At 31.3% G+C, this 72,089-nt stretch overlaps 7 protein-coding genes across 9 annotated transcripts; 3 read left to right on the top strand and 4 right to left on the bottom strand.

The window, feature by feature from the left end:
- Positions 1–1,388: 1,388 nt before the first annotated feature.
- Positions 1,389–2,257, top strand: LOC130813023 (germin-like protein subfamily 3 member 4). The gene has a single exon (XM_057678702.1). The coding sequence runs from the start codon at positions 1,413–1,415 to the stop codon at positions 2,094–2,096; it is 684 nt and encodes a 227-aa protein (XP_057534685.1). The 5' UTR covers positions 1,389–1,412; the 3' UTR covers positions 2,097–2,257.
- A 650-nt stretch (positions 2,258–2,907) lies between these two features.
- Positions 2,908–4,944, bottom strand: LOC130813021 (V-type proton ATPase subunit D-like). 2 transcript variants are annotated; one of them, XM_057678700.1, is made up of 2 exons: positions 4,751–4,944; positions 2,908–4,016 (listed from the first exon to the last, which is right to left on the bottom strand). In XM_057678700.1, the coding sequence occupies exon 2, from the start codon at positions 3,991–3,993 to the stop codon at positions 3,211–3,213; it is 783 nt and encodes a 260-aa protein (XP_057534683.1). In that variant the 5' UTR covers positions 3,994–4,016; positions 4,751–4,944; the 3' UTR covers positions 2,908–3,210. The 2 variants fall into 2 exon arrangements, with proteins under 2 accessions (XP_057534683.1, XP_057534684.1); XM_057678701.1 differs by having other exon boundaries at positions 2,908–4,035; positions 4,751–4,922.
- A 9,061-nt stretch (positions 4,945–14,005) lies between these two features.
- On the top strand, positions 14,006–17,347 carry LOC130813020 (U-box domain-containing protein 9). Its single transcript, XM_057678699.1, has 2 exons — positions 14,006–14,540; positions 15,983–17,347. Exons 1-2 carry the CDS (start codon positions 14,232–14,234, stop codon positions 17,084–17,086), a joined length of 1,413 nt encoding a protein of 470 aa, XP_057534682.1. The 5' UTR covers positions 14,006–14,231; the 3' UTR covers positions 17,087–17,347.
- A 14,781-nt stretch (positions 17,348–32,128) lies between these two features.
- Positions 32,129–42,120, bottom strand: LOC130813019 (E3 ubiquitin-protein ligase CHIP). The gene is made up of 8 exons (XM_057678698.1): positions 41,756–42,120; positions 41,544–41,611; positions 41,393–41,456; positions 36,508–36,579; positions 33,186–33,319; positions 32,940–33,093; positions 32,671–32,781; positions 32,129–32,584 (listed from the first exon to the last, which is right to left on the bottom strand). The coding sequence occupies exons 1-8, from the start codon at positions 41,867–41,869 to the stop codon at positions 32,459–32,461; spliced, it is 843 nt and encodes a 280-aa protein (XP_057534681.1). The 5' UTR covers positions 41,870–42,120; the 3' UTR covers positions 32,129–32,458.
- Positions 42,121–43,735: 1,615 nt separating this feature from the next.
- On the bottom strand, positions 43,736–53,696 carry LOC130813018 (adenylylsulfatase HINT3-like). 2 transcript variants are annotated; one of them, XM_057678696.1, is made up of 7 exons: positions 53,265–53,694; positions 52,167–52,222; positions 52,005–52,062; positions 48,062–48,128; positions 45,260–45,315; positions 44,162–44,215; positions 43,736–44,069 (listed from the first exon to the last, which is right to left on the bottom strand). In XM_057678696.1, exons 1-7 carry the CDS (start codon positions 53,436–53,438, stop codon positions 43,932–43,934), a joined length of 603 nt encoding a protein of 200 aa, XP_057534679.1. In that variant the 5' UTR covers positions 53,439–53,694; the 3' UTR covers positions 43,736–43,931. The 2 variants fall into 2 exon arrangements, with proteins under 2 accessions (XP_057534679.1, XP_057534680.1); XM_057678697.1 differs by lacking the exon at positions 44,162–44,215 and having other exon boundaries at positions 53,265–53,696.
- A 2,874-nt stretch (positions 53,697–56,570) lies between these two features.
- Positions 56,571–61,830, bottom strand: LOC130813609 (protein MAINTENANCE OF MERISTEMS-like). Its single transcript, XM_057679444.1, has 4 exons — positions 61,759–61,830; positions 57,663–57,779; positions 56,703–57,074; positions 56,571–56,624 (listed from the first exon to the last, which is right to left on the bottom strand). The coding sequence occupies exons 1-4, from the start codon at positions 61,828–61,830 to the stop codon at positions 56,571–56,573; spliced, it is 615 nt and encodes a 204-aa protein (XP_057535427.1).
- Positions 61,591–63,737, top strand: LOC130813017 (serine/threonine-protein kinase OXI1-like). The gene is made up of 2 exons (XM_057678695.1): positions 61,591–62,359; positions 62,446–63,737. Exons 1-2 carry the CDS (start codon positions 61,974–61,976, stop codon positions 63,422–63,424), a joined length of 1,365 nt encoding a protein of 454 aa, XP_057534678.1. The 5' UTR covers positions 61,591–61,973; the 3' UTR covers positions 63,425–63,737.
- The last annotated feature ends 8,352 nt before the right edge of the window (positions 63,738–72,089 follow it).

The raw sequence follows: 72,089 nt of genomic DNA, 5'->3' as shown, positions 1-72,089 counted from the left end.
AAATTTTAATGTGTGAATGAAATTAGAAGGAGGTATGGTTCAATTTCAAATAAGGAAATGATGCAAAATGAGTTGAACAATCCAAAATAGAAATAAATCCAAAATGAATGGGTCGGAGGACGTATGTTCAATGCAGTGTGCATAACACAGGAAAATAACATAACAGTCCATGGCTTGCCAAGGCAATAGATAAGTTTCTAGAGGTTGCTGGCACGAAAGGATTTGTCGATGCAATACATCAAATACTGGAATAAGCTCGTCAAGAGAGTTTCGGGTGTGCTGTGGGGGTTGTACGCAGGTGACAAGAGGCAAGGCGGCTTGGATGATCCTCGGAGGGTAGAAGAATCCATAAAATTTTTAGTCAGAACCATAGCTATGGGCTACAGCTATCTGCATTGAAGAGCACTGTGCAACTAATTAACAACTCTTTGGCCTTACAAATTTGGGATTGTTGAATGTTTTATCTTGATTAGGGTAAACTAGACTTCATTAATCATTATAGTTAAACATACCTTTCACATGACATCACTACTCTTAACCAACTATCAAATGCTAGTAAAGTACTGCCACATTAGTCTATAATTTATCTTTGATAACCTTATGATTAGTAAAAGTGAATCCCTATACATCTGAACTCCCTATTGTTTGATAAAGTAAGGTTATGTTACTCAAAGTTGGGTACCTCTCTGACATTAATGGGTCAAAAACTCCATAATCCATTTGGTTTTTGAATTAAAAAACATGATCTTATTGGATAATTGAGGATCTAACATGGGTACTTTTTGGTGGAAGAAAAGTCCGAGCAACATAGACTTAGTCTGTGTGAGCTGCCCCATAAGCCCTTGAGCAGCTTCATGCTAAATAGTAAATACGGCCATGAAACCATACACAAAGTAAAAATATATTTACACATCATCTCAGATAAAAAACATTGTTCAATTCATGATTTGTAAACAAAAATAGAATATGAAAGATCAAAGCAAAGGCATGCATCAGCTTATTCTCATAGTATTATATAGTGTCATATGTTGCTAATATCCTCACGAACCACAAATCGGTTTTGGGCTGTTTTGGGTCATTTTGAGTGAATTGCAAATGTTTACATAGGGTGCAAATCCTCTTTCCTTTTGCTCTTCTTTTAAGCATCCAGAAAAAGTACTCTAAATTAAAGTGTTGTATTTCTTAACTCTACTTAAGTCCAGAAAATGTGCCATTTGCATATTTTGTTTTGGTGCAAAGGAGACTTCAGGAATAATATTTTACTTCTAAGTAATACACTTGAAGAATAATCCAACCCCACTATCTCTAAAAATTTAAAAAGTGAACTCTAAGGCAAGAAATCAAGTAATGCATATAAAGACAGCACAAGCAATAGTTCAAGCATATAGAACTTGAAACTCAACAATCCTAAAATGTTCAATTCTTGGCCTATCATCTCATATATACTCTTGATCAGCTTTAAATTTTGCTTAGCAGATAATCAAAACCTTCAAGATTTCTGCCCAGCAGCCTCTACATCATCAAATAATCTTAACACCCCAATTTTCATCAATGGATTTCCTTGCAAGAATCCAGCAAATGTAACAGCTTCCGACTTCAAAACCTCGATCCTTAAATCGGCTGGAGATACCGATAACTTCTTGCTGTCCTCCGTGAATATCGTTACCGCTGCTGAATTCTCGGGACTCAACACTCTAGGGCTTGGATTGGCGAGGACGGATTTGGAGATTGATGGTATGGTGACCCTACACTCTCACCCTCGCGCTGCTGAGATGCTCTTTGTAAGCAAGGGGGTTGTCACGGTTGGATTTATAGACACTAGAAACAATGTGTTCCAGAAGATACTTAAGGATGGTGATGTGTTCATCATCCCAAAAGGTATGATCCATTTCTGTTACAATACAGGGTTTGAGTCTGCCAAAATTTTCTCTGTCCTCAACAGCCAGAACCCTGGCCTAATTGACCTATCAGGACACATATTTGGTTCTAACTCCGAGGCTGCTGCAAATATGAAGAAAAGAATAATTCCCTCTTTCCAAACAAAGGCAGATTGCCATACTTACCGAATTACTTCAGACCAGCACACAGAATTATAAGAGAGGATTCGATTATCATATTTTCATAATCTTAAATTTTTTTTCTAAAGGTGTGCTTGCATGCTACTGTACAAATCTGTATACAAGTAAAGAATTAGTGTACAATTCTACAGTTGAATCTGTATTCCATTTTTCGAGTGTATAAGAATGTCACAGTTGTTTGACACTACAGTTTCTTCTACAGCGCTTTGAGAATCTAAAACTATTTTGCAAACTGCAACATAGTTATAAAAAAGTCCAACTCGGGTACTTTCTGAAATAATATTAACCTTGAATCACCTACTAAAACATTAAGCCAACCGACTAGAAACACCCTTTTATCCTTCAAACCTAACAACGTAAGTAGTGGCATGGTAAGTGATATGGTTTAACCATCTGCTTAATTTGATCTAAGGGGTCATTTTTTTAAAAAATTGCAAAATCCTCTCCATTAAAGGTAACAAGTGCAATAAAATTTTATAAATAAACACTGTGACACTGGATTGAATTGGTGGTTTCAAAGAAAGCATAAAGTTCAGCCAAGTTTCTTTGAGCTCCAATTATCTACACCCGCAACCGAAATGACTCCCACCTGACAAGGTCTGGGGATATCATGTCTTACTTAAGTCTTACAACTAACTAATCAACACACGCACAGAGTAATATTTTTAGGGTGTTTACAGGCGGTAAAGAAGTTATATAATGATATTTGTACGTGGATATCCCAAATAGTTACTTACAAATACTGATCAACTACCACCATAAGCAATAAAAAACTCCATTCAAGAAAATCAAATAACTTAAACTAAACAAAACTAATCACAGCAGAGTCGATAAAGAAAGTTATACTTAAACAGTGCTATGACAAGCTCCTGTCTTATACTCTCTTTAGCAAACAACGAATAGACGATATATAAAAGCCTTCACAATGATTCACAACAAAGTGTGAATCCCAATTTCATCGAGGGGATATTTCCAAAAGATAATTCAGAATGATTCAAGAAAGTGATTGTCAAATGCTTTTATTGAGACATACAAGCTACTAACACTAAAGAATAAGATTTTTGTTCCACAACGGAAATCCACCTCAAACCACACAGCCGCAAGATAGAAACTGAGCAGACTAACCTTAGCATTAAAAGATAATGTCGTCGTCTTGCTGTGATCCAGCCAACAAATTATGAGCTGCATTGATTGATATTCCTCGCTGCAAAGAAACCTTTTCCGCAACCTGCTCCTCTGCAAACAGCTTTGCAGCTGCAAGTTGTTTTTCAATCTCCTTCTTCTTGTAACCCTGTACTTTCTTCAACCTGAAAAAGTCCTCTCTTTCCAGCTCATCCAACTCTCCCTTGATGTAAGTAATAGTGTTTTCCAACTTCGGTTTCACGACATTTTCCAAGGCATTCACCCTACGGTTTGTAGTCTTGATAGCCTCATCAAGGGTCAAAAACGACGTCTGAAGAGAAGCTAGTTCAACAAGAACCTCAATAGCCTTTACATAGGCACCACGACACTGCTGCACTTGCTGCCCACCTCTAGCCAATCCAGTCAGATCATTTTTGGTTTCTCCCTCAGTAAAGTACTCAAACTTAGGGAGCTTTACCCCAGCGACATTTTCTTGCCGAGAACGAACCTTAAGGGATGCATTTTGGACATTTTCTAATACAACATGTTTGATATTCTCCCCTGCAACATATTTGGCTTCGGTTAAGGAAAAGGCTGAAGTTTTCATTATATCTCCCATAGATTCCTTAGTAGAAACTATCTTTTTTAGAATTGAACGAAACTGAACCGTTAAAGCATCACTCTTCTTCTTCAAAAGGGCATGTCCTCTTGTAGCACCAACAAGACGAGCTTTTATGACCCCAAGCACTGTAACTGTTGGTGTAACAGTTAGACGCTGTCCCTGGCCCGACATCTCGACACTTACAAATATTTAACCTTAAAAAGATTTAAAAGCCTACATTATTTACATACAAAGGAATAAATCATGAACAAATAAAAGTATACCGTAATCAACAATAACCTCTTTGTTAACACTAACAAGTCTAAGATTGCGTACATCATACTCCGACCCCCCAAACCTCACCTTGGTGAGAGCTACTTAATGGTATTGGGTAATGGGATGTGTTGTTAGATAAAAGGGTATACTGTTAAATCATCTACTAACTTCAGTAAGTCCAAAGATCTATGCTTTCAATCAAATCATCTTCCCAAATCATATCATCTAATTGCAATGGTATACTGTTATTTTCTATTCACACAATTAATCATCATCAAATGATTATTAGCACAAACCCACAATCAAATGATCATCAAATGATCCTTTACATCTAGAATTGAGATGAAATCAAATTGCATCAATCACCAAAATGCACAAACAAAAATAAATCCATTAAAAGAAGTAAACAAATCAATGCCCAAATAATTAACAAAATTGTAATCTTTTCCCTAAAATCAGAAGTCCGCAGTTAAACTCTTTCAAACGAAGAATACTACAAATGCAGCATAACATTGAAAAATTTAACCAGAGTATCAAATCTCATAAAATAAACCCACAAAACCTTGCAATCGATTAAGATCAACTCCAAATTTTCAAATTACCAAAATTTATGTTCGACAATTACCCAAAACACGAAAAAGTAATAAAATGATGATTTAGAGCGATCAAGTACCTTGAGTAGTTTGGTGTGACCGTCGGGTAAACGTGAAAAGATCAGAGTTGTGATTCAGAAATTAGAAGACAAAATCATGAAGTTTCGTATTTTTGCTGTTTGATGGTGTTTTTTTTTTTTTTTTTTTTTTTGTTTGAAATTACATCATTATTTTATGGGAATGGATTAAGCTCCATGATTAATTCATTTCAATTGATTTATGGATTGTTTTTGGGCATATTGACTTATATGAGTCTACCGTCAATAAGAGACCCATTTGACATTGGGCCCAACACCTATAAGCAAGCACGAGCCTTGCACTAATACTTCTATAAATTTTTCAAAAATAGCTACTCTTATGAGTGACCGTTTCTCAGAGAGACAATCTTAAAATAAGAAGTTTATATTCTTTTTTTTTCTTTAATCTGTATTAACTGGGCTATTTAGCCCATATATTTAATACGTCTCTCGAAGAGACCGTCTCTCACTACGATCTGTATTTCGCAAATTCTGACTTATTGTGAGATCATTTCTATTGAACTAATTCATCTACATTTAGTTTATTAAAGTGATTACTTATAATTTTAAAGTAACTAATTATAATAATAAATTAATTATATGAATTCGTGTCATGGTGAGAGCGAGTAATATAGTCTTATACAAGTCGAGTTACAAATTTTTATAATAGAGTATTCTACAAATTTTATGAAATTATAGAAAATTAATTTTTGTTGAATAATGATAGAGTCACATACCTACTATACATCTCAAAGTAGGTTTGTCACTGTGAATAAATGATTGAATTTATAGGAAGTCAAAACCCTAGTCCATGCTAGGTATTCTTCTCAACCTTTTTAGGGTTTCTCAGCCCAAAGAAATTTTTATAAATGCTTTTCTCAAAGCCTATGAATAGAAATCACAATTCTATTCTCTCACGGAAATATTGTAGTAAATGGTTATGGAGTACTTCCCATTCTAGCTGCCATTAACATTAATATACACAATTGTAGTATTATTTTTAAATTGCTTCTGACGACCATTTAGTTTCAAAAATTTCTCATTGTGTACAAAGTTTTTTAGTTCAAATAGTAATCTCAACTTTACAATTTGGATAAAATTATGTTACCTCATAAATCATGTGACATAAAACTTTAATATGATGGTTGAAAATTGGTTAAAATATCCCGCTATAAAGCCCTAAAACTTTCTTATTCTCATGTGAAACGACTCAATCTAATTTCTAAATGAATTTAACACACTAAAATATGGGCAAATCAACTACTAATATAACAATACAAAACTATGAACAAGATTAGAAAATTTTAACATTAGCTCTAACATTGTTTATAAATAATTGTCCACAATGCAAACATTTTAAAACTAAAGGATTAGCACAAGAAATTTTTCACTCTATACCCCTTTCTCGTCTTTTAATTTCATCCTTAAATTTGTGCCCTCTCCGCATCCTAATCACTTAATTCTATGATCTACTTGCTCTTTAATCCATTTCCCAATTTAACTTTTTCCACTAAATTCCACTTATTTCATAATTTTGTGCAATATGAAAGTTTACTATAACGGTCTATTGTAGTAAGAGTATACTCCTTCTATCTCGCTTAATTTGTATTATTAGCTATTTTAGTTTGTCCCACTTTATTTGCACCATTTCAATTTTGAATAATGGCCAACTAGTTTCTTTTTATCTCATTTATATATTTTAATTTTATTTATACAATTAATTTTCTGTTTTCATTTACTAGTATGGTTGATTATCTACTTTTTTGTTAAAGAACTCTTACCTTCTCATTGATTCAATTCTAATAATGAAAAGCCTAAAATGAAGGAGAAAATGTAATTAAGTTTGCAAATTGAAGCTCAACAACTTTGTTAAGGGATAGGATGATAGGAGTATATGTTTATAAAGTAGCGCTCTTTATTTAGGAAAAGATATTACTTTATGATTAAGGTGGAGCAATTAGAGGCCAAAAGTAATACACCAAATTAATCACATTTAGCAAGATCTGATCTTGTTCTTGTAGCTCTTTAATACCAAATAAATAATCACCACTGTCACTCCTAAATTTTTGACCCACGATTTGTTTTCCTTTTCTTTTGATTGTTCTTACCGGTTATCATCTCACCTGCATAACTTTAATGATCGATATGGAGTATCTATTTCATGTTGTTGTTAATGTTTAAGCATAGTTCTAGTCTCAATATTTTTAATATGAGTATATTTTACAAAATATTGTAAAATGTATTTATTCTTCTATTTTAATAAAATGCTTCTTTTTTTTTATAAATTCACATTAAATGTATTTTTCTTATTTTTTTTCTTTCTTTTTATAGTTGCCCTCATGAGATTGAAATATATTTTAAAAAATTGTGACTAAATTACAGATTTTTTCTGATATGGTCCCATATGATTTCTCTTCTTTCAAACTAAATGTCATATTTGATTAGAATGAGAAAATGTTAAAAAAAATTTTATATTGAGGCAAATCTAATAACATACCACGCATATATATTTTAAATTATATATCAAGAAAAAATCATATTTAAATTCCACTCTTCTTCTATGCAATATTTTTAATTTCAAATATAACCAACAAATTCAAATCATGATAATTAAAATTAAAGTGATATATTGGTTGATATGTTTAAGACTTAAAGGTGTTCAAAATTAGAAATTAGACCAGAATGTCGGCAATAATGGACAAAAACTGTTGCTCATATACAAAGCATTCGTTCGACCAAATCAAACGAATATGGCTCGATTGAATCGTGGGAGACAAGATTCCACATCGATAAAATAGTAGGTTGTTGACTTGTATATATATTGTGTGAACTAACCTTCCTACTACCGTATATTTTTGGGAAACAATGAAACCTCACCAAGGGTATTTGCAAGCCAAACGCTCTTGACCCGTGGGTTTGTCAGCCCAACTCACGGGTGTCCCATGTCAACGAGTGGGCCACGGTGAAATTATGTGACGAATTGTCATGGCCTAATACATACTTCCGAAGTCCTCATTTTAAAAAAAATAGAAATGTTTAATGAGTCAGAAGCCCATTGTAATCCAATCCAATTCAATTCGACCCGTCCCATTAAACACTTAACCGAGCTTATTTAGTCACCACATCACCAGTTCATTTGTTAACACGAATATCCACTCATGAAATACGAAACAAAAAGTTTCACGTACATTTTCCAATGTCAAGGATCTCATTTCAACATGTATAGAGGATAAAGCATTTTGTAATTAATTGCCTTTGTCAAAAGATAGATTTACCTATTGATTTGGGTCCCTTCCATTTACAATACTCTTTGCTCGCATTTTCGTATAAATTGTCAGCCTTTTTTCTCTAACTAGTTCCTAATCATAGTTTTCTATGAGCGAGTACATAGAATACGATGATGATAATAACTTTTAGAATAAATTTGATTGATTTTGTAGGTAAATTATCCACTATTAAGAGACAAATACAATATATTTGTACGTAATTTACGAGTTCAATTTCACTATTTATATTGATGTATATTAGTAATCAATTTTTTATAGAGTAGATTGATAAAGCAAATAATGTCACTACAATATAGTTTACTTTTAGTAGGATATATTTAGTGACATTTAATTTAAATGTCACTATTTTAATTTTTTAATAGTATATATAGAGGATTTAGTGACATTTATTAAACCTTTTAGCAAGATAATAAAAAATCATACTAAAATTTTTTGTGACATGGATCTAGTGACATTTCTCATGAATAACACTATAAATTATAGTAACAATTATATATTTCACTAGAGGCCAGATAAATTGTCATTAAATTATTTTTTATTAAAACTTAAAATAAAAATCAATATTTATTATACTAAAAATATAAATTAATGACATTTTATAAATATGCTAATTCTACATCACAAAGAGTTAATTTAGTTGTAATGTGTCCTTACCTCTCTCTCACCTAAAGTGAAAAAAAAGACAAGAAGGAACTCCACATAAAATATAATTCATTTAAAACATAATTGCACTAATTAATAGTCAACTATTACGAAATCTTTCACCACTAAGACATGAAATAGACATCATTATGTTATGTAACATGGCACAATTGACTTACCCATCATGCATGATGCATCCACGATACTGAGTTTGAGGTACGGTTGAAACTTCATTGCCATATATTTATGCAAGTTTGAAACAAATTAAGAGCACAAATTTGAACAAATTGTCTAATTCAATTCTTGATTTTGTCTTTGGAACAACAAAGTGGCGGTGAAAATGACATATAATACTCTTTCCATTTCATTTATCATCTTTCCATTTATGACAATAGTTTTAATTTGTATTTTACGGTTAATAATAAGCTAAATATAGTCAAGTAAAATTTTTTGTTTCATTTCGATTTAAATTATATTAATATTTAACTTTATATAATTTTTAACTGTGTCCAATTAGAGATATTATCAATTAAAAATTAGAATAATTGATGCGTTTATATGTGTGAAAAAAAAAATAAAAAGATACTAGTGGGATGGAAGGAGTATATTGCTCCGTCCCCTTAAATTTGTCACTTTTAATTATTTTATATGAGAGTTTTTTTTGTATCAAATGAGACTAAGAGCCGAGAGGTGTAATTCTTAAAAAAAATAATGTCTTAATTAATTGCCTCAAATTCCTCGTAGATTCATTCTATAAATTTGTACTGCTGCTACACGTAAAACCCTTTAACGAGTAATCTTGTTGCACTACCAACTCTAAATTTTGTTGCATTACAATTTACAACTCAGCAAAATGTGGACTAATTAAACAAAGTATACTCCTATTTAATTATTATGGTTATGTGACATGCATTTCTATTGTTTTAACACTCTTACTAATCATAATTTGATGGGTTTTAGTGTACCTTACTTAATTATTATATTAACTGGTCATATTAATATTTTCAAAAAATAGAGGTACGTTAATAGAAAAAAGGATTCTTTTAAAAAAAAGCAATCAAAATCAAACCAAGAAATTACTTGAGAAAATTGATATTCAGTATTACATGCTAAAGCCATCTATCTATCTATATTCTTTAACTATTACTAAAATAAAACACGGATGACATTATCACTTTTTAAAATTGCTTACTACCTCAATAAAAGTTTTCTCTATAAAATTCAATGATAATGTCATTGTTATTAAGACTAATATTTATATCTTTAATTTACTACTTTATAATCATGACTTTAGTATTTATCTATATTGATTAATTTTTTACTTTTTAGGTTATATATTTATATTATTTAATGTATTAGAAAACCATGTATTTTATTTTTTTTTCAATTATTTATAAAATCATTTCAATTTTATTTATTAAATGATTATAAAATCTTAGTTTATATAAATAAGTCAGAAATTTTAATAAAATCGTATATCGCACGGGCACTATCTACTATTGAACTAAAATGGTTAACATTGGAAATAAAGTCCTTGTTCAAAACCACAAACTGAACAATTATCAGGATATTAAGACCCTATCTTCTGTCATTAGATGATTAGGGCAAATTAGCCAACAAACTTATGTTTAAATCACTAAAATTTAGTCACAAATTCTCGTATGAGATGGTCTAATTGTGACACATGTCTTATATTAAAGTTAAATAGCCTAATAATAAAATTTTTTAATTTAATTTCAATCGCTAAATTTTAATTTTTATTAATCACAATCAATAAAAATAAGCTTTATATGATATTTAGGTAAAATTTATTTAAAATAATAAAAATCAGATAAACAAAACAAATAACGCGTATAATCATGGACCGGTATAAGTACCTCGCTTGGGTACGGTTGTAGTAATTTTGTGAATATTCATTTGCTATTTAAAATAAGGGGACACATGCATCAATATTGTTTCTAGTATTTTATGGGTTTTAGGAAAACTAAAAGAAATAAATTTTTTAAATAAAAGGTCGATTTTAAACTTTAACATGTGTTTGAAAAAATAACGAAAACATATCTTATATTTAATTATATACTAGTACTTCTAAATCAATAAAAAATTAATTATAAATTATAAATTTTTAAATCTCTTACTTTATAAACCAGTTTTTCAGATATTAGGATTCTTTTTAACTCTAAATCCTAAGCAAATATTTACTATATATATATAAACTCAAAAACTGCCCTAACAAGCATCTACACTTAGAAGCCCGAGCCCCACAGTATTATCCTCCACTCGGGCAGTGCGCGCATTAGCAGTCGTGATTCGTGATTCTGGCTCGAGTTTAATTCCATAATGCTTATCTTTTAATAGGAACCTTAACCTCTAAGATAGTAATTAAACTCGAATTAATGTCATTAATCAGTTGGTTTTCTCAACACATGTAAAAACGTATTTAAACCTCGAACCTGCTAATTTTAACATAAGATGCAGACTTAAAACAGACATGTGGCTTATTCTGTACTCGAAATCATGACACGTGTCTTATTTATTTGCGCACATGCAATACATTTGCACTTGTAAGCAAACTATACCTTTTCCTTTCTATAATGCTCCAGGACTACTACTTTTTTTGGTATAGTGGGTGTTGTATTATTACTACTGTAAATAATTTTATTTTTAATTTGGTGAATCAATCCGCAAGTATGGGAAAGGATAATGTTAATATTCTATGTCCCTTATGTAACATTAATATGGAAGTATATAATTATATATTAATTTAGATATTGTATAGGTTTGGCCTGACTATTATACATGTTTGATCAATTAATCGGGACATAGTATCTTGGAAGAATGTCTAAATTAATAGAGTATAATTTTATACATTAATGTTGATCAAACATGTATGATAATCGAGTCCGATCTAAACATATTAATTATGGGAAGGTTGTTAGTTGAAGAAGATTGAAAGTTGAAGAATAAGTGCAAGAAATTGAAGGTGTAACCGAACAAAAGAAGGTGAGCATGAAAGTGAAAAATTTATAACCCAAGTCTTCTTCTTCCGCGACTTTGAATTCTCACAGAATATTAATGGTGATGGGTGGAGGCGGAAAATGCCCGTAGTCAACTTTGGGGACAGATTGACGACGGGATGAAGATGGCAAATGCCGGTAACCAACCTTGTGACAGGACTCTCCTGTCTCCATCCCATAACCAAGCTTAACGACAAATTGTCTCAATATCAGTTTGTTTTAGTAGTGCAATCCGATGTTATTAGAAGTGGAAGAATGAGTAATGATCAACCAACTAGCTACCTAAAAGAACGTGTAATGAATAAATTGTGGGAGTGTTCATAGTTTATATATATATATGAGAGAGCTCTCCTCTCCTTATAAATATAGGTGACCGTCCAACAAGAAATAGACTTTTATGACTCTTAGCTAATTCTCTAAGAGCAAAACAAATATACATCTTCGTATATCCCTATGTATACTCTAGCATGTAGATCATTTGCATAAATTTATAATTCACTAGAAAACATAATGAGCATAGAAAATGGTAGTTTGCTTTTAGTGGGTTACTAGCAAGTAACAAAAATTCCAAATCATAGAATTGGACACTTGATAAAGGGATGGACCATTCTACATGTTAAGGCAAACAATTGCAAATTCTAATAATTGGATCATGTAATACTTACAACTGTAATTTACTGATCACTGTTTTTCCTTAATTAAATTGTACTCCATCAAACATATAGATTATACATAAGGCATGATTTCAAAAAAGTATTATTTTTCGTTTATTTTATTTGCCACAATTTATCTTCTTTTTAGATTTAATGAGAATCTCACAATATGAGTAAAACGGAAAAAGTATGAGCCTAATTTTCATCGTGAATTATTACACTAGCCTTAATATTATGATAAACACAAGTAAATGAGTGACAAATAAAAAAAAAATCCTAGTGCTAATCTCAACCATGCACAAATGAACCCTTTTTTGATAGTACGTACACTCATTTTCATCTATATTTAATAATAATCATATCAACAATTAACTGGCTAAATTATTCTAAATATATAATTGAAAGGACATTAACGGAATTAAATTTTATTGTTGAGTTTGATTTTTTTTTTGTTTCCCATTATCCTTTAATTTAACTTTTGGTTGTACATAAAGAATGTATCCAATTCTATTTTGTCTATGTAGCTATTTTAATTTATAACATTAATAAAGAGAGCTCTTGAATATAAAATATTAAACCACGTTGAATCTAAGACGTAATAATAATTAATCATGCGTCAAATTAGATACTCATGGTGTTTTAGGCATAAAACCAATTGAATTTGACATTTATTCAATTAAATTTAAAATTCCTATTCATGAACTTAGTAAAAAAACCAGCCAAATAAAACTTTGCGATCACATAATACAAATTTCATCAAATTTTATTTTATGTATTATATTAATATATTGGTGATAAGGTTGGAAAATCCCTTCAGCTTATAGACGCTAGATAAAGATAAATAATTTATAGCTATTAGTAGTGAGAAACAAACTATAATCACAATAATAAAAAGTTTAGAAAAAGAAAAAATCTTCAACTAATAAGTTAATTTTTAATTCACAAATAATTTTTCATATAAAAAAATAGTCTACTAAAAAAAATAATTAAATGAAACTTAAATTTAAGATCTTCCCTAAAAAATAATTTATATTCTAGTAAAAGCAAAACCCAGTGTTTCAAAATTCTCAAATTAAATTTTTCTTCGAAAATTCCACCTTCAAAATTTCGAAATTCCATTGGTAATTCCAAAATAAGTGTACCAAAAAACTAGGGTCGGCACCAAAAAAAGTCTACGAGAAGAATGAGAGGGAAAGTGAAAGAGAAAATACAGCGGTAGAGTGATCATAAATTGTTAGGAATAACTGTGTAGTTAATAGAATTACTCTCACCGTCTCATTTAATTTGTAATATTTTTTATTTTAGTTTATTTTATTTAATTTTTATTATTTTTATTTTTAGATTATAATTTATTATTTTTTAATTCTATTCATATATTTTAATTTCTTTTTAATTTTATCTATTTAATTTATTTTCTCTCTTTATTTATTACTATTATTTACTCTTTTCTTTAAAAATAAATTTTTGACCCCAATACAAATTATTCAGGACTGAGAATTTATATACAGTCTCCACTCTCTTATCTTGTACACCCGCGTTTCTGCCAGCTGGTCTCTCCTGTGGATTCCTTGGTGGCGTGCATTGTGGACCTTCTTGGTCCCACCTTTCTTTCTCACTCATTCTATTTATTATTTTTTTACTATTTATTATTCTCCTTCCTCTCCTCCATCACTCTCCCTTACCTCGTGCTCTCATTCATTCACTCCCTCCCTCCCTCCCTCCCTTCTTTCATTTACAAAAGAGAGAGAGAGAGATTCCATCTTTTTCTTTTTCTCTTAAATCTGGTCAATTTCTCTTAAATTACGCTTCATTTTTTGATTTTCATGAATACCCGTTTCTTTTTAGGGTGAATTCCGTTCTGGGTATTTCTTAATTTTGGATTTGGATGGCAAAAACAGGGGTTGTTTCTGAAGGAGATTCAATTAGGTTACTTGAGTTGAAAAAAGAACTTAGATTGTTAGTCAAAGCTATTTTAGAAGAAGAAGATGGGTCAAATTCTAATTCGTCTTCTTCAACTTTTGTTGTTGACGCCATTGATAAAGCCAAAGACATTCTTTCTACTTTAAAAGATGTTAAATGGAAGAAAACGGCGTCGTTAAGGCTGGATGATGCCTCTTTCTCTTGTCCTCCTGAGTTTCGTTGTCCTCTCTCTAAACAACTCATGCAAGATCCTGTGATTATTTCCACTGGCCAGGTTTGTTTTCTTCAATTAAATTTTCTTAGTTTTGTAATTAAATCTACCTTTTTTTTAGGGTTTTTGGGGAAAATGGGTTAAATTTTATTGGGTAACTAATAATGTTGATTGTAATTTGTATGTATAATTGTATATCTTCTGCAATTGTTGTTTTATTTTGTTTACTATGAGTTCTTTCTGAATTTTTCATACAAATTAGTAAATGTTATTTGTTTTTTGTTCTTCAAGTGTCATTTTCTATGAGGAAAAATTCTGATTCTTGTCAGAAATAAAGTCATGGATAGCTTTTACTTCAATGTTATGGCACCTAATTCTGTTTTTATGCTGGGAATTAAGCATTATGTGTATTAAGTAGCTGATGACTTTCTCGAGTCATGGTCTCTTTTTGTCCTGCCTATGGCGAGTGGATAATACTGGAAATGATGATGATGATTTGATTTGATTCGATTTGATTTTTCATGATTTTGTCATTTGGGAAATAGTTAATTATCCCACTTGTATGTTAATTTATAATTTTAGGTATCAAAGAGTTTGATTAGTCACACTAATCAATAATGATTAATCTTATAATTTCATAACAGTATTACAGTATTGTCCATTTGTTGTATTTGAAAAAAATTGTGCATTTGTTTAAAATTTTCAATAGAAGAATGTTTAATTACTGGTCCCCTGTGATTTGTGATTCTTGATTTAATCCTCCTTTTGTTAGTATATTATAATGTAATTATGCATTAATCTACCTTTTTGGCTGATTATGTCTAATAAAACCCTGTTTCAAGAGGGCCTATTGCTTAGTATTCCTAACATGGTTACCTGTTTATTTATTGTTTACTTTAATTCTTCTGATATACCAATAATTTTTCCAGTTTCTTCAACTTTTGTTGATTGTCATTTTACTGCATAATTTTAAACTGACTCCCACTAAGCGAGGTTTGTTTGTTGGGGGAGTCAGATGTGCACAACCTTATCTTATCCTTGTGTGGTTGTTTGTGATTGTGTGGTTGTTTGTGATTGACCCTTGATAGCAAACATTACGTGTAACTTTATTGTAAGGAACCAACTTAATCAAAAGCCCCAGGATATATTATATATACTCTAACACGCCCCCTCACACGGGAGTCCATCGGGCTAGAAGTGTGGGTACGCATAGGCGCTGAATATTCCACTTTAGATGAAGGGTGGTTGAGATTTAAACCCGTGACCTCTTGTCAGGTTGGCTTCTGATATCATGGAACTAACTCAACCAAAAACTTAAATAATGATGATGAGTTGATGGTTGAGGCGCTAGGATATTTACTCTAACATTTATATACATTATTTATTGAGTCATTTATATAGTGTTCATTATACTCTGAAATTAAAGACTTATAAATTTTTATTTTAGCCTAATGATAGATCTTTCATTATTTTTGACAAATTGTGTTTTGTTTGATTGACAACAGACTTATGATAGACCCTTTATCCAAAAATGGTTGAAAGCAGGGCATAGGATATGCCCAATTACACAACAGGTCCTCTCACACTCACTCCTCACGCCGAATTACCTGATTAGAGAGATGATTGCTCAATGGTGTGAAAGCCGGGGAATCGAGAATCCTGATCCTGTTGGGTATGTAAATGAAGAAGGGGTTACCGAGGCTGATCGAGACTACTTTTCTTCTTTGATTGACAAAATGTCCAAGTCAATTGGCGAGCAAAAGGCTGCTGCCAAAGAACTTCGGCTTCTTACCAAACGAATGCCCTCATTTCGGGCACTTTTTGGTGAGTCAACAGAGGCTATACCTCATTTGTTAGAACCCCTAACACGGAGGAGGAGAGGATCGTTGTCATCTGGGTGTCATGATCTTCACCCCGATCTTCAAGAAGATTTGATCACAACTTTATTGAACATTTCAATCCATGATAGCAACAAAAAGCTTGTTGCCGAGACACCTATGGTGATCACATTACTAATAGATGCATTACAGTGTGGAACACCCGAAACACGGAGCAATGCTGCAGCAGCACTCTTCACGTTATCCGCCCTCGATTCAAATAAGGTATTGATCGGAAAATCCGGTGCGTTGAAACCCTTAATCAATCTCTTAGAAGAAGGACACCCAATGGGCGTAAAAGATGCAGCCTCGGCTATATTCAACCTTTGTATTAAACCAGAGAATAAGGCAATAGCCGTCCGTGAAAAGGCAGTACGAGTGATTTTAAAGAAGATCAAGAATGGGGTGCACGTCGATGAGTTATTAGCAATACTAGCCATGCTATCAACCCATCAAAGGGCAGTAGACGAGCTGGCTGAGCTCGACGCAGTTCCTTGTCTACTAAAAATCATGAGGGAAAGCTCGTGTTCTCGAAACAAAGAGAACTGTATAGCTACTCTCTACACAATCTGCATAAACCACAGGACTAAGTTGCGAGAGCTACGAGAAGAGGAGCGAACATACAGCACATTATCACAGCTAGCACAAGACGGAACTTCAAGGGCTAAGAGAAAAGCTAATGGCATACTTGAAAGATTAAACAGAGCCATGAATCTTACTCACACTGCTTGACTGGTTCATGAAGTTCCTGAGATGCAGGAACACATACCCAGAAATAAGAACTCCTGTAAATTTTGCTGTTTTTTTTTTTTCTTTTTTTGTAAATTTTGCTTTTTTTTTTTATTTGTTTATCTTAGGTTAAGTAATGAGCTCTATCATCATCTGTGAATAATAATAATAGAAGAAAATGAGAGAGTATTATTATCTACAAAAATCATATAGTACCTCCTACAAAAGATCAATATTTATGTTATATGTGGCAATTTTGGTGTAGTATTTGTATTTTACTACCTTTTGAAGTTGTTTTAGCATATTAAATATTAATATAAAAGTACTGAAAAATGAGAGGTATCCATTTGTTGTAGCTGTAAACAAGTGTTACTGTTTTAAGCATTCAGATAGTTTGTTGCCAGATTCTTAAAGAAGCAACCAAATTGGTTCTTTTGAGTATTTAATGGGTTTTTGCAGATATGACATTATTTCATCTTTTGCTTTCTGAAACTGACAATAGAGCCAAGCTCTTGTAACCATTTATTTTCTTCTGTTTTAAATGTTAAGATACCTAAAATATCTGATCTGGGTACATGTTTCAAGTCTTACATTTACACCCTTTTTTTTTTATTAAGGTTAAAAATGTTACCATCTTTTCTATGTGGATTTGGCATTTTACTGGTCTTAACTCTGCATATTTGATACTCTATCCTTATCAAAGGTGTTTGGACACTTTATTCCCATTGAAAGTTTTAGTACATTTCAGCAATAATCTAGTTTTGATAACTTTAGGCTTTGTAGGAGATGATAAACTTAATCTAAGCGCCAATAAGTGGTTACTTAAGTTCAATTTTTGACTAATTGGGTACCACTTTCCCATGTAAAGTCCTAGATTTGATTTCATTTGATTTTTCTTTTCCTTCAGCCTACATTATAATCTCAAAAGTTCAATATTTTTTTTGACTAAATAAGGGTTAACAAGGTGTAAATATACGAGAGAAAACTAGAAGAAGAGTGTTGATTATTAAAACTTGAATAAATTATAGTTAGTTTTTTTATTCAATTGTGTATCAGGTCTTGTAACAATTAGAGTAAGTACCATTTGTTCAGATAAGGTCTTGGATTTGATTCTCACTTACCTTTTTTCCCTTCAACCAATGCTATAAAAAATTAAATTTTTGTATATAATTAACCCATTTTTGAATTTATCGAAACCGTATCAAATAGTTATTTTTTTATAATTATTTTTAGATTACAAGGTAGACTGAGGGAGGGAAAGGGAGATTTGATCTCATAACCTTGCTTGAGAAAGGCGATACTTGCTCCAACTAAGATAAGACTCGATTCTCAAATAGTTAGTTATTAGTTCAACTTGAACGTAATTATAAGTTGAATATGAAAATTTAAATATGAATTTATTTTACTCTTATTATGCTGTTAGGAACTCGAATAGTGAGGAATATATAATCCTACAATGGTAATCTTTTGTTCTTCTCATTTATATAATATAAAAAATTTTAATAGATTTGTCAGATTATTTTTTTAAAAAAAAAATGAGACTTCTACAATTTCCTAAATACAATCAAAAATATTTGAGTTTTTAAATTTGTATTGAAATTTACACAAATTGTGAATATTAAGAGACAAAAAAAGTTGATATTATATCCTCCTCAATTTCTTTAAACTTGTTATACAACTACATATCGAAGTAAAAAATTATATATATATATATATATGATATCAAATTATATTATATTATATAGCAAATTTAAAATAACAGGAAAAACAGAAACAACGGAGGGAGGATAAAAATAAATAACGGTGTTGAGTGGCTGGAAGTGAGATAGGAAGTAGATAAATAGGAGGAAGATTGAAAGCAGAATGTGTGTATTGAATGGACGTTAGCAAAAGTTTCAAGTGTTGGTGGTCCATTCAAAGCCCAAAGGTGGCCATTCCACCTTTCACGTATCACATAAAAAGTTGTATTTATTCTAACTCTTTTCACCAAACAATTTTAGTATTTTTTTTTTCTTCACCACTTTTTATGCTTTTCGTTTTTAAATTATTGTGAATTTGTGATTTGTTTTCTAAGAGAGGAAAAAATGGTCATTCTATTTTTTATTTCACTATTGCTTGTTTTGACTTTTAAGTGTATATAAAAAATACTTCTTGTCTAGAATCTATGTTCCTCTTGTATTGTAAGAGTATAAAGTATAAAGTGGTGGTGGAATTCTCATTCCTATGTCAACTTACATTTAGTTTTTTTTTTTTTTTTTTTTTTTTTTTCTTATTTATTTTATATCTCTTCATCTTATTCAATTATTTTACACTCTCTCTAAAAGTTAAATGTAACTATAATTATATATACCATTCTTTTATGAAGGAAAGCATGTTTGATTTTTTTTTTTTTTTTGGCTTTTTAAAATATTTTGGCTTATTGTTACCTTACTAAGAGCAAGTATGTCATTCTAAATACTCCAGGTATCATTAAATACTATTTAGGTGATTCTCCTTAATTAGAATTACTTAATCTGAAAAAATCTCACATTTTTAAAAACATTTTTTATTTATAAAAATACAATGAATTTAGATAAAATATTTCCTTCGCTGAAGTAATTAACTTAGATATTAAAGGAGGATTTCATGGATCATCCCCAAGACGAGATTTGTTTTTCAAGTATATTTACACGTCACCAATCAATTTACATGCTTACCACAATAAACTAAGGAGTCATCTAAAATGCTCACACACACATAACCAACATGTTGCTATTTTAGGTCTATTCCAATAGACAATTAGGCTTGCACACTCAATCATACCCAACCCAAGCAATAAGTTGATTAAAATGTGAAGAGTTAAAAAATAGTAAAAATAAATAAAGGGGAAGGGGCGAAGGGCACAAAACAAAAAAAGTTGTTGTAGTTGATGCATTATCCAAATAACCAAGAGAAAAGTTGGATTTAAAAATCCAATTATAATCTTATGCTTTTTTGTTGCATTATTTTCGTAATAGTACTGTGTAATTCCTACAATTCTTTATCTACCTTCTTTAATGTCTTCTTTATGTAAGATTTTTGTGATAATCTCTCTAATACCAAAAGTCATATATTTTCTGTTTCATAGAAATAGCCTCAATTAAAAATAAGGTGAAAAAAAAAACAACTATTTTGTTAGAGATCGTCTCTCAGTGAAACGATCTCAAAACAAGAAGTTTGTATGTTAATTATTTGTATTATTAGGCTACTTAACTCATGTATGAGACGCATCTCACGAAAAGACCGTCTCATATAAGAATTCTGTTAAAAAATGAGTAAAAACGATAAAAATGTATATTTTATAAGAAAGTGGGAGAAAATATATAACCAAGATAAAAATATAAATCAAACATATAGATGAAAATTAAAGAAAAAAGATGAATAATGACAAAAAAAATAAATGAAATTGTGATTGAACATCATGTCTCAATTTCAAAAGGTACAACACTACTTAATCTAATATAGCTAGGGTATACTTTCGTTAGTGCGAAGCTTATACTCATTATTTTTTTATTTAGAAACTTATGCTCATTATTTTTCTATTTAACTTCACTTGAAATTATCTAATTAAGTTATACTTTCGTTGATCAATAAATTTATTCCTTAAGCATGTTTTGGCAGAAAAATCTAGAAAAATGAGATAAAAATAAATATTGTAGAGTGGTGGATTTGAAAGAAATGTGTAGATGAGAGATAAACATATAAAATTAAACATATAAATGAAAATTAAAGAAAAAATATAAATAAAAATTCATACTCTAAATATTAAGATTGAGTTTTTTAGCAGGATTATCTCTACTCGAATATGCCGTACCAAATCATATGCAGTACTTCATGCAAATGTATGAACTGAGAACATTTTGTCGATATCAAAAGAAATGATAACTGATTAGATGTGGATATAATAGAAGTGTGAAGAAGCTAATAATCATTTACTCACTCCTCTATCCCTAATCGTTTAATCTTGAAGGAGATGTACATACAAAGATTTACAAAAATTGAAAAGTGATTATATTAGTGGGATATTGACATTAGAGGTGTTTAAGGGGCGGATTGTTCCAATGGGTCAATGGTCGGGTTATATTTTAACGTGTCATTAGCGGGTTGTATTGGGTCAATAACGGGTCAAGTCATTAATGGGGCTTTGATATAAAAGTTCGGACCGGGCTGGATTGGATAATTATAGGAATTGGTTGCGAAAAAACATTTACCACTTTTTTTTATGTTTTTATATGATATTATTATAGACATAGGTGGGTCGACCTAAAGGGCTATAAAGTAGAATAAAAAACTATTATATGAACTTTTTAAAAAAAGGATCAGCTTTGACCTGCCCTAGCCCGTTTAAATTTGACTCAACCCGCTCCGACCCGACCCATTTACATTTTAACTCGGCTCGTTGAACACCTCTAATTGGCATATACTTCCACCATTGCAAAATTTTACTCTTGAAGGAGATACATTCATACATATATACAAAAGATTTGCAATGTTTGATTTTTTAGACAGTCTAATTGTATCAATTCAATCCTTATTAACTCTAAGTACGTATGATAAAAAATTATAATAATTTCATATTATTAATCTCTGCATAATTGAGACGAATAAAACAAGTTTTCAATTGATTATGTTTTAACTTATAAATCAAAAATAATTACAAATTAGAGTGATGAATTAATTTTCTAATGTTGCAAGTAGTTTGAAGCGAAAGAAATATAATGTAGGTAAATTTATGTATTTTAGTGCGGTAATTATAAATTTTAGTGTAAGAAAGAGAAATAAATTGTAAATTTTAGTGATTTTATAGATTGGTTCATATCAAAAATTAATAAAGGAGCAAACTGAGTAAAACGAAATAAAATAGTTTTGGGACAAAGTCCATAATAGCAAGGGAGTAAACTATTGTAAGAAGATAAATAATTTTGACTTTTTTATACTTACAACTGATAGTGATATTTTTTCTATAATATGGATTATATTACAAATAGGAAAAATTACCAAGAATAATCCAACATTTTTATGATTTTCTTACAATAATTTCACCTATTGATTAGCATGAATAATCCCAACTTGAAGGGGTATTTGCCTAGGGTAAACTTGGGTAACCCGATGACCTGCTATAGCACGTAATTCACCAAAAAAGTAAATTGAAAATTAATTTAAAATTAGAGAAAAATTTTGAAAATTTACATAAAAAATTCTATATAGTAAAAAAAAATTATAAATTTTTTTAAACATTCTTTAATATTTTGTTGACATTTTATTTTATTTTATCTTTTTTTTTCACAAAATAAAACTTTTTATAGTAAGTTATCCGGTCACCGGGTTTACTCTAGAAAAATACCCCTTAAAATTGGGATTATTTATGGTTAATCAATAAGTTGGATTATTATAGGAAAATAATGTATAAATTAAATTATTCTATGCAATTTTTTCTAACTTATAACCATTATCATTTTATCGAATTCTAGAATGACGACATACCCCAGGTTTACTTACAAATATGGATAATCAAATTCGATGAACACCTAATTGACCCAACTAATGACTCTTAGATACCCAACTACAAAACCCAACATCAAATAAATGACTGACCGCAGTTATAACCATTTTTCTCTTTAATTATCCCAATTGGATATCAACACGACATACAATTAATCCAAACTAACACTAACCCAATTTATAATCGACTTAACATCAAATTAACAAACTCTTTAATCAACCTAAGTTTTAATCAACTCAAAGTTGAACCATATTAAAATGATTTGACATTCATTCAATTGGACTCGAGTTCTCTACCTAGACTAAACAAATCTAGGTAAATTTTATCAATAGTTTCACAACTCAAACAATTTAAATAGATCTGACTAATATATCAACTAAATTACTGAAATCATAACCCTAATCGGTTCTGTAGTATATATAAATTATATATCATAGTAATTTCAAATTTTTATAATTTTTACTTCAAAAAAATCTTTATAATTCTATATTAAACCATATGAAAAGGATCAGTATAATTTATAAAAAATGAACTTTTATTGTAATTTTGGTTTGACTTTTGAATAGTGGAATTAATTTTTTTTTTTTGAGTTATGAATAGTGAATTAATTTTATTTCTTTTATAAACACGTATACGATAAACAAAATAATGATGCAAAGGAATATTATCATATATATCTCCACAATGCATACCTGATTACCAATAAAAAATAAATAAAAAAAAAAAAGAAAAAGCAGAGAGAAATGAAAGAAATAGAGATGGTCTACCATGTGGTATAAGGCACAAGTGGTTATATAAACACCCAACATATTAATTGCAATGTTTATGATTAATACATAGACATTAGACAGGGTGGCCAATATTATTTTCTGCCTAACGAAACAAACTCCCAAGAAACTACTACTACTCCTAATTGTCCCCAACAATATCAACCAAATATGAAGATAAAGCATCATAAGCACTATAATTTACCCACAATAATAGACTTTCTACTCATGTGTGCTCCGCTCCTTATTAATCCTTATTTTTTTCACTGTGTCATTATTATTTTTTTTTTAATATTTTTTTAATAAAATTTTAATTTTACCCCTCTATTTAAAAAAAATCTAATTTTTCTTAATTCATCAAACTCAACATATATTTGATTTAAACATAACACAAATGATTTTTTCGTAAATATTCTAGACACAATTTTATTTTTTTGCCGATTAATTTTCAATAAATTTTGTTAAAAAAATTTTTTAAAAATGTTTTTTTTTATTTTTTTCAAAACGGGTTGCGCAAAATGTGCGGTTGTACGGGAAAAAGGGTTCATTAAATATTCGTCTAGAGGTGGATATTGCGGATAATTGGATCATAATTAAATTCACAAATTATTGTGGGAGACACTCTATCTAATAGACACATTAGATATATGGGCTGAATAGCTTAAAAATACAAATTAAAAAGAAAATAAATATATAGAATTCTTGTTTTGAGGTTGTCTCTTTGAGAGACGGTCTCTCACAAAAGTAGCTGAAATAAATTTGATTGGATTCTATAAAAACTAAACTGTATTATTAGATCCACTAAAAACACACAAAAAAAAACGTTACTCAAATCTTTATTTTGCTTCACATATCTACATCAACTCTTTGATGCTTGTACATTGGTTTGTCACCTAGACAAATTATTTTAGGCGTAAAATTGAATATTTAAACTATCCAACACTTGCACACGCACCAATATTCGACTTCTGTACACGAGTCCAAGTAACATAGGAAAAGATAATCTGATCAAAAAGACTGCTATTCGAACCAAAATCAATTCAACAAAAAACTTAAGTTGATGATAATAGTATTAACATACTAGTAATATGTTGGATACTTTATCACGTCTCATCAGATAAGATTCTTATGGACTAGATGTGTGAAATATCGATGCAATACATACCTCCTCATAAATAACGCTAAAAAATTAATAAGATTTAAACTTATAAATCTTTATCATGTTAACTTCTGTTACTATTAAGAAAAATTCAACTAAAATTTTAAACTCGTTAGAATACAGTGATTTGTTACATGATGTATCAATCAAATTATTATTTGCTTTTTAAATGCTTTTACAAAGAGTGGTTTGTTGTCGAGTAATGAGTGGAGGGGAGTTGAGGAATCTTTGTTTTATGAAGGGTTAAACTGAAAAATGAGAGCCAGCAAAACACTAATCCTGGTTCCTCAGTGTAGCAAATGGCAGTTTCTTCATTCGTGGGGAAGACTGAAAAGGAACAACCATCTAATTTGGAACAAGAACAAGATTCCAATTATGTTAGGATAAAGACCCTCATTGATCTTGACATTCACAAACGACACAAATATTCCCATCAAAAATAAAATTACTCTATCTATCCCAATAAATTACAACACGATACAGATAATAAAAAAATAATAGGTACACTTAATTGTATGAATATAATTAAAAATAAGAGAAATGAGAAAAGACGTGTAAATAATAATTAAACGATATATTCTCATCAGAAATACTATTTAAATTAAATATATTTAAAATTAAAAGGACGTGTAAAAAAATTATGATAAATTTATGAAAACAGAAAAAGTATAAGTTAAAAATTTTGATGCATCTTGTCATGTGTCAACATGTCTAATAGAGTTGCAAATCAAAACTAACATGTTATGTACCCCATGAGGCCGTGACTATAAGTTTATCATCCAAATACTTGATTAAGTAAGACCTCATGGCTCGTACCTTGAGATTTGACAATATATTAATGCTATATTTGGAAACGATAAATCTATTTGAAAATTTAAAATCGACTTAAATTTATTGTTTGACAAATTAAAATTTTTAAATTTGGATTTGAATCAAATTTCACCATTGTTTTCAAAGTAGTTGAAGTTGAAAATTTAAGAATGACTATCCAAACATTATCATTCTCAAATTCTTCATTTATAATTTGATAATTGAAATCCATAATTTGATAATTGAAATCCATAATTTGAAATGCAATACTTGTTCCCAAACCAGTGACGGATTCAGACCTCAAGTTCAATGAGAGCACAAACTAGTATAAAAATAATTCATTAAAAATATTTCAAACATACCTAGATTAAAATTTTATCAAAAATAATAATATTTTAGATTCAAAATTTGACATATGCTTTTATAATAAATTTATTGTGTTTGGAATGTATAATAATGTTTGTATTATAGTAGATATAATTAATCAGTACAATAACAATCAATAATAATGTTTAGCTTAGTTAGTAAGATGCACATGTCAACAATCTTTGAGGCTAAGTTGTGGGATAAATCCTTGCTAGTTGCTAACTATAATTTTTTTAAAATTAGGTGAGTGCCCTCAAGTGCGAGCGAATGAGTCCCCTTAGCTTTGCGGGTGTCCCAAACACTACATAAAGCATTTATTAGTATGATAGATGGTTACTCAAATGAGATATATAATTGTACAACTTTTATGCATTTTAGAGTGGATGAAAGATATCCGAGCCTTCTGATTGGATGTTGAATAATTTTGGAATGGATAGTCGTTTGGGTCTGGGATACTGAATTGGGTCTGGAAGTTCATCTAGAATACAAGTTTCTAGACGGATGATGATACCCAATCGAATCATATATTGTGTGAAGTACATTAAATTGCATACAAACATTTTATGAGATGGAATTATCATAGAAAATTACAACCAAATTTAAGAAGAGGAAATGTATAAATGAAATTTGTATCATACACCCTCTCTTCCCCTTCCATTCAATATTCACCTTTATAATTCCTTTATACATGTGAGCTTATGCTCGTGTACCTATAAACACATAATAGTCAAACACTAGTCTATATGAGGATCTAGTCGGTGAATCTTGTAAATTTATTATTATTTTTTAAAAGAACCTAATAATTCATTGATAAAAATGTCATACAATATCTACAATAGAGTAATATACAACCATATACATAACGATATTAATCAAACAAAATTCTATATAAAAAAAGTCACAATTATTATAAAGGAAATCTGATATTGAATCATTCGCTCTATCACATTGTTGTTTGATATAAGGGCCTCTAAGGGGTCTTTTGATCTGGTGTGGTTTTGAAATAGAAATAAGTTTAAAACTATTAATTGTATTAGCAGAATTAACGCCCGTGCTGATATCATATACCTTTTTACCATAGTATTGATAACAAGACTCCAAACTCTCACCATAAGAGACTTTAACACCAAATAAGTAGGTACATTTAATTCAATAATTAGATATAATAACTCTATGATATAGAGATAATGAATTTTATTTATAACTAAAAAGAAACAGAAGAGGGCTTACCATCAACCATAAAATTAATAATAGCGTCAAAGTTAACAATTAGGGCCACAATTTTTTTAGAGAAAAAAAAAGAGAGAGAAGAGAGGGAGGGGCCATGGTTTTTTGAAGCTTGTCAAAAACACAATTTTTTAGAGTTTCACCAGGAGTCTAGCTATTTGTTTTATCTAATTTGTTATTGTTTGTTTTATCTAATTTGTTTATCATTCCACTTTTCAAATGTTCTTCTAATTAGCTTTTTTTCATAAATTTCAATGTAAACTTTAAAAAAAAAAATTAATTGTGAGTTTTTAAAAATTTTAAAAGTTGATATTTATAAAATATATATTGAAACGAATTTAATAAGATCCCACATGAATATATTTTTTTTAATAGATGAATGAGAAATCATAATTAAAATTTGATACTAAAATTCTTAGATAATATTTAAGAAGAACATATGAAACACAGAGATACTACTCATTTTATTTCAATTCCTATAATTATTCTAGTTCATTAGTTGCATCAACTACCTCTTTCTTCGATGATCTTTTCAAAATATATCAGCTCAAGTGTATTCCTTATTGGTGGTGTTAATTACACAACCACAATCCTTAATTTGAAGCATTAATGGTGTACTATTGTGGTGTTTTTTTTTTTTTTTTTTTTTTCCCTTTTTATTGATCAAAAGGTGTTAAATAATGGTAGCTCAAGGCCTACTCAAGTTAGGTTTAGTCAATTTTATTATTAAGCTTGACTTAAGAATAAATTTTGCTTGAGAGCTTTATGATCCAAACCAAGATTCCAAGCTTGGTTTAAAATAATTTTAGCGCAATGATTTAAAATGCCTTTTGAATAAATATTAATCTTTAACTTTTTAGTAAAAAATACTTCCTTCAAAAGTGAAGGACACTTTTAATATTCCGTACGAGGCAGAGTATGGATGGAGGCTTTTTCTTTTTCCTGAAAGATGCGGACAACTCAAACCTGTTCCCCTAGGGAGGGAGTAAAGAGAGATGTGTGCAGTCAAGAAACCCCCTAACTGATACCTGCACCCAGTAGGGGTTGAACCCCAAACCTTCTGTAACACATGCAGATGCTCTATCCATTGAGCCACAAACGGTTTTCGGTAAAAAATATTTCCTTCTATTCATTATTATTGTCTTATTTGATTTTTTGATACTATTTATCATTCACTTTTAATTTGTATTTTATTCTTAATCTATAAGTTAAAACATAGTCAGATAGAATCTTGTTTGATTCGTTTCGATGTAAATTTTGTTAAAATCAACATTTTATAATTTTTAATTAAACATAATTTAAAATATTTACGATTGAATTCGTACATTGACAAACGTGTAAAAATCAAATGAGACAATAATAATAATAATAATAATAATAATAATAATAATAATAATAATAATAATAATAATAAATAGGAGAAAATATGTAATTTTAACTATTTTAAATGGCATTTGATGAAATTAGTTTGTTTGATGATTTAGTTGATTTATAATTAACAAATTACGTTCCAAACACATAAGAAAAGCTGTTTGATTTCAACTAAAAGTATTAATTAGTATAGCATTGGTCCTGATTCCTATAAAGCTATAGTCTTGATTTTATTTTAATGTTGCATAAATATATGTCAATTCACAAATTATATAAACTTGAAATGGTAAGAAAGAGGATACTAAAAATGAAAAAAAAAAAAAACATCCCCACTATTACTAATCATTTAGGTGTGGAAAATTATTTTAAAATGGATGTTCAATTCTCACGATATTTGCCTAAAATAGTGAAAATTACAAACTTACTCAATTACTCTTTACTTTACCTTTAAAACAAATTTATTTTCGTCTCTATTGTCTACCTAGAATGGAATTTTAGTTTATTCTGTTTTCAATATAAATCTATATCACATAGCAATTTATATTCAATAAATTGTTTGCGAAATAGCAGTTCTTTTATTACATAAAAATAGGAAACATAATTTTTTTGATTTTCTTTATGTAAATTGTGAAGTGACATAGCGTTTTATGAACCGCCATATCGCTAACAGTTTATCAAAAAAATTTTAAATTAATAAATTTTTGTTAAGTATTAAACCTTAAGCCTTTTTCCTTACTTATGAAATGTCTTATTAGACTAGCTACCAGAACTTTTTTTTTGTCATTTTTCTTGACTTCATTTTATTTTCCTAAAATATGATAAGTTAGATTTACATTAATCAAAATTGATTTAATAGGATTTTATATCTTAATTATTTTCTCTTTGAATGCATAAGGAGAATCAAGTTTCCCATATGCATTACTTTGAAAAAATAGTCAATTCTCACTAGTAAAGTATTCATTAATTTATAATTGAGGAGCATTGTAGATTTATAGTGGTAGTTACGTGGGATTTTAAATATTAGCTGGAGCTGGACAATCCAATACAATTCAACTTTAATTTTTGTATTAAAGTGTCAATTTTAGATATACAGTCCAATAAACATATTTACTCTGAAGCACTTAATTTAATATTAGCAGTTCAATACAACACAATTACGATTTAATAATTAAATATACCTAATGGTTAAAATATAAACTCCCTCTATTTTAATTTATTCAGCTATTTAGTTTAAAGTGTAACAAATAAAGTAAAATTGATAAATAATAATTAGGCAAGTTATGCATTATCGATTAAGATTGGTGAGCATGATTTACAATGATAGGTCATTAATTAGTTTGATGAAATTGTCGCACAAAAGCATTACTGCTTGTGCATATGTTCCTATCATCCTATCAACCATTAAAGCTCCAGCTGATGTGGTTGGACGTTAGCTAAAATATCATGTGATTCATTTCATATCAAGACAAGTGTCATCTTCTGATATGGATAATACTTCCATAATAATTTCTTACTTTGTCTTATTATTAGCTTAAATTATGAATTTTTACTAGTTTTTAATGAAAGTATATGAGAAATAAAATGGATGAAAAAAATGATTGATGAGAAAATGACAAATTGTTGATGAGATGAGGAAATAGTATGTGATTTTGTCGTTAATTTTAATGATACAACAATATTAATAAGATACATTAAGATGATAAGTGCTTGTTTGGTAACAAGAAACGCCTATAGCATAGGAATCACAATTTTAAAGAACTTATCACCAAATTTCCAAAACTTGTAGGCATTTAACAGCCGTAATAACTAAAAATCATTAGTTATTGAAAGTTCTTGTGTCTAATGTAATGATTATAAGATGCTAATTAAACACAAAAATAACTACTTCACAAAATAATCATAATAACTTTATTTGTGGAGTAAATCAAGTAGAAAAGGGATATATGAAGTTCGTTTTGTTCTTTTGTGCATCTTGCATTTTCAAGGAATATAATGTCCCTTCTATTCATCCAATATATTCTATTTGACTTTTTACAAATTTTTAAGTGGTCAAATGAGTTCACATGTGAAAGAAAAAAAAAAGTGTAATGTTTTTAAATTTTAATAGGAGGTAACGCGGGTTAGTATATGTAAAAGTATGAAAAAATTAAGTTTAGTAAGGGTAAATTCATAAAGTCAACATACCTAAAATAGAAATTATATATTAAAAATGACTTGATCAAATAAGAAAATGAGACACTTAGAATAAATAGAGAAAGTATAAAAAATAATTTTAATGTCAATCAAACAAAATTCTAAATATAGCAAAATAATTTAATTGGAGAAAATAATAATTAAACCTAAAATGAGAGTACAATGTCACAAAGACAATAAGAGAATGTAGTCAAACAAATGGGCAGAGAACCTTATTTCTCACATTGGATCCCTCTCCACTCCAGTCTCCAGTCTCCAGTCACCAGTCACCAGTCACCAGTCACCAGTCTCCCATCTGGAGGATCACTAGATTACTCAACTACTATTTTTAATTTGTCATTATTTCTTATATATTCACATGATTGTTTCCATTTACAAAAAGAAAATATCATACATCCAAAATTATTTATGCGCTCCACTCTTTCACTCTTCAGCTCTTTAATCAGTGGCAATCATACACAAAATATCAGAGTAAAGTACAACTAGCTCTGACTCCAGAATTATTTTTAAAATAAACTAATTTATAAAAAGAACTGATTTCATGAAAAAGAATTTAATTTATTGTGAAGAATTACATAAAAGATACATATGGATACGAAACTGAAAAAGAAAAGAGTTCATGAATGTGATCAAGAGGGAATAAATAAATGTGTAGTGGTATAAAAATATAAAATAAATAGATATTAGCTAGCCGTTATGTTTAAAACTTTGAATAATGGTCGATCAAACTAACTAAAAATCATTAAATCAAAATCAAGAAATGTCCATGATAGTAGTCTAGCAATGCATCAACAAAAATACCCTCTGAAATAGCATCATTTGACTTAAAAAACTCTCAGATATCTGAATCAAATGGCGTTATTCCATAGGGTTAGGGAGAGTACAACCCAATGAGTATTGAGACATGATGAGTGGGTTGGGTAAGATATATCTCTAGTACTGCTCAATTAACTGTCTTTTTCCTAGAGTACGACAGAAAATGCACGTTTGGTAAGAGGTAAAGGTAATACCTGCAGATTTCAAACATAGAAAGAAGATCAAAGAAGCTGGATCTCTGAACACTCCCAGTTCTCTGAAGCAGCAGAATGCAGATATTTCACGTGACATGAACAAGACATACATCACACCACCAATTTCACCAGTATGTGGACACTCAATTATTGATTGCTTCATTACCATGAGTTGGATCCTCATAACAAATAGGAGTATGAGTACCTTCATCATACATGATCACAAATCCTAACCACCATGCACCATTCTTAATGTCCCACCAAGTTGATTCATCACACACATCTAAAGTTCAACATTCATGCAGAAGAGGGAATTCCAATCCTAAGGCTTCACAGAAAGACAGATGCAAAGGACTATCAAATATCAATATTCTGAGTCGTACGCCATGTTAATAAATAGTAATGAGTCCTAACTTCGTGCTGTTCTTTCAGCATAAAAAATGAAAGAAAGAATTGATGAAAATTTGGTCTTTAATTAAGACAAAAGAAAATTATGCTTCGGTTAAGCTAATGCATGCAAAAACCTACTATGATTTAATGAAATGAATTTGTACCCTTTTCCCTTCATTCTCAGGGTGCAACCTTGATCATTAGCAAAAGGCAATCGGTATCAAAAATAAATGGGAATCAAAGCGATGATAAAACTAAGAAATTTAAGACAATTTCTTTTGTTTTTTCACTCAAGAAAAGTTTACTAACTGTACACGACTACAAACTTTACAACCTCGAGCCCTCAACTGTCTCACAGTAAATTTAAAGCTTATAAAAAGATTAATATCACCTCTCGACAAGAATGAAAGGAATATATGAACCATACAAACAACTACACTGGTGTAAACAGGATGTGATCATAGTAACTGGGCCAGAGGAAAGATCATACACGCCTCAAGAAGGGTCCTTGAACTCACTTTAAGTTGAGACCAGAACCGTAAGAAGCTTGGAGTATAATGTCTAGTCTGTCCTATAAGCCCACCCGTGATCCTCTAGATATGCATGAACTGCTTCTTTTATAGCCAAATTTGGTATTAGTTGGGATTGAGTAAGTGGTTCACGCGTTATTGGGTCAAACTTTCCGACCTAAGTTCCAATCAGAATATCAAATTGTCAGCATCATAAAATTTCTAGGCAATAAAGAAAAGTGACCAAAAATAACAGAACTTAACCTTCTCAAGATGTTCACGGATAACGGCTCGTTCATATGTGACTCCACTTGGTGTAATGACAGGATCCCGAAAAATGTCAAGTGTGATTCTACAACACAAGTAGTCAGGAACCTGAAAGATATTCACATGAGTACACTATCAAACATGTGTTTTCCCACTTTAGCTTTTCTCTTTTCTTTCAAGTTAACTAGTTATTAACGCTGTTAAGAAAAAGACGGGGGTGGTGGATGCAGTATGATAACAGGAAGTAACTTGAATGTGGTAAATACCTCAGATGGTATGTCACACTCTCCAGCTTTCCTAAAAACACGCTCCAAAGCCTTTAACTGTTTCACATTGCCAACAGCAGCTTCATCAATAAACCCTTCCATTTCATAAGAAGCCAACATATGTTTTTCCTTAAGAGCTTCTTCACAGGCTTCTCTGAGTGATGAAGAAACAAAAGAACTAAACTTCATATTAAACGGAAACCAAAAGAAAAAAGGACCATAAAGCTAGCATAAACAATTACATACTTCAAGGTCTGCAGCTCCCATGAACGCTGGCTAGATTCATGTTCCCACAACAAGTATTTTGCTTTTGCAAGTTCTTGCCAAATCTCTTCTACCATATAACCCTTTGGATTTGCACCTCGTCCCAGATCTAGAGCCTAAAATACCATAAATGCTCAGCACTTAAGTAACCATTTTATTTTCAACTGCATATACTCCCTCCGCCCATTTAATTTGCACCATTTGCCATTTTAGTCCGTCTCACTTAATTTGCATCATTTCTATTTTTGGACGATGGCCCACTACTTCCTTTTAATCTCATCCATTCATTTTAATTCTCTTTTAATTTCATCTATACAATTCATTCTCTCTTTTCATTTATTACCATTATCTACTTTTTTTTCTTAAAAACTACTCACTTTTTCTTTGCTTCAATCCTATCAGGACAGAGGGAGTACAACTTAAATGCAGAATCATAAACACAAATTTGTCATATCAACAGCATATAATTCTTAAATGTATTCAAATCATAAACACAAACAGTAGCAATCCAAAATCATATCAAATTTGTCAGATCCTTGTAAGCATTAAATGAAATAACCATTTGTCATTGACAGCCAATCAGCACCGTCAACAAAAATGCCAATCAAATTTAAGAATAGACAAAATTTTAATGTTCTAGAAAAAAACTGGACAGTTCAAGTCAACCACACAGCGTAATGTGATGACTTCAATTTCCCTTTACACAGATCATATGCAAGATCTTTCAAATAGTGTTACCAATATGTTAGGTAATCATAATGACAAACAGACTGGATTATATTTGGCTTAAAGTTCACTGCATGTCCAGCATATGACATTCACTGGCCAGTGCTTTCACATGGATTTCCCGTTCCTCAAAGAAGACGTGTGTGGTCAACCTTGTTGGTACAGGTTGGTACAGAGTTAGATCCATTCCAATGTTTGGTTGGACATTTCATTTCTAGGGAAAATCTCATACGAAAAGGATTGTATATCCACACCAACCCTTAGGAATCAAAAGCTTAGTCTCCCCCAAGATTGAGACAGCATTCCATACAAGATCCAAACCTTACAGTGAAACAGGAGATGGAGAAGAGATAAAAGTGATACTGCAATAGCCGTCACCACTATGCAGACGGAAAGTCAAATGGATCTGCTTTCTGCGTGAATCTCTGTGCTACTATCTGCTGATGATTTTCGAAACTTTCAACTGTGTTTGTATTCTGATCTTTGACAATAAACAGGGTTGAGAAATAATACAGAAAATTTCCTTTTAATTCATGTCTGGGATTTTCAATTATATTTGAAAAGCTTGTCCAATGAACTCTGCCTCATATTCTGTGATGACACTTATTATCCTATGAAATTTAGCTCGACTCAGAAATGATTTCTAAGTTATGTCTGATTTTTCATAATCAAATTCAAATGAACTAATAAATTAATTTTAATATGAAGTGGAGTACATTCTAAGGGTGAACTATAAACAAGTTAGAATATAATATCCATTGAAATTAAACCAAACAAGTAAAGGATTGTATGGGATTACAATCCCTACCACTCAATTATGGAGTCCCAATTCCAGTTTGAACATAGTCAAGTGAAATCCTTAAAAGTGTGCATCCAAAGAGTGAAAAAAGAACGAAACGCTCAAATACAGGCTGAGGATAGACAAGACAGGAAGCAAACAAAAGAGCAAAAAAAAGATCATACAAAGAAAATCATTAAAAGACATATCCATGCATAGACCCTAAATGTCCAACAGACGTAAACTTGGATATTGTTTGGTATAACCGTATAAGGGGCAGGGATTTTGAGCAATAAAAGGAAAATGAAGAATAATAAGAAAAATCAGAAAAAAGTGCCTATTCTTTGTTTGGTATAGACGATGGCAATATAGTTAAATAAAAGAGAAGGATTAATGAACTATATGCACATACCCCCTACTCAAAGTATGTGTTCTCACAACTCTCCCCTATCTTCATTGAAGACATTTGTAAATTTCCTCCAGACTTCCCCCTTATACCTACCTTTCTTGATGGTCAAATTTACAATAAACAAGTATAACACAATTTTGGATGACAATATGCATGAATGTTCAACAGCCAATACCATAAACATACAGTCCTATAAAAAATTAAATTAGTTGTTCATGACCCGACTTCACCTTGATTGTTATTTGAACAAGAAAGTTATATCTTGGTCCAAGTGGGAACAATATTTCTCTTTTTCATGTCTACAGTGTTTTGAAAAATCAAACATCGCAGAGATAGTAGAGGTAGGAATTTCTCTAGCAATTAAAATTCCCAAGGTGTTATAGATTTTTGTATTAAAAAGACCATTAACTAAATTTTGAAACTCAGTCTCACCGCCGCATGAACCATATGGCCAAGAGAAACCATGAAACGGAATAGAAGAGCCTACCGCACCCATGAAAAACAAATTTCATAGCAGCCCCATTAGACTCGTACATCTTTCTTGGTATAGTATAATATAAGATTTTATAGACTAACTACAAAACTCTTCGAAACACTAGGGCTTCACATAATAAAAGTAATAAATATGAGAGAACTATTGCGTATTGATTTAAGGATCAATTAACAACATTTTAAAGAATAAGGTACCAGTCTGAGCCCAAACAATAGATAATAAAAAATGGAGTAAAAACACAAATAGTCAAGAGTGTAATCAATATTTTAAAATTTTGAGCAAACATCGTGCTATTAGTGAAATCTTGACAAGCTTCCAGTATCTAATCATCATAGGCACTGGGGAGTTGTCGGACTTAGTATATGTTCACTGTTCTGAATTGTCCAGAGAGCGAAAGAGTGAAGCAGAGTTCTCTTCTTCCTCCATCTCCATAAGCTCTGGGTAAGATCTAACACAGGTAAGAGTGTAGGATCCATTAAAAATGAAGTGTCTTTTGATGGTAAAGATGTAGCTGTTTCCAGCTCTAGTTTAGGCATCTAGCTCATCCTAAAAAAACTAACCGTTCAACTGCCGAATAATTAAAGAAAATGGCTTCCAATTTATGAAATCAAGTTGTAATCACAACTAAAAATTAATAAGCACTAGCCACCTATTCTCCACTTAAATTCACCATTTACCACATAGTAATGCAAATAGAAAAGGAAAAAGGATTATCCAAGATGTAAAATAGAAAGTGAAATACATCAAGCTTGGAGTAGAAAAAAGTTAATACAACTACAAAGTATCAGCTAACAGCAAGTATTGAGATCCAAGGGGAACAGAAAACGGAAACAATTGCCAACCATCAAGGATTATCACATTCACCACTTGTCATACTTTTGAAATATCCAAACCATACCTTCTCCAATTCTTTGACTCCTTCACTGTATTCTTTTCTCTGAAGCAAAGCAAGCCCCAACATATAATGCGCCTGTCACCAAACAATAAAAATTAGATGTGACCCACGAAATTAAGTGTGGATAGAAAAAATGGAGTGGCTACTGGAATACTATGTGATCGAGGTGTGCCCATTAAGTTAAAGGATAAGTTTTATCAAACAGACAGTAGACTGGCGCTACCATGTGGTTCGGAAAATTGGACTTTCAGAAAAGATCATAGCAAAAAGATAGGAGTAGCAGAAATACGAATGCTTCGAGGGATGAGTGGACATACCTTGAGAGATAAAATTCAAAAAAACAATAAAAAGACGGGGTATTAGACTATTAGCGAACTGGAAAAGAAGATAGAAAGCTAATGATCGGGAGACTTAAAAAGAGGGCGAAAAAGATCGGAAATGACTTAAAGAACAGGAGTGGAAAAAAATATGAATAACCTAAACTTACAAATTGAGATGGCAAAAAATCTAAATGAATGGAGAAAAAGAATCCATGTGAACGATCATTGGAACTAATATATTGGTTCATGTAGTCGACCCTAATTTTTTGGAATTAAGACTCTAGCATTGTTGTTACTGTGTAATAGTTTCTAAAGTTACATAAAGATTAACATCAAACACTTTATTTTGACTATAGTTACTAGAAATTGGCAACTTCCTATCGAATCCCGTTTCGGAACCTTCACTTTTGAGACTATATTAACGCTTATGAAAATACATTTCCCAAATATCTGTTTCTCTCAATTTCACAAGTTCAAAACGTAAAAGAAAAGTTGAGGCGCAAAAGTCCTGTCCTTAGAGCCTAGACGCAACGCATATGGCCAACGGTCGAGCATTTTTGCATGCAAGGTTCATTTTTTCGCTAAAAAAGAAAATCAATTTTATAACATATAATATTTCAAGCAACCTGACATTCATGTTATAGCAACAACAAGCTTGAAAACATAATCATTGCGGTAAACACTACATTAGCACATAAATATTATAATGAAAATATGAAGAATACCCTAAGTTATTTTCTTTTTCATCATCTCTATGGAAGCAAATGTTTCTAAAAATTCACATTCAAGTGAATTTGGGTTTCGAGTTTTATTTCTTTTTCAAACAAACAAGCTTTAGTTAATTACATAACCCAACGAGGAGGTGCACAATGCATGAAATGCATCGAGGCGCACCAAGAACACAAGGCACAAAGGCATTAAGGTGCACCAAGGCGAATGACTATTATAGTGGGCTTTGACTCACTTTGCTAAGGCGTTTTCCATCGAGCCTAAACGCAAAGCAAGGTACCTTTAAAAACTAAGCTTCTAAATAAAAAATAAATGAAAAACACAAGTAAAAGTAAGCACATGTGGTTTCAAAATCAACTAGTTTGAGTAATGCCAAAACAAATATCATTAGTACAATGTAAGAACATTGTCCTTCCATCTTAAAAGATTTCGGCGTGACAAAAGCTAATCCAACTTGCTATCCCGACCTGAACTGATCAGAATTAATTATTTTGCATTGAGATTTTTGACCCAATTAATCAAATGGATCGACCCGACCACCTGATTTGTTTATTTAATTGGATTAAGTTAAGGTTAAAATTTTAAACCTGAAATAAACACATATAACCTATTAATTATACAAGTTATTTTCAAGTCAAATCAATCAGTATAGCCCGATTTGCTAGATTTGGAACATAAATTATGATGTTTATTCATTTGTGCATTAAACTTTTAGGTAAACAACTCAATTTTGCTAGGGAAAAACGAAGCATGTGTGCTATGGGCCTATGGCAATAAAAAAAAGCTCAGTTTTTCAATTTTGAACTAAAAAGGTTAAATGGAAAGCAATATCAATAGATGTGTAGGGGAAGATGAAACGGTCAAAACTAGTGTGATTATCTTTTCAGCCTATAGTCCGAACCCTGAATTTCTTTCTATAATACTGAAGTACATACACCCTAACTCTAACTATAATACTCAAGTATACACACTGCACTACTAATTGTAATTGTAAGGCATATGAAATAAAGCGGAATAGAAACCGCTAGAATATTTATAAGGGAAATAGAAATAAGATCAATAAGAAATTTCAAAACCATTGCTTTAAGGGTTAGTAAACAAAATATTTGAGGATTTTGAAGATCTATATGACAAACAAATCTATACTGAAAACCCTGAAAATTATAAACTCTCATGGAGATTTCTGACTTGTTTGTTGTTTCATGCCGTGAAAGACACTAACGAAGGTCAACATAACAAGTTAGGCAAGTTTGAGCATTGTGGAATATTTGTTATCATAGCAGTGCAAGATGCAATATGGACACTATGAACCAGATTTGTTTATCAACTCTCACGCTCTCTAGACGCTAATACAAGCGTTATTTAGCACCTAAGTTGCACTAAAACGGACACAGACACGGACACAACACGGGTACGGGAAAACGCCAACTTAAAAATAGCGGACACGGGGACACGAAAATGGTAATATAATAAATATTAAAATATTGGACACGAAAATGGTAATATAATAAATATTAAAATATTGAACACAAAAAGAGTGATATAATAAATATTAAAATGAAAGAAGAGCATGGATCGATGACGTGGCAAAGGAAAATTAAAATCCCGCTCAAAATCCCACTTGGGTATGTAAATGTATGAGATATTTAGTAGGATTTCAATTTAAATTCCCACAAAACCCCTCCTTTCTTCCTGTTTATCCCCCTCCGCTCCCACCCAACCCTTCTCATTTTCTCTCTCTATTTTTCTTTCTTTCTCAATATTGCATATCTTCAGTAACCGCGTATCTCTCTCTTCCTTCTAACCCTAACCCTAGCCTCCAGGTACATCTCACATCTTAGATTTCGTCGCTTCATGCTCATTTTTTCCGATTTTCTGCTTGATTTTTGCGATCGATTCGGTTTTCTTATTGTTTTTGTATTTTTTTTTATGTTTTTGCAAATATGAAGGGTGGAAAATCAAAGGCGAAAACCGTGGGGCACGTGTCCCTTCCATGTCCGTCGCGTGTCCTTGCCGTGTCTGGAAAAATATTAAAATATTGGACACTTCATTTGGCGTGTCGAACACGGATTTTCGCGTGTCCGTCGCGTATCTGTGTCCGACACATGTCCGACACGCGACATGCAGGTCCAAGAGCGTGTCCGTGTTTCCTAGTTTAGCACTACGCAGACGTCATAAAAAGCACTACGCATACGACATAAAAAGTGCACTCCGTTCCAAATTAATTCCAAATGCGGACCATCTTCAATCTCCAGTTCCTATGCGTAAAATTATTTTGACACATTATGCAGACCAAACTCTAGGCCAAAATGATAAACGACAATAAATACATAGAAGAATGCAAAATATGCGGTCATGCACTCTTTAGGGTCTCTTTAGACTGGGGAGAGTAACTTGGACACATGTCGAACATAGACTAAATAAAGAGTTTAGATTAATCGGTAAGATCCTTTAAGCACCCTTTGTTTCCTTGGCTCCTAAAAGTTCTAATTAATATGCAGGCTTGGTATCCAAATAACAATAGAAAATTCTTTCCCTTGGATTTATCAATAGATATCCGAAGATTAACTCCTTTCTTTATAAGAGCAAGCTAAGAATGAAACTTTTACCTGTAGCAAGTTCAAATATCGCATTAACAACACATCTCTACATATTTGATAGAAGCATATACTAATACAACCCTCTACTTGAAGAAGGTACAATTCCAAATAGGCCTAGATGAATTGACAACTTGATACATTGTCCTTAAATAAAACTCATGCCTTAACTAGATTTCCTTAAAATTTCCTCACTTCCCAATCCAAGTTATTGATTTTTTTTTTCTTCTCCATCTACCTTGTTTCAAAACTTTTACTTCCCACGCCTTCCCTTTGCCTTTTCTTTACCCACAATCCTTAACTTTGTGCTAAACCCAAGAACAAAATGTATTTGGGACAACTTGTGTCTGGAATGAAAAAGATGTTACATTTAGTTGAATGGACATATAACATGAACAATCCAATACCTTGACGCCATTAAGTAGTTCTCACCTAGGCAAGATTTTCATGGTCATATATATGCAACCATATGACTGTAATTATTATTAAAATCCCAATTTTAATCTATAATCCTATGATTTTACGATTAAAATAGACGAGGGATTAAGTACAATTTCATGATTTTACCATATGACTGTGTCCCGTTGCAACTCCTAAGAGCCATTTAATTCTTTGGCTTCAAATGCATAATAGGTTTCCCACAATAAGCTACAACATTTTGGTAATCAAGATAACTTAACCAGCACTTTCAGAGGCCATTGCCCAAGAAGCTTTGAACATTTAAGGTTTATTTTTCTAATAACAACACACTGCAGCTGTGGAGGATTCAATTGTAGCTCAGTTATACTTGTTGGTGGGCTAAAGTGCTACACTTTTTAGTTAGCTAGTGAATGTGATTCTGCAACTTTCAAAACAAGCTAAGTAATTCGTGAGAAAAGCTTTTTAATCCTCTTATGATATCCCTCTCATTTGTAAATGTTTGTTCAAAGCTCCGTGTCAATGATCCCAAAAAAAATGTTTAGTTTTTAAGTTGAAATAATCTTAACGGTATCCAATCATTTTACACAATAAGGTGTTCTTGTAACACTACAAATACAACAATTTAAGATCAATCAAACACACACCATCATCGAAAGCCTTAAAAAAAATATCAAAAGCCCACAAAGAAACAATTGGCAAATAAGAAATTCAAAAAATAGAACAAAAATGCACATCTACTTCAATGCCGTGACAGAAAGCAACCAAAAGAATTTCAATGAAATTTAAGAGTTGCAAACAAAGAATTAAACAACAATCACCCACCTTGACGGAACTATTATCAAGCTGTAGTGCTTTTTGACAATCTTCCTCAACTCTTGCCCAATCACTAAAACAAAAAAAAAATCAAAACTAAATCAAATTATAAAAGAAATTAACACTAAAATTAATGAATTTCAAAAAAAAAAAAAAATACTTTTTCCTGCGATGACATAACGCACGATTAGTCCAATAAACTGGCACATTAGGGCACAACGCAATTGCCTACAAAAACACCCACAAACTTCGATCAAAAACGAAATTCAACTTATCCCTCTTTTGTTAATTGGATGACAGAATACTACAGAACGTAAATTGATAATCAAAATAGAATTTGATGATTAAGAAGAAAGGAAAAGAAGAAAATACTTCAGTGTAAGCATCAATGGCGGCTCCAAATCGATCTCTTTTAAAGTAGAGGTTTCCATCTTGTCGCAATTGCTCTGCTTGTTTGGCCACTGCAGAAGACGCCATTGGAGCCATGTTGTTCGTTCCTTCTCCTTTATCTCTGACTTCTGTTTGTTTGTTTGGAAGAAAGTTCCAGAGAATTCCAAAAGAAAGAGAAGGAGGAGAAGAAGACTTCGAAAGGTAACAACGCGCAAAAAACTTCTACGGATTAACGAGTAAAAGAATTGCGGAAACAAAATTAAAATGGAGCCGAAGAAAGCATGAAATAGACCGGAGAAGGGGAAAATGGGAAATGTAATCCCTCCGGCCTTATTTAATGTTCCATAATATAATAATAGAAATAATAAGAGGTAAAAAAACTTAAATTTTAGATAGTTAATATCTAAATCTATTAAATAGTAAAAAGTGTGGATCATAGTAAGCATTAATTAAAAATATACTTCTTCATAAAGTTATTGAAAAATCTGAGATCACGAACATTAAAAAATATTAGAAATAAAATTAGTGAAAAACATGTGGAACCCATACCTTCATAAGCATCATAAAAATATTAAAATAAAATTAGTGAAAATAACTAATAAAAAATATTAGAATAGTGTTCAATAAACCCAATATTTGTTTCAACTACATTATTTCGTATAAACAAGAAATGAACTATATCATAAAAAATATTTGTTTTAACCCAAAAAATGACATATATTTGTCCCAAGTTTTTCTACCAATTAGTAAGAAATTATACAGTTTGTTTGGATGTTATTAGATTCATCTTATAATACAATTTTTAAATATATACCGTTTTATAATTTTTACATGTACGTAATAATTATATTAATAGTTTAAATATTACATTGGTTGTGTGAAAATCAGAATATTGGAGTACATTTAAATAGGACCAAAAACAAAAATCTTAATTAGAACAACAAAGGTATTCTCAATGACAAATCAGCATCTTGTTTCCATAATTATTACTTAATGTCATAATAAATATAAATATGTTTTTCACCACAAAAAATATATATTCAAAGTTTTGAATTAAGTGAAAAATGAGTTCCAAATTCCTGATTTCCATAAAGATTGTTTGAACGATTACGGTTTGTTAAATCACTCCCAATCTTGGCTTTCCAATTCCCAAAAGATCGTCTAAATTGAGTAATTTAGAACGACTAACCTATATTTAATGGAGTACTCTTCTTTATTAATTGAGATATTCAATAGTCAACAATAACTTCTCAATTTGGTACATGTTTTCCAAAAAATAAGTTTCTGAAATACTTTCTAATAAAGTATTAAAACATCTTTTTTGATGTGAAAGTGTTCAAATATTATTGTCATGATTGTTTTGGATTTTAAAAATAAGTAAATGATAAATTTAATTATAAAATTTTATAAAATATCATAATAGAATGAATTCAGGCAGAATATAGTTTACGAATTGCGATTTATATTGCAAGTCGCAATCCAGTTTTGAGTGAAATCCACAACATACAACTCTAATTGTGTGGTGCGACTGCGAGCTTCTGCCCTTTGCCTTTTGGAATTTTGCACATAATCTTTAATCAATCGCCTAATTTCTTCACAATCAAGGAGATTTGATGGCTCTTTGATCCCTTTGATAATCCTTATTTTAAGTTGGTTTTATTTTGAGAGTTTCATTGTCAAACATATTATTGTTGTTTACTTGAATCCCCAATTGGCGGTTATGAATGTGTTTGAATTCTTCCTTTAGATGTTAAGAATGACTTAAAAAAGGTCATTCTAGCTCAACAAATTTACACCGATTAACATCAAATTTAAGCTAAATTCTCAACCATTATCTTTTCTTATTTTTCATCTAAATTTATGTGAGGCGTTAAGTTTATACCTTTACTCACTGACTACACACATTAAGGTAGATAAATGCGTTAACCTTGAAAAAGTATCGGTGGTATTTTGTATCTCTGATACATCAAAAAAACTTTCTTAATATAGTAAATTTCTCTCACATCGAGTTTTGTCCTGAACAAATATAGCCTCTTAACATCAAATTCATTGATCTTAAAGTCCCCCTCCCCCTTTTTGACACAACATTGGATATTTTATTTTCTACATTCTTTTAAGGTATTTCAACCATTAATGTACAAATATTACATTTAAAGGATCAATCTCTTGAAATCCCAGACAAATCTGATCCATCATTCTTGCTTCCTTCCATTCTATTAGCAACTAAAATCTGTTCTTGAATGCTTTCAACAAGATGAAGTGCTTGATCCAATTTCAATGATAGTCGCTTCAAGCTCTGCATATTATTTACCAATCTACGTGTTAGTGTTTCCCAGGATAGCGATCATGGCCATGGGGGATGAAATAATCACAGAGAAAGACGCATACCTCGGAAGCCCATAAACAGTCATTTTCCTTCCGGGGAATGATATGGATGTGTGTCTTTGATAGATAAAACGAGACAAATAGCCACCATTAGTTATTAGATCAGCATGCCTAATGTAAATCACTAACGGGTTCATGACGTGAACATCTTTGGACGTGTTTGGCGTAGTAGTTTGAGTTGTTATTTGTTAGTGGTTTAGTCATGTTAAAACACTATTTCATAAAAAATATTTTCAGAATGTTATAAATTGTAGTGTTCTAAATCAAAAGTAGAGGGTTAAGATTTTTACTAGATTTCTCTCAACAACCGCTACTTTTACCGAACAATATACACAACTAAGTATCTAATAACAATAATTGTACATTTACATTTACAGTGATCCACATGTACATCTACTTAGACAGCTGACGACTACGACCAGCAAATCTATGCCGTTAATATGTTTGGTACTCGATTTCAGCTACTATTCTTTTCAAGAAAACCAGTTTCCTATTTTCCTTCAGACAAGATTTGAGTAGTCATTCTCAAATACTCAACTTTAACCACTTTAAAAACAATGATGAAATTTAATCCAAATCCAAATTTGAAAAATTTTACCAAACAATAAATTTAAGCCAATTCCAAATTTCCAAATAAAATCATCGTTTCCAAATATGACATCAACTAATTTATAAAGAAGTGAATTTTGTCAAGATGAAAAAAGTTCTACAGAGGGTGGAATATGTTTCCCTTCCATAATCAAAAAAATGCCACGATCCACATTATTCTCCATTCCCCTTTTAATCATGTTCCTCTGCTCCTATAAATCCCTTCCTCTAACTTTCCCCGTTTCATGCGTTCCAACTTTTCTATCAAAGGACCAATGTTTAATTGGAAACAACCTCTTTGTTAGTGTTATTACTAACAAGGGATTGAATCCATTGAAATTAAAATTTAGTTTAGATATGTTTTCCTATAAACCGAAACACAAATCTGAAAACATAAAATTTCTTGAGATTAAGCTTTCATATTTCGCTAAGCAGAGGTGGTTGAGTTTATAAAAATCCAATTACTTATACTCCAAAAAGAAGGGGAAAGAAGATTGACAGCATTTTACTCACATGAAATATAACTTGACCAGCAGCAGCACCGTTGTTGACCAATAGATTGAACGAATCTGCAAGATTAGGATTCATTTTTTGTAAATTTCAAATCGATAGTTTCATTTTTAATTGTCGGTAGAAACAAATATCATAATGTCCACAAAGCACAACCATCTATATTTTACCAAAATGATGAATATACAACACTCGTTCATTCATCGGATGCAAAAGTGCACATATGCTCTTTTTAGGACGTGTTCACGAAATTAAAGTCCGGCAGATGCCATCTCTTATTGAGAAAAGGTATATTATGAAGAAAGAAGTGACCGGATACTCGTACTGTACCACTGTATTGATGGAGGAGTGTTTTTGCAAACAAGAATATTTAAGCAGATAGAAGTGAAACCAACCAGAAAGTATGACTGTATGAGCATACCGATATGGAGTATCCGCTTGCGGCAAGAGATGAAAAATCTTGTAATATCTTAGGTACCTCACAAGGTGAAGTTCATCACTATGAGCATCTAATAACATTCACTCATACCCTCTGTCCTTTAAAGAATACATCTACCATATATAGATGTCATAAATTGAAGTCTACACACTTTTCCAGTATGTTTTTCTTTTCCATTTTTCTCTTAAATTGGGACTCGGATTGGACTCGCCAAAATCCAAGTCTGCACCCCCTCCTCTGGATTCAAATTATTTTGTTTTCACGATCCTAATAGGATCTCCACGACTCTGCCCCCATTTGGATAATCTGGGACTTGGGTTCGCCCCTCAGATAACATCAGATCAGACTCAGGACGGATTCGAATTAAATTATCACTGAAAGATAATTCGTAAAAGAGTTTTCATACTATTTTACTTGATTTCTACAAGTTAAGTTTAATTATCTTATTAAAATGCAATCCGGATGTAACAGTCATAATTGCATTCGGATTGGATCTTACATAAGAACCAAATTGTCATAATTAGTATTTTCATTATTTCCAGAGTCAGACCAGATATCATTTGTGGGACTAGGGCCAAATTCAGACTTAATTGTCATCCCTATTCCACTTTTTCACTTCACTTTTCCTGTTCTGAAAGGCCAAAAATTACTGTACTTCTCCAAGTGGAAAAAGGAGTAGAATGAAAGCTTGGGAGTTGCAATGATTTTACCAACACAACTTAAACTATTACTTTAGTTGGTGCTTGTTTCTTACCATGAGTTGTTAATTTATTTCCAGAATTTGCATCCTCGGCAGCAGAATACAAAGAGATGAAGCTGCATTCAAATTCCTAAGGTGAAGGGATAAGTAACTTTATCCAATAATATTATCTGATTCAGCTAAATTTCAATCCATGATAACTGATAAGGTTACACGTGAATGTAATAGCGTTTGATTCTCCAACACTTCCACAAGAAATTACCTTTAGATAAGTGTGGATGAGGTACAAGTCTCAAGTCCTGGCTGTGAGAAGTTGAGAACCTTTATCAGTAGTTGGGCTCTCCCAATATTGGGACACAAGACAGCTATAACTCTTACATTGAATCTGAGATGGATCAGGAACTTTTTAATATGGATTACAGAAGGAATCTGATTCTCAAGTAGTTGAGTAACTATCCCTATTGGAGTAAAATTGAACTCAGAACTGTCCCCATCTACTCATACAACAACAAATAAGTGCCAACGTCATTCTCATATTCAGACTCGGAGTCATCTGCATGAACATAAATTATCTCTTACGTCCATAGAAATTATCTTACTCCATTTGTCTTAGTTTAGAGCTATATAGCTCCAACAAGTCCAGTTACTCAAAATTAGTTTTCAGTTCGGCTACTCAAATCATCTCTAGCTGCCCTAACTCCTAAGAAAGACCCCGTAATCCGGCTCTCTACATCCCTTATCAATACAACTTTTGGTAGTCGTCACACATGCCCAAACCACTAAAGTCAATTCCCCCTAATCTAATCTGCGTAGCTTCCTCTGAATTTTATCTCTTAACGTACGCCTACATCCATCCAGCATACGCATCTTGATAACTTTTATCATTTGACTATGATCCTTCCTAAATACCCAACATTCTAACCATATAATAATGTTGATAGAATGATGGTTCTACAGAATTTTTTCTTTAATCTTAGAGCAACTCTAGCTACAGAATAATAAGATGTATTAATATATTAAATCTAGTTGGAAGTTTAGGAGTCCTGGAGTTTGGAAAGTTAGAAATATTGCTTGATTCTAGGTGCTAATATTGGAGTTATGCGTTGTATTTTATATATCTGTTAATAGTAAATAGTATACAGCAAGCTATTTTCTCATACACATTGTTCCTCCACATCACAGTATCAAGTGCACTCTTAATTAAAAATATCTTTTCTTTCTGTGAGTGTGTAATCCAAGATGCGTTCTTGAAGTTTTTCTGGTGTCCACTCTCGTTACGGCGATATTGTGTGCTATGGATGAGGATGATAAGACTTCGCCCTTGTTTTATTTTTATTGATATGCAGTCCCATCTTGTTAAAAGGAAACTATTATGATGAGTGTCTGTGAAGTATAAGTTTTGGTTTCTTTTTATGCTGATGATAAGATGCGTCTGTGATTTAAAAGTTTTTGTTTCTTTTTAGGCTTTTACTATGTAATTTTCTATCCATCAACCAAATGCACAAGCATTTGCAAACATCCAAATCACTGAATTAAATAATTTCACTTGTATCAAAGAGCATACGGAACTACAACTTGTGAACCAAGAAAGAAAAACGAGTAAAAATGATTTAACAAAGTTAGCACAACCACTACTAAAAACTAAGAAAGCGCCATGAGGACTTACCACTGCCTGTTGCTTTCATAATTGCATTGCTTATGAAGGGTACTTTCGAACACATGGCCGCTATCACCTGTGGCACAATCAACCCAGATAATGAGCAATACAAACCATCAAAAATGGGTTTCAGCATATATTCACCATCATTCTAAAGAATTATCAGAAAACTACAAATAATATCTGCAGGAAGTTCTTATGGCATGGTGGCAAGACTAAGGAGTCTCCTGGTGGCTGGTACCATCAGTCGGGATAGAATCTGCACTCCTAAAAAGGTTATAGCCTGAAGGTCTTGGTGTTAGGAATTTGGAATCATGAAATCAAGCAGTGGTTGGTAAATGTGTTCCTCATGGTGCTGACTGCTGAGGATAAAGAGTCTTCATGGATCAACTGGATCCAACTATCTAAGAGAGGTATGTGAAAAGAAACTCTTGGTGGGATTACAATCCAAAACAAACTGCAAGCTGGTCCCTTTAACAAATCTGTCTTGTTAAGGATAGGTTGAAAGCTCTGCGTATCAGTTTTTCCCTAGGAAGCTACTCAGTCAAAAATCCATACAAGCTGATGAATGATGAAGGCTATCAGGTTGATTGGGATAAGAGTGTATAGAACAGAATGTCTATCCCTAAGCACATATTCGCTCTTTGATTGGCAATTGAGTACAATACTGAAGACAAAAGAGAGACTGACAACATGGGGAGTTGTATCAGATGCCTCCTGATCTATCTGCTCTATACACACAGAGCAAAAATGCGCTGACGGTCGCGATCGAGGTAACGACACAATGATGTGGTAATGGGAGTGATGCAGTTACCGTAACCCCAAATACCGGACAAAAGGATGATATTCCTTGATACGGCCCGAAACACAGTTTTTTACACCCTTTATAACGCAGGGAAACAATTGGTTCGTTTTTTTGAAACCCTTTAAAAGGTGATGCAATACGATGCAGGCTTGTTTTTGCACTATAATGCACACTGAATCCATGGAACATCTTTCTTTCTAGTGTTCCTTAGTTATGCTAGCAGGAAGAGTATCCTGAATTAGTTAAGGAAACCTTATTTCAATGACTAATTTAGGGTCGGTTAGAAGGTGCACACAAGCTAGGGTGCATAGTGTTAAGAGGGATGTAATCATCACTGTCGTTTCAAGTTTGATTTATTGGATTTTGGTGAACAGGAACAATTCTATTTGGAATGGAAAAGTTTACAGCATAGATCACACTGTCATAATGATCAAGATGAAAACTAACACTCGTGCTATTTTTTCTATGAATTAAGAGGACAGCTTTTGCAAGGAGTGAGTGATAGGATGAAATCAATGAATCAAGAAGACAGCATTTGCATCGATGGAGTCGACAATGGAAGATATATTGTAAAAATGAAAGGAAGTAGTAAAAGTTGACATGGGAGAAAAGAAAAATAAGAGACCCACAAATCACAAGATCGCCAACAACATTTTGTACACTTTTTTTATTACAAAACGGCCAAAGATGTTATCATGCAAACACGACCAAAACAAAGGCTGATTCCCCACAAAAAATGTAAGTAGTAAGTACTCCATTTGTCCCTTTCAGTTAGTCCAAACATACATATAGATTCTGAAAAACTTGAGGCAATCTTAAAAGGAAGGAATAAGTAAATTTATAAAACGGTCATTCACAGAATTTGACCCTTCAAGAACCTTCATGAAAACTTTCCATAAACAACAATTTCAATGCATATCTAATTAGTTGATCACAGCACTAGAGTGAAGTTGAACCATCGGTTGAAGTGAAACAGAATGGCTAGTAATTGGTAAACATAGGCCATATCATTAAAACCTATGTTCCCTAACATCCCTAGGATAAGATGTAAATCCGATAGATATGGAGACTAAAACTTTTGAGGAACTCCACACAATCAAAAAAATGTATATCTAAAAATACCAACTTTCAGATGTCACTTAGTAAAAGCACATTTTAAAGTTAATTATATGAGCGAAATCTACGAGTTACTTTAGAAGTTGGATCGATAAATAAAGTTCCTTAAATGGTTACAGCGCACATTAACTCTTTCAGGCAGTTCCTAACCAGACATATTATATTAGTAGGATTTCCATACTTGGAACTATCACATCAACGAATTGCAAATAGACAAGCTATTATCAAAGACTACATTTAGGAAATGACAGTAATAATGTAGTATACAGTATTATCTGGGTATTCCATAAGCTTTTAGCAATTGATGAACAAAACCTTAGTCCAACTAGAGCATTGATGATTTGTAACTAGATAACCTTCTATCAAAGCCTATATTCAAGGAACACATGCCTTACACAGCACTATCTCAGTTTCCACATACAACCATAACAATGACCAAGCGTGTCCTGAATACAACTTGAGCATTAATGAAGTGCAAATTGACAAACTAATCTTAATGGCTAAATTCAAGGGACACATATCAATTTTTAGCATTAGCTAAGTTATGCTGCATGGGCTAAGTATTGTTTAATAGCAGCATCTGTCCAACTGGGCATTAATGAACTGCAAAAAGACAAGCTCCTTTCAGCGACTAGAATTTAAGGAATGAATATCATCTATCTCCATAGGTTGCTGGTCCTGTCACGAGTTTATTTGTGGGACCACAAAACTAGTTCAGAATTGGTCAAAGAATAGGGAATCAATTTTTTAACTGGTTGAGTGAACCAACCATCAGATTAGATTACAAGAAGTCAGCGAGGTGAAACCAAAAATAGTAGAGACTAGGGAGGAAGCTTGACATTAACTTCGTCTGTCCACATACTATCACCATAAAATCAGTATACTAACTATAAACAAAAATTACCCATTCTCAAATCTCAACAAACTTTGACATGGATACTTCATGGATTTAATATAAACTAGAAAGAGGAACCAGCAGACTAACAGGTGGTGTTCTACACCAGCTCTCAGGAAGCAGCTAGCAGTCAGATCTTTTACCCAACCCATCAACAGGGAAAGAGCATGCCAGAGGTGGAATGGAATAAAATTTAACTTACATCATTGGCGGAACTTAGTTGGGGAGGGTAGAGGCTTTGCCCCTCCAAGATTTTCGGCAATTTTTATATAATATACAACGGTCATTTTATATTTTTTATAATTTTAGCCCAAAAAATAAAAGTAATACAATTAAAGGAAGAGAATAATTGAACAAAATTAAAAATAATCTTATAAATAATACTGAATTATCAAATTAGGATTGAAATTATCATTTAACAACTGGAAAAATCAAAAAAGAAAAAAGCGATTGGAAGAAATCAACAAAATAAAAATTTAAGCTTACCATCCACAATTGAAGGATAAAGGTTTGTTTTATATTTTTAATTGAATTTTCTTACCGTTATTTAATAATTAGTTTGAATAAGTGACTACTTGAATCACTGAAAACCCATACAATAAAACAATCAATTATGAAGATAGTAAAGACAAGACTTCGTAACAAAATGGGCGACGATTTTCTTGCTAATAGTTTAGTAATATATATTTAGAGACAAATAGCAAAGACATATATGTCAATGAGATTATAGATAATTTAAAGTGCTAAAGAGTGTTCGAGCTTTATTTTGATTCAAAATTTAAGTTATAATTTTTGGATGTATTGATTGGCTATATATTAATGTCATTCAATTTTTTTGTTAACTCCGCCCGCCCCCCCCCCCCCCCCCTCCCCCTAAAATTTTGTTCGAATTTCACCACTGACTTACATTACATCTAAGCAATATTAATACAAATTTATGACTATTAAAAACAATGAGATGGTGCACATTCACACAATAAACTTTCGTATGACATTAATCCATCACCATGTATTATTTGGCATATACACACCAAATTTCAAGCAGCAGTTTTCTTGTCCAGTTTTGACACCGAGGTAACATCAATCAATTGCAAGGCCAAAGAGTAAAATTGATCGTTTTCATAAGGGCTACTTACAGATGGAGGAGTTGCATCCAAGGAACAACAATGACGTTTTGGAATGATAAGAGAGTGCCTGCAAATCAAACATGAAGGTTTAATTGCAGAATGATCACAAATTACTCTTTGGTAGATAACTGTTTCACCAAATGTAAGCACTAGATGCTGATGGTACCTTACCCACGACTGAGCGGATTTGTATCCAAAATGCAAATGCACATATCATCTTCGTAAAGCTACAAAAACAAGCATCACATGAACAATGAGCTGGCTGTACAAATGAAGATAACAAGCTCCAAAACAATAATTTACAAATCAGTGCAATCACATGTCACCTATAGAGGGTCTTCAGAGTTCTAAATGAGGACGACAAAATCGCCAAGTACAGCTCAGTCACAATTAAGTTTAACAATATAGAAGAGGTACAGTACAAGACAATGCTTCCTAAATTCCCTCTGTTTAAACAATTGTATCAATCATTTAGAAGTCAAAATCATCTCACTAGACTGATATTCTAATCAGATCACTAAGAACAGCTTATTCATGGTTAACAATTGATCTGATAATTTAAAGGAAAATATGGTAAAGTAATGACATTTAAGAACTGCATTTTAGTCCGTCTCTCTACACATCATCATACCCGGCATATTTCACTCATAACACTAGCTATGATCACGTCCGGGGAGAGATGGAAGACTGTAGACCATAACCATATGCCTCTCTGCACCCCACCAATAAACACAGTCACAAGTCAAGACACATGTCACAGACACATGAAGTACACTTCAAATTTTATATCTAATTCAGAACATTATTACATCCAATCTTTCTATATGCACCCAAGAAATCAATTATAATATCAACCCATCATAAATTGTAGACTGCATATAACACCTACAAAATACGGTCACCAATTATGAAGTATCCACTTTCCGGCACCATTCTGACTATCATGTGCACCAGAATTAGAAATAATGGCACATACACCAACTCCAGCAAAATACAAGCATGCCTAATAATTAACACCAGTCTTTATTTTATTCCATTAATTCACTACGTCAAAAAAAATTAATGCCCAACAATAAAACATCAAATTTCAAGTGTGTAACAGTAAACACTAAACACAATAGTAAATAGGAAAGTAACAGGAGTAATGATAACCAGTCAGACACCAACCCGACCCGACAAGTACCCATCATCCAGCATTGCATAATAAAACAAACCAAATAACATATCATCTAAAAAAGAGTAATTAAAAAGAAAGGTGGGAAAATGTACCTTAAAAGCAGGGGAATTCCCCTGAATAATCTGGCAAAAAACGCAATCCAAATTAGAAGTGTTAGATGAGCAATTGGAAGTAGATACGATGTGGGTATTGTGGGAATTGATGGGAGAAGGACAAAAATGGGCGGATAACACAGCTATACGTCGTCGTTTAGCTTCGAAATCCATATCGAGTTTCGCATTTAGTATTCTGCGGTTCAGGTGAAGGTGAAGGTGAAGGATGAAGAAAAGAAAAAGAAAGTGAGACAAATTGGGAAGATTATAGTATGTGGCTTGCAGATTGTACAGTCTTAGCTATCTATCTATCCACTTGAATTGAATGAACAGGGAATTGGGAATAGGGATGTTGGGATGAGATTGGCCACTGATTTCCGTCAAACTGTGTCCCCTTTCTAACAACTACGCGCTGGTTTTTTGACAATGACCACAAATCACCGGAAAACAAAATTATAAAAGGGAGTTGCTAGCCGCCCCTTTTCATTTTTTCGCCACCCCCTCCAAAATTACTTAATTGCCGCTGGATTTAAAAGAATTACAAAAATGCTATTGGAGTTAAAAAATAATTAATAAATGTAAATCACGCTTAATAAATGTAAATCACGCTTAATAACACTATTAAGAATTTAATGAGGATGATTTGTCTATATATATCGAACTCTGAGATGCGTTTGAAATACGAATTGAAACACGGTACTATCTCACTAAAAACTGGTACTATCTCTCTAAAAAGTGTTAAAGAAGTTGTAAGGCGTAGTTGGTTGAATATGGCTAACGAAAGCGACTATGAGTCGGATGCGGTACGTAAAATTGCCGTTCGAAGAAAAAAAAAAAAAAAAAAAAAACAAGTCGCACAAATCTGGGCGACTGAACCATGGTCAAGTCGCACAAATCTGGGCGACTGCTATATATATATATATATTTTTTTTTTTTAAATTTACGTATTAATGTATTTTTAAATTATTATTATAATTATTGTTAGTATTATTATTGTTGTTGTCATTATTTTAATTTTTATTGTTGATATTTTTATTTTTTAAATTTTTTAATATTTTAATTTACGTAATTTATTTATTTATTATTGTTATAATTATTATTATTATTGTTGTATTTGTTGTTATTATTATTATTATTATTTTTATTATTATTATTGTTATAACTATTATTTATTTATTTATTTATTATTGTTATAATTATTTATTTATTTATTATTGTTATAACTATTATTATTATTGTTATTATTTTTCTTGTCATTATTTATTTATTTTAAATGTTTTTAAATTTTTTTTGTTAACGTAATGTTTTTATTATTATTAAAATTATTATTGTTATTGTCATTATTAATTTGATTTATCGTTATCTATTTATTTATTAATATTATAATTATTATAAATATTATTATTATTATTATTATTATTATTATTATTGTTGTTGTTGTTGTTGTTATTATTAATCCAAATATTATTATTGTAGTCATTAATGTACTTAATTTATATCATTTCAAATGTGCAGGAGTTTGAAAATTTTGGAGACAACGTAGACTACTCCGGTCGCTTTGTTACGGATAGGGAATTTATCTACATAGATGAGTTACATAGTTGGGCCGATGCGATAGCAATTACAATCGGTTTTCTATTTACACGTGCTTCTTATAAAAAGAAAGAAGGACGTTCCAGAGTTAGTTGTTATTTAAGATGTCACCGCTATGGTAAACTTAGGGGTGATGTAGATAATGTAGATAATGCTGCCCGACCTGGTTCTAAAAGTAGGAGTTGTGGGTGTAAATTTATGATTGTAGGAAGTAGTCGTAAACCAGGAGAAAGACCTTGGACGGTAAGGGTGTGTCCTGGTGAAAAGGGAAAACATAACCACACGTTCTTGGTGTACAGAGATGGTCATGTAAGGGCGAGGATTAATGTAGATATTCGGGAGCACATACGACAGCTTAGTGCAACCGGAATGCAACCGGCCTTTATTATGAATTCTATTAGAGATAATTTTCTTGGTTTTTATGCTAGTATGAATCAGATATATAATATTAGGCAATCAATAAGGAGAGATGAAATGGAGGGCAGGACTCCCCTTCAACACTGTCTTCATATGGCCACAGAACATAATTATGTGGTCTGGACAGAGTTGGATAATGACGGGCACTTGAGCAGACTTTTAATTGCAAATCCTACTTCAATCCAAATGATACGTACGTGGCCGTATGTTGTGCTGATAGATACAACGTACAAAACGAACAAATCAAAGTGGCCACTATGTGAAGTCATCGGAATGACGCCAACAAATCACAACTTCTTGGTTGCGTTTTGTTTGATGCGAGATGAGGCGGCTGTGTCGTACTCGTGGGTGCTGCAGGGATTGAGAGATATTTTCGGCAGTGCTCAGACTCCTAGCGTCATTGTAACCGATCGTGACGAAGGTTTATCTGCAGCTATTCGTGACGTCTTCCCAGGTAAAAACGCTATGTGAGTTCATTATTGTGGTTATATCTATTGATAATGTCTTAATTACGTTCACTGTTTTGTTTAATGTAGATGTACGTCATTTTTTATGCACCTGGCATATTGGCAACGATGTTGAGAACATGGTGGACAAGTTGTGCGGCGGCAAGAAAAATCAACAAGGGCAGTTATTTAGGAAAAGTAGATGGAACCCCTTGGTTGAAAGTGCTACAATCCGGGAATATGAAAAGAGATGGGAAGGGATCGTCAGTACGTGGTCGGTTAGGAACCGAAGGGTCGTTCGGTATTTGACTGGAACATGGATTCCACTTAGAGAGAAATTTGTGCGTGCGTGGACGAATGATGGTTTACACTTTGGTAACCATACTACCAGCAGAGTGGAAAGCCAACACTCGTCTTTTAAGTATTACCTTGGAAGCGGTAATAGCTCATTCGATACCCTTTTCAAAAGGGCGCACGCACAGATCACAAATCAACAAGCTAAAATCCGACAATCGCTACAGGAATCCATGACTTCTGTACCAAGAATGCTACGACAGTATTTCTTTAGACCTCTATATCGCCACGTGTCTCTCTATGCCTTGGAGCAGATCCAGAATGAGTTTAACCGCATGTTAGAACTGGGTGATTTTGCATTGAACAAATGCGGTTGTGTACTTCTAAAAACCCATGGATTGCCGTGTGCATGTTATTTACAAATAAAAATTGGATCACATGGTGCTTTGTACTTGGATGACATTCATGAATTCTGGAGTACTTTGAGGTACACAGAGGTAGGAGACGAACCCAATGAAGAAGTACGAAACGCGAACGCCAACGACAAAGAGTACTTTCAATCTCTGGTCGATGAAGTCCTTAAACCACAATTGTAGGGAGTCCATTCAACCTGCTTACAGGCCAAGTTAAAAAACATATTTCCTACAGATAAAAAACAACATGCATGACAAAATGTAATGTAAAATACCTGAGTCTCTGTCATTGAGTCCAGAACCTTGCGGAATGATATCAACCTGTCCAGCTCACGACCTACTTTCTTCGGCGTCCACATCTCCGCCCTAGTCGTGTTTGGCACATCATCTCGGCGAGGATGAGGGCGGAAAGCGGGGAAGTACTCATAGATCCATGTCTGGAGCAATGTGAGGCATCCAGCAATGGTCTTGCAACCAGCCCTAGATGCCATTCCGAGCTGCCTGTACAAGAACGCCAAAGTCACCGCACCCCAAGCCACGTCCTGTTCATCGTCGTTGACGACAACTATCGGGTGAGGTCGCATGCCAGTCCTGGTCTTATCCGCCAACAAGGTAGAGCCAATGACAGCCATGTAGTACGTTGTGGTCTGGGTATCCAAGGCATGCGACCTATGACACAGCCGCATCAGTTCAGCAACGCTTATGCATCCGCTGGTGAATGAACCTTTACGTCGAAGCTCAGACAGAGGCTCGCCGACCAGATTGGTGATACCAACCTCCCACTCCGCCTCCGAAGGCTCAGCCGGCAGAGAACCATCAATAGAAATGCCCAATATGCGTTGCACGTCGTGCAACATAATCGTCATCTCTCCCCAGGGCATGTGAAAGGTGTTCGTATCCGGCTGCCACCTCTCGACGAACGCCGAAATCAAAGCAGAGTCGATGTGCTGGTGCATAATGACCGGTAGTCGACCGAGGGAAGTGGAAGGTAGAAAATCGACTAGCTCAACGGACAAATCCCTCAATCCGATGATGGACTCCACCGGTCTCTTCCTAATACGGCACTCCAGAATCGGAGGCGTACGCTCGGAGCCGTCATAAATAAGTTTAGCTATGTGCCCGCCATAGCTAGGGATCAGTCGCGTATCTGTCGGCCCCCCGGGCTGGGGTGATGTCACTAACCAGTCTGTGTTAGTGGACTGTGAGGGCCTGCCCCGTGGCGGCTCATTATCGACAAAACTTCCTCCTGCACGCTCAGATGCGGCGGAAGAACTAGGGCCGCCACGGGCAAATCTGCCTTCGGGGCCACGAACTATAGTCCAGTCCAATGGGGCAGGCTCAGGACCTTGGAACTGAACATCATCAGCATCATTATCATCATCACTATAAACCCCCCAACTACTCTGGAGGCTATCAGCCTGGTCATCAAAATGAATACACACTTGGTTCAACGTACTCGACCTTTGGGCCTCACTGTGTCTGGCCGCCTCTTCCTGCCTAGCCCTCCTAGCAGAACCCGTGACCCCTCTCTCATGCGGGTCCCCTCTAAGTAAGGTAGGCCTAGAACTATTACCTCTCAACAATTGCCTAAAAAAACCCTTTCCTTTTCCTTGATTACCAGCCATTTTCTACAATTTTTTACGGTTTCATTCAATATTATAAATAATAATATTTCTAAATACATAATAATCATAAATAAAATATGGAAAAAAATAACAAAAAAAAAAACAAAAAATTATTAACATTTAATTAAAAAAAATATATACAAAACATAAACATATATTTAATAATAAATAAAAATAACAATAACAATAATAATAATAAAATTAATAATAACAACATTAACATATATTTAATAATACAAAATTAACAATCACAATAATAATAATAATATTAATAATAATAACATTAACATATATTTAATATTAACAAAAATAACAATACAATAATAATAATAATTAAATTAATAATAATAAATTTAATAAAATACATACGGAAAAAATAAAAAAAAATAAAAAAAAAATTATAGGAGTCGCCCAGATCTGGGCGACTCCTTTAATTTTTTTTATTTTTTTTTCGTGATTAAATTTAATTACAAATAACTTAATTTATTAATAAAAATCAGGTTTTTTTTTAAAATTTCAAACTTTAAATATATTTTTCCTAAATATAAGGAAAAAATTAAAAAACAAAAATTTTTATATATACAAAACATAAACATTTATTTAATAATAAATAAAAATAAAAAAAAAAAATTATAGGAGTCGCCCAGATCTGGGCGGCTCGACCCCGGTTCAGTCGCCTAAAATTAGGCGACTGAACCGGGGTCCAGTCGCCCAGATCTGGGCGACTCCTATAATTTTTTTTTTTTTTTTCGTGATTAAATTTAATTACAAATAACTTACGTCGATTGATAAATTCCGGATTGAACTTAATTTTTGCTCCCAAATTTTGCTTTTGTATGTTGGTTTTTAGTTGTAGTGAGAGTATTTTTAGTGTGATTGTGGTTTATATAGAAAATTTTAGCTTTAATGGCATAATTGTAATTTTTTCAAAAACCAAGGGCAATATGGTAATTTACTAGGGGGGTGGCGAAAAAATGAAAAGGGTGGCGAATTATAAGGATTGGGTTATAAAATTAGTAATCACTACTAATTAATCATAAATAAAACCAATTTAGGGTTTATTTGCTTAAAATAATATTAATTTTTATTTACCTTTTGTGTTTTTATCTTCTTGCTTATAGTGGTTCTACTTATTCTTTCTCGAGCCGGGAGACTTCTTTGGCCGCGCTCTCTTTTATGGGTATGAGTTGTCGCCGTCCATCCCTCCCCGGACCCTACCCATAGTTTTTCTATGAGCGGGATACACTGGGTAGGATAATGATGATGATGTTTAACAAAAAAAAATAAAGGTAAATTAATAATTAAACAAAAGATGGTATTATTCTAAAAACACACACTCCTAATTCATGATTAATCAAAAATTGGTATCATTATAGAAAAATCAATAAAAAATTTTATTATTCACAGTAATTTTTCAATCAATTATTTCAAATTATTATATAACGTTGATTAAATAAATTCACAATAACTAATAATAATGTTTCTCTATACTAGTGCCATATAAGTTTAATTTGAAGGGATAAATGATTCTTGTTTAAGTTGTTTGAGAAAGTATTGTTTTTTTAGACAAAGTTATGACATTGAATCATATCAGTAACTATTCTTTACTCGTCTTACCCTATTAACTTAAACAAAAATTAAAATTAAAATTGTGATATGTGTCCTTACAACATTCACCAACTTTTGGATACAATGTCTCATGATTCATGAAAAAGATACTCCATATCTGAGCTGGGAAGATTAGTGTAGTGTTGTAGACGATTCTTCAATTCTCTCAAAGTCATTAAAAATACATGAAAATGTTACTTTATGGTGTCAAAAGTTACCTTAAGGCTTAAACACACAAGTTGATCTATATTAAATCACTAATTTATTTATAATGTTATACTTTGATTTTTTTTTTCCATGTTAGTACTTATTTGATTAAAGATCCACTTGTACATTTTATTTAAATTACATTGATCATAACTATTCATGTAAAATGTTTTAATAGGCTTGTTAGATTATCTCTATCGCTTGAGGAAGAATTAAACCTTTGAGTTGGTGGTGAGAATCTAATTATTTTTGCTAGGATAAGCATGAAAGAAAAAGTCCTTAACTAATAAATTAATTCATGATTTTCAGTGTAAAACATATTTTTTCTTTAAGGGTGGGACCTCTGGATAAATGTGCATGATCAATATAAAAAAATTTAAAATACAATCTTAAAAATAATACTACGCACTATCCAAATATATTCCAAATCCATAAATATATTCTCAAAAGACGAGACTCTTGACGATGCAGAAAGAATACATAAGTCATTGAAGTTAAAACTCTAAATATTCATACTGCTGGACTAACAAAATAATCAGACTGTGGACTTAGTGTTTGGACTCTAATTAGTGTATTGTATCTTTTCATATAATTTTAAAATATAAAAATTGTATATTATGCACGCCTGTTTAACTTGGCGAGCGGTTATTACTTGTTCAAATATTAAATTTTAAAAATAATATTTTCCAAACTCACCTATTTTTCAAACCGAGTGAGTCTAATCTTATGGGTAGCCCACCCATGAACAACCCTATACCATATCATAATTAAATTTAGTTGAACGAAAACATAGGAGAGAAATGAAAGAACTAAAGGGGCGTAGGAAGGGAAAAGAAGGAGGGAGAACAATTATCTTACTCTATTTCTTTTAATCAGATCCATAACCTTAGTCTATCTTTTAATATCTTAAATCATTAATTTTTCTCATTCATCGATATATTGTCTTATTCTTCAATTGCAAATCACTTTATCTGTTTCATTTTGTTCGTTACATATTTTCTTACAATGTTTTCAAACATATTTCGGGTTACAATATGTATAAATGCATTTCATAGAAAATTTCAAAAAGATTATATACTATAAAATTCTAGAATCTAACAATATCTCATATACTTAAACTTTCATGTTTTAATTTCTCTCATTATGTACAAAATATTCCAAACATAACAAACAAAATAAAATAAAGAGAATAAATGAATACTATATCAAAATGACGTACTCTCTTTGTCTTTCTTAATTTGTCGTATTTTGTATTAGAGTTGTCCAACTCATGTTCCAATATTTCTCTATTTGAAAATGGACTTAACCCTTTCTTTTAATATCGTATATATATTTTTATTTTCTTATAATTGTATCCACACAATTCAATTTAATTTCGTTATTCATTTATTATTAGCTTATTACGAAATATTCACCTTTTATCTAAAAACACTGAATTTTTGTTGAAAGCTAATTCAAAGGGATGAAATAGTAGTTAAAAGTGTTTAAAAAGAAAATCAAATCGTATTTTATTTTATATTAATTAGAAAACATGTATCATTTTTATAATAAATTGTATTTGAATTTTCATGTCGCTAACCAATTTCTATCATGTTAAAAAATGTCATAAAAGCAAAGGCCATAGAATATTCTATTCAAGATCTAACATGTGGCTTGTGGAGGTCAAAATTTCAAAAATATATTATTGAAAAGGAGGCATTCTTCCTATAACCCAATACCAATACTCTTATAAATAACCCTTAGAAATACAAAAACTAAATTAGAATACATCAATTTTCAAACCTTATTATTCTCCCTCCTATACTATTTTGAGACACCCAACTTGCTTTAACATACTTCTTGACCACGCATAACGGGTCACGCTTCTAGAAAAACCCAGCACATAAATTACGTATTCCCTCACATCACCTTTCTCCCCCTTCCCCGCTCTCTTCTTCACCTTTCTCCAAGCAATTTCCCCCATTTCCTCGCGACATCTTTTTGAAAATTCCATTTCTTCCTCACCAAGGCACCATTCTTGACTATTTTTTTGCTTTTTAGACCGATATAAACCACTTATTTTACCCACAACATAAACTATCTGTCATACGTTTCAGGGGAACAACAATGAGGGAAGAAGAGCAACAATCTAATGTACCCAAATTAGGGTTAAATCAGCTTGAAGTATTTGGCCCTGTTGGAAGAGGAGCTAAGGGTGTTGTGTTTCATGTTAGAGTTTTAGATTCTGGTGAAGATTTGGCATTAAAAGTTGTCTTGAAATCTGCCATTAAAAAGAAAAATGAGGATAAAGGAAATGGGGTTGATGTACACAATAGGGTATTTTTTGAACAGCGAGTTTTGAAGGAATTTGATCATCCTCTTTTGCCTAAACTTAAAGGGGTTGTTGAAACAGAGAATATTTATGGCTATGCAATTGATTATTGCCCAGGTGGTAATCTTAATTCCTTGAGGATGAAACAAGTTGAAAAGATGTTCTCTGATGACGTTATAAGGTATATTTCTTTATTTTGTTTGGTATTTTTTGAATTTAATTGGGTTTTTTTGGGTGTTAATTCAATTTTTTTTAATTTTTTTTCAGATTCTATGGGGCTGAAATGGTGTTAGCATTGGAATATCTGCACAAACAAGGTATTGTTTACAGAGATTTGAAGCCGGACAATATGTTAATTCAAGAAAATGGGCACTTAATGTTGGTAGATTTTGATCTATCAACAAAACTCGTTCCAAAATCGCCCAAATCTCGATCGAGCTTTGAATCAATTAAGAAGTCCGAGTCAGAAAGGAAGAAAACTCAGTTACCCAGATTTTTAACCCTCTCTAAATGCACTAAATCAGCGAGTTCATCGGTATACTCAATGAAATCCAGTAAAACAGGGGACGATTCAGGAAACTCGTTCGAGTCAGACTCAGTGGGGAAATCAAACTCATTTGTTGGAACAGAAGAGTACGTGGCACCAGAGATCATCCAAGGCAACGGTCACGATTTCGCCGTGGATTGGTGGAGCTACGGCGTCGTTTTATACGAAATGCTTTACGGGAAAACGCCATTTAAGGGCACAAACAGGAAGGAAACATTTTACAGAATACTATCAAAATCACCTGAATTAGTAGGTGAAACGACGCCGTTGAGAGATTTAATCAAGAACTTGTTAGAGAAAAATCCAAAGCAGAGAATAACATTGGAAGAAATAAAGGGTCATGATTTCTTTAAGGGAATTGATTGGGATTTAATCCTACGGCTACCAAGGCCTCCCTTTATTCCAGTACAAGAAGAAAAGGGTGAGGGTGAGGCCCGTGAGGGAGTAGAAGGAATCAAAGCAATTGATGTGGAGTCTGTTGCCTATGGAATTTTTAATAAAGTAGGAAGTAAAAATAAATCAAGTGAAAATAATAAAAATGATGAGGAAAATAATAATAATAATAATAATAATAATAATAATAATAATAATAATAAAAAGAGTAGTAGTTGTAAGGTGAATGAAGAAAGCATAAAGAAAGGTGTGTGGGTAGAAGGTTTGGAGCAACCTTCTGTGTCGGACAATTTTTTGGTCTTCTAACTTCATATTCTTAGATTCTTAACCATTCTTTTGTATACTTATTAATTATATACTTATATATGTAGAAAATTCATTTTATTACTTCATTTTGATTATTTTTAAAACATCATCTTTTATTCTTTAAATTTCTATTGAATGGTCATTGCGGATAGCTTATAGTTATTGATATGAATATCCCGATTCTTATTTAAAAAGTTTTGTATGAGACAATTTTACCATGAGATAGGCCTCATAATTTAGCCTAACTTGCTAATTAATTACTTCGAAATTGTGTTTGATAACTTTGAAGTTATAAACACTCACTCTATGACTATGAGTGATAACTTTGTTATAAGTGATCACTCTAGTCTCTAAGACAATAACAAGTCAACAAGTGGTCATTCTAAAACTGTACTTTAAAACTGTAAGTGATCAAACTTTATAGTTATAAGTGATCACTTTAATACAATAAGTGTACATTATACTAGTTTAATAAAAAAGTTCTCACAATCGTGATTTTAATTTAGCACTATTTTTTTAAGAAAAAATTACTTAGAATAATCTAGTCTTATCTGATTTTCCTATAATAATTTCAAATTTTAATTACTCATTAATAATCCTAATTTTAGAGTCACTTACCCAAGAGCATTGTTGCTCAAATGATGCCCTGTTTTTATAGGTTAAGTGCTATAAAAAAAGAAAAATATAATCAAAAATCGAAAATATTCAAAAATAAAAGTTAAAATCTAAAAATAAACTTACTTGATTTTTATTTTTAATCTTTTTAAAACTGTTTAATTTTTTTATAATTTAATTTTGTATTTCCTATTTTTTAAAAAATGACTTGTTGTATAGGTAAGAGGTTACCTTGTTACACTTTTTGCAAACACCCCTTATAATTGGAATTATTTATGGTTATTCAAAAGTTATGATTATTATAAGAAAATCAAAAAATTGAATTATTTTAGGTATTTGTTTTATTGTCTCGTCATATTTTTCATTAACACTCCCTTTTCAAAAACTCTATCAATTCTAAATCTCACAAACGCATCACAAAAAGTTCTGTTTTAATTAATTTTGATTAATGTAAATGTAACATAGACATAAATTTGAAGTGTAATGCAAACCTAAATCTAGAATGTTAGATCAATTAATTTCGATTTAATTTTAAAAATAAAACAATATTATTTTTGTTTTAATTAACGTTAGACACGATTTTAAAATTTTGATCGATTAATGCTGATTATTTAATTGAAAAAAAACATTTAACTTGCAACTTGGCCTAGGCAGAGTCGCATATATTTGTGCAACATGTACATTTTTCCTTATTTTTATTAAATCAAAATTATTTCTAGGTATAATGAGATGAAATAATTAATTAAATGAGTTAAGAAAATTTAAGTTATAAAAATATATTTGTAGAATTAGTATAAATTTATGGCTTTTTTTTACCTTTATTAATCAATCAACTCCAATATATATACAAAGCTAACCCTAGAATTATCTTAACTTACGCAACTTGAATTTTAGGAAATAAAATATAAAAGATAACAACCAAAAATATTCCCACACAATATATTATTCCCAAAATATATTATACTCACAAAATATATTATTCCAATAATATTAAAAAAATTCAAAAGCAAAAAAGTTAAAAAGGTAATACGATAATTTACAGATTTGATGATTTGATTCGATAGTCGATTTAAATTTTAAGATGTCTAACATCCACTTAATAAATTTTAACTCTTTCTCAAGTATTTCAAACATTTGATATGAAAATTTGTATATATCGATCGAATATAGGTGATAAAATTGACGATCCTTAAATATTTCATCTCTAACTGAATATTTCGAACCAGATCTTCGAATATGCTCAATCATATATACTTTATCTATCATCTCCTTATAAGTGGTGCGTCCATTAAAATCGGCCACTACTCAACCTAGATCCAGTATGAACGAACCTCTTTGCTACAAAATTATTTCTGGTCATTTAAATTTGATTCGCTGAATAAATCATTATCTTCAATTCACGCACCAAAATAGTTGGTACCACTAGTCATTGGTGAAGCCATATGAGAGCTGAGACCGGTAGGGGCCTAGCCTTCAGCCCACTTTTGTGGCTTACTTTTGCAGTACTTAATTTTTCCCCTAATTTTGAAAGGTCGTTTCTTTGAGAGACGTATCTCAAATTCAATCTTTTAATGATTTAATGTCTATTTACCATATTCTTAATACCCACTTACTTTATCCTTCATGCTTACTTACCATATCCTTAATGCCTACTTTTAATATCGTAAATGTCTATTTACGTTATTTTTAATGTCTACTTACAATATTTTAAAAATATATAATAGGCCGGCCCAATTAAAAATGATCTCTTAATGAAAAAGAGACCGTCTCTCACAAGAATTTTTGTTAATTTTTATAGTCAGATCCTTATAGATATGTTTACTATATGGATGCATGATTGCCAAAATTCATAAATAGACATCGATGAAGGGTCAATTCGATAAGTTATTAAATAGAGATTGATTTCTAATGTACTAGGATAAGGAATTTGGACTATATATATTGGTATAATATTTACTACTATTGATCTTGATCAAATTACATTAAATTAGGATTTTAATTTTGGGACCATTAACCAATATACACTTAATTATAGTTCATAAATACGTTTAATAACCCACGCTAGCAAAATAATTTCATATAAGCAAATTTAGAACCTAACTTTTTTAAATGAAAAAAATCAATAATTGAAGACAAAAATTCTATTATATTATAACGATATGAACCACAAAATTAATTATTTTGTACCATAAAATTAATTCAACTTGACAGAAATTCTCTATTACTCCTAGTATTTTTATTATTTTGACCTACTAAACTATACTAAATTTTGTTTTATTTAATCAACCTATAAATAATATATTTTGTATTAAATGACTTGACTATATATCAAGTCTAGAGTATGAACCGGTTGAGCATTTTCTTTTTTTTTTTTTAAAAAAAAAACTAGTTGAGCCTCTCTAGATTCTAGGCAAAGTCGTCTCTGAACTTTTTTAGGCCTGAACTTTTTTAGGCCTTGAGCGAAGTTTAAATATGATCGTTTTAAGTACGAATGAGCATGTCAATTTTTTAAAGTAACAATGATAAACAACTAACCAATTTATTTCAATTAAACTAAGAACTAATTTACGCACCTAATCTAATTAACAAACAAAAAATAACAAATTAAGAATAATGCTACTTAGTTACCTATATAGTTAAATTCATATCAATGAAAAAATAAAAAAAATATATATCAAATAATACCCGCTATGTAGTAACCCAAAATTAATAATTAAAACACAAGTACTCATTATCAAGGTAATAAATCGTCATTAATTATGGAAAAATAGATTATGAAGATTTACACGTGTTGCTCTTCAAAGTAAAAATATTACTTTAAAAATTTTTAATTAAATTTTAAATATATTAAAAAAATTTAGGCCCAAAATAACGGACCTTAAATTGTCACACATATCGCTCATGAAGCCAGCTATATATGTTTCTCTGCTCAAAGTCTAGCTTCGCGACAAGCTTGAACATGAAATTCTAAAGAAATAAAGAATATGTACGTATGGAAAACATGGGGTCATCTACCATCTCCAAACCGTAGTCGTATAATGTGGGACAATACGTGAAAAGGAATGAAGGAAAGGATCTGAACATATGTATGCCTAATTGCCCATCATGGGCAAGGAACGTCGAAGGAGTCGACTTTAGGGTAGACCATCCCTTTAACCTTGGACCACCCTCTGTCACACAAGGTGGACACTTGCAACGTTTGAAAATTGCAAAAACATACTACAAGTAATTATTAACATTTATAAGTTCACATTGGATTTCCTTTACATCAATACTTAGCGAATACCAGATGTTTTAAGTTATTATCGTTCATATTATAAAAGGCTTTTGTGATAAAGGATGTGATAGAATATATATTATGTATATCGTGAGTATTCGATCATCTCATGCAACTGAATATGTGATAATTGATTCTTTGACATGTACTTAAAGTTATAGGTGGTTACCACTTTAGTGTAAGAGATTACGAAGATCATTATAAGTGATGATCTTTCATATAAGTGATCCATACCGTTTTATAATATAAGTAAAGACTAATATTCTAAGTTATTATTTGATATAGAGAATCTAATCTTATCTTAGTTGAAGTAAATATCTGTTTTTCCAAAAAATGTACTAGTTTTAATTTTCATTTAGTTTTTCCCTTCGCTCATCCAACTTTGTAATAAGATAAAATGTCCATACTTGACATAAAACTTAAAATATATATTATTAAGCTTAAAGAAACTTAAGAAATACGGTGGAAATTATATACTTCCATAAGGTGATAATTGCCAAATCTAACCATAACTATGAATATAAAAAGTTTAATTAGGTTGATCTATTAGTAAAAATTTCATCTTTCAGTTTGGAAGTTATGGGTTTAATTCTATTAGGAGGGGCATCATTGTCCCCAACACATCACTTCAATTATATTATCACTGTACGTTCATAAGTCATACTAGCTCGTTTCCCATTCAAACTAAGGAGAATCTAAGCCTAAGCTTGCCTAAACTATAATCCGGGTTATTTGATCAAAAATGTATTAATATTGCAAAAATTATTTTATAAGGCGGTCTCACTGTGAGACAAGCCTAATACATTGGTTTAATAGCCAAACTAATACAAATTATGATATATTAGCTTCTTGTTTTAAAATTATTTCAGTGAGAGACTAACTATTATCATATATGCAATAGCCGCTACAACATAATATACTTTTTAGTGATATATATTTAGTGATATTTAATTTAAATGTCACTACTTTAGATTTTTAATAGTATATATAATAAATTTAGTAACATAAAATCATACTAAAAATTTCCGCAATATAGAATAGAAGATGGGTTCAAGTGTTCAACACACATGCCTAATTGAGTGTATCTGAATTCGCCCCGAATCAAATAGTCTCATAATTTTTCTTATATTGTTTTCAATAAGAAGTTCATTAACTTTTGCAATAAATGGTAATCGAAAATTGTAGCACTCGATAAAATTAGACAAATTCCACAAATGAGTGCTATATTTCTAACAAATTAATTTGATTGATTGACTCTCTTTAACGTATTAGGTTTGCACTGTTTTATTCAAACTAGTCTTTAACTCTTTATAAATAAAACTTTGAATTTGTACCAAAACATTGATCATAAAATACGGCCTACTAGCAATGACAATCACTCGGATCAGATTTTGCTCACTTCGACTTTACACTAAATAAAATTTCGACATTTTTCCTCTTAAATTGACTCGAAATAGAATTATGTGTACTCCGAATTTTCTCCACATTAGATTCTTAGATTTTTGGGCATAATCGGATTATATTATAGGCTTTCTAGAATCAAATTAGTTTGACAATAAACAAAGTCGCAACAATAATGTTTTTCGAACATACTATACTTTTTCCATATTACAAGTAAATATAATTCAACCAATCCAACTTAATAACTCGAATATGTTACCATTTGCTCAAATTCTATTTCATATAAAGATCTACTCTGTTGTGAAAGACTGTCTCTTAGTGAGACGATTTCAAACTAAAAGTCTATATTCTAATAATATATATGAGATGTGCTATTTAATTAGCTCATGTAATATAAGATGCATCTCTCAATGAAACTGTCTCATACAACAATTTCTGTACTATATAAAAAAATACAAACTCACAATAACGATGATGAATTCCTTCTATGATAAAGGTCCAAAAACTCTACTACCAACTATGAATTTCAAAACAACAATTAAAATAAGCACATTTAAATATATATATATATATATATATATATATATATATATATATATATATATATATATATATATATATATATATATTATCATATATTACCTAAAAATACAAATTTATCTAAATCCAAAATAAACTAAAAATGTAAGTATTTGAACAAACTTTAGTTAAAGTCGAGTTGGATTGTCGCTTTTTTATGAGATATAACTTGGACTCGAAATTAGTGTATATAATCAGATTTAAAGTGGAATTTGTTTTCCTTGGATTTAATTGAGATATTTCGAGCTCAGACTGAGTTGCGTTTCTATGGCCTACCCGCCTACCCCTACCTATATCAAGATTTAAAGACTGCATATATAATTATATATGGTCTAACTGATATTCTAAACAACCCGCTAGGAGTACAAATAGCATTTATAGCAAATAGTATGAATTCTAGCAATTTGTTTATTATCTGGCAAATGAACCATGCATAGCAGTAATCCCAACTGGCAAGTCCCATTTTACAACGTAATCCATCAACTCAATATCATCAATTATGAGGATAAGATTGGCGATGGTCTACCATTAGCCACCATAAAAAATTAAAAAGATATGTTATATTATATGGGGATTTTTTAACCAATAAATTATTTTAACTTTACGTTTATTTTAGTGGTGTTTAAAATAGTCCTAATTAGACATATACTTGACATTGTACAATTTGATTTCGACTTTGACCCCACTTCATTAATACTCTATATGTTTCCATATGTTCTTCCCATTTACTTTTTTTTAGATTCCAATGCAAAAAAATCAAATATATTTAATTGTGAATTTTTAAAAATTTTAGAAAATTGATATTTATAAAGTATATATTGAGACGTATCTAAGAAGATCCCACATGAATATGTATTTTCTTATAGATTGATGAAAAATCATAGTCAAAGTTTAACATTAAAATTCGTAAATTCTATTTGAGAAAAATATAAGAAAACGGAGGGAGTACTAACTTACAATCACGTAAAAGCCAATATGAACAAAGACTTAATTTTTACAAGACCCAAAACACTTGATATATTTGAAACTGATTAATATCCCTAAAATTTTTGCAATTTTAACACAATTTTCACACCGGAGGGAGTACATAGCCAGCTGCTGAAAGTGAAAATTACAGCATGAATGAGAATGAGTGCATTTAAATATACGTCAATTTATGTGGTTATAAGACGTATGACTTCATCTTAATTACCTCATTCAATATGGCATCATATATACTTTGAAATAATTAAGTATCTTATTACTTAGATAATCATTAATCATATTCTTTAATTTTATTATTTGTAATTTTTTTAATAACTTTTTAATACGTAATTTGATGATAAATTTCAAATTTATAGTTATAACATTTATAGTTATACTAGATAGGTGATAGTATAAATATTATTTATATGATTCAAAATTTTTAAAATTTACTAATTATATAAATAATGATTACTATGGATAATTTTAAACAAAAACTCACTCGTTTTCTTCGTTGTTAAAACCATATCAAATTTTGTTGTTGTCATATATAATTCATAACACAACAAATCAAATATACACCTGTATTTATTATTTAAACTTGTCGTGTAACATTTATAGTGCACAAATAATCAATTCTTTCCATTTTTGTTTTTTTATTTACTTTTTAAACAAATTTCAAAGCAAATTTTAAACCGCACATTATAAAAAATATATAATAAAAAATACACATTAAGACGAATCTAATGAGAGATCTCATATGAATATATCTTATCTTCTATATTTTAAAAATTCTCTTTCTTAAAGTGAAATATTTTTAACGGAAAAAAAATACAAAACGGAGAGTTTATATAAATTGAAAGATTTTAGACATCTATTTTGTTCTGTGTTAAAATATGCTGTTGAGTTTTGTCTGCTAAGATAATTAGGCTCATGGGTGGAAATTTCATAGGCAAATTCGACCTATTACCTCGTCCAAGTGTGTCCATAAACATCTATACAATTGACTAAACAATCCTTAAGTGCTTGAATTAACTAATTTTTACAAATCTAATTAGCTATGAATAATAATATATATGATAACAACATATATAACGAGAATTTTTCATTAGCTTAGCATTTAAGGACTTTCCTTTTTAATAAGAAGTTTCTATTCTCATCACCTGCATAAAAAATTAATTTTTTCTTCTTTATCTATAGTGATTTTTTATTATATCTACAAATAAAAAATATATAATATAGATCAACATTTCTCTCTATTCACATAAAAAACAATTCTCCACTATTGTTGTTGTTCCACTCATATAATCAATATATTGCTTAATAAAACATTGCAAAATTGAAAAAGCTCAGAGAACCAGAAATCATTAAAAAAAACAACGGTGAGGAGTTAAATAAGGCAATAACTATATCCAACTAAACGATGGTAATAATAATGATTTGTAATGTAAATTTTCATAACATATATCATGTTATATTCGATAATATAACTTTGATCATACAAAATTTTTGTTCATAATTTTTCATTACAATTCAATACCACGTTTTAAATGGTAATGCATTATAATAAATTTTATAAAAAAAATTAATTGATTTGAGTAGAACACACATATATGACCATTAAACTTATCAGAAGAATCTTCTACCAAAAGTACACTAATTTTTCCTTATCATTCCAAAATTGGTACCAAACAAATTGTTGTAGTAGTATAAGCCAACAATAATGGAAGTTAATATTTGTTTGAAAAATAGAATGAAAAACAATATTATCATGCTGTTACTGTTTTTTTTTTTTTTTTTTTTTTTATATTTTTTATGAGTAAACATGCT

The sequence above is a fragment of the Amaranthus tricolor genome, chromosome 5 (genome assembly GCF_026212465.1).
Source record: "Amaranthus tricolor cultivar Red isolate AtriRed21 chromosome 5, ASM2621246v1, whole genome shotgun sequence".
In the NCBI taxonomy this organism is placed as follows: Eukaryota; Viridiplantae; Streptophyta; class Magnoliopsida; order Caryophyllales; family Amaranthaceae; genus Amaranthus; species Amaranthus tricolor.
Note: the sequence above shows the minus strand (reverse complement) of the source record. Positions and strands in the feature narration are given on the sequence as shown.

Bases quoted from the DNA above. Each gene is read 5' to 3' on its own strand.
- LOC130813023 (XM_057678702.1), top strand. From the start codon at position 1,413: ATGTTCAATTCTTGGCCTATCATCTCATATATACTCTTGATCAGCTTT.
- LOC130813021 (XM_057678700.1), bottom strand. From the start codon at position 3,993: ATGTCGGGCCAGGGACAGCGTCTAACTGTTACACCAACAGTTACAGTG.
- LOC130813020 (XM_057678699.1), top strand. From the start codon at position 14,232: ATGGCAAAAACAGGGGTTGTTTCTGAAGGAGATTCAATTAGGTTACTT. The intron at 14,541-15,982 runs GTTTGTTTTCTT...GATTGACAACAG, and splicing joins TGATTATTTCCACTGGCCAG to ACTTATGATAGACCCTTTAT.
- LOC130813019 (XM_057678698.1), bottom strand. From the start codon at position 41,869: ATGGCTCCAATGGCGTCTTCTGCAGTGGCCAAACAAGCAGAGCAATTG. The intron at 41,612-41,755 runs GTATTTTCTTCT...GTGTTTTTGTAG, and splicing joins CCATTGATGCTTACACTGAA to GCAATTGCGTTGTGCCCTAA. The intron at 33,320-36,507 runs GTATGGTTTGGA...ATGGTATTTTAG, and splicing joins GAGTCAAAGAATTGGAGAAG to GCTCTAGATCTGGGACGAGG.
- LOC130813018 (XM_057678696.1), bottom strand. From the start codon at position 53,438: ATGGATTTCGAAGCTAAACGACGACGTATAGCTGTGTTATCCGCCCAT. The intron at 52,223-53,264 runs GTACATTTTCCC...TTGTTTTTGTAG, and splicing joins GGAATTCCCCTGCTTTTAAG to CTTTACGAAGATGATATGTG. The intron at 44,216-45,259 runs GTGAGTAAAATG...TATCTATCAAAG, and splicing joins CTGGTCAAGTTATATTTCAT to ACACACATCCATATCATTCC.
- LOC130813609 (XM_057679444.1), bottom strand. From the start codon at position 61,830: ATGGGGGAAATTGCTTGGAGAAAGGTGAAGAAGAGAGCGGGGAAGGGG. The intron at 57,780-61,758 runs GTAATTTATGTG...GATGATGTTCAG, and splicing joins AAGGTGATGTGAGGGAATAC to TTCCAAGGTCCTGAGCCTGC. The intron at 57,075-57,662 runs GTCGATAATGAG...TTGGATACCCAG, and splicing joins AGCGTGCAGGAGGAAGTTTT to ACCACAACGTACTACATGGC.
- LOC130813017 (XM_057678695.1), top strand. From the start codon at position 61,974: ATGAGGGAAGAAGAGCAACAATCTAATGTACCCAAATTAGGGTTAAAT. The intron at 62,360-62,445 runs GTATATTTCTTT...ATTTTTTTTCAG, and splicing joins TTCTCTGATGACGTTATAAG to ATTCTATGGGGCTGAAATGG.